The following is a 72,089-nucleotide window of genomic DNA, read 5'->3' as shown; positions in this document are numbered from 1 at the left end:
GCCCCTATGCAGGAGACAAAGAATTATGCCTAAGGGAATTCGCCAAATCCTTAGTGGATAGGGCATACACTTGGTACACCACACTGAGACCCGGGTCCATCAAGACCTGGGATGAGATGATGGAAAAATTCTGCGCCAAATATTACCCAGGTGAAGACAAAATCACTTTCCAGAACCTGCAAATGGTGAGGCAGAGACCCGGAGAAGACCCTGTTCAGTTCATTAAAAGATTCGAAGACGTGTCCCTAGACTGCTATGGAGACCATGAAGAAAAGGAGCTCGTGGAGACCTGTATAGCCAACATGCTTTTTGATTACAGACTCAACCTTGAAAATTTATGTATCACACAATTTGCTGACCTGCTACAGAGAACTAGAAGGACGGCGCAGACCATGAGAACAAAAAGGCTGCCCGCATCCCAAGCTATGACAGCATCAGCAGGAGAGAAAAGGAAGAGACCAGATGGGAAGGTGTTTGAGGAACCACCAGTGATCCCATGTACGGCTGAGGAGTTAAGCCATGTCCTAGACAAGTGGATTGGAGACGGAGTGGTCAGGCCATTCACTGTGTCCAGGCCACCAACAGAAGAAGAAAGGAAGAACCCTTTATTTTGCAGAATCCATAATTATGTCAAGCACTCCACCAAGGATTGCTGGACCCTTCGCAGACTCTTCCACAAAAAGTTGAGAGAAGGAACCCTGGAGCTCACCCAGAAGGAGCCGGAAGTGCAGAGAAACCCCTTGCCTAACCACAAAGGAAAAGGGGTGGTAGCAGTAGTAATACACGGGAACCCGGCAGAAGCAGGAGAATCTGAAGGATCCTTCCACCCGAGCACAGTCAGGACCCTCCAGAAGAATCCCAAGTTCAGGTCATTGTTCAATCAATTAGGATTCGGACCAGAAGCAAGGAGGGTGGCCACAGAGTCTCTCATGAGCATAGCAGCAGATTCAGGGATGGAATGCTTTACAGCTGAGTCACATGCTAGTCGAGCTTTCCTGGAAACGACCAATGCAATAACCTTCACTGATGAAGATATGGAGATTGAGCACCCAGACCACCGTAGACCCCTTTATCTAATGGCCACCATAAACGGCGTTCAAGTCAGGAGAGCACTGGTGGATACAGGGGCATCACTCAACCTCATAGCCTTAAGTACCCTGGAAGCTGTTGGGTTAGTTGACAGAAGGATCCTGGGGACTCCCATGGAGATAACAGGATTTGGAGGATCAGTAGAGTCAACAGAAGGATACGTGCAGCTAGCCTTAAGGGTGGGGCCGATAGTAGCTCTGACAAGGTTTCATGTAATTAATGCAGAAGTTTCTTATCACGTGTTGTTGGGACGCCCGTGGCTTCATAAACATCGCCTTATTCCATCCACGTTCCATCAATGCATTAAAGGGAGACTGAATGGGAGGCCCATAAGGATCCCTGCCAATCGTAATCCTTTCAGCCAGGGAGAAGTGAACTTCGCAGAAACAATGTTTTATGATGAATTGGAGCCAGATGATGAGAACCCCGCCCCAGGGACCCCGGGGGCACCAGTCCTAGAAGAAGAAGAAGGAGGAAGGGGCACCCGTGACCTGAGAAACCTTCTAGAAAGAAAGAGACAGAAGAGGGAGCCCAGCTCTTCAGGATCCCGAGAATGTGTGGTGGTTCGGGAACCTGGGGGAAGGCTGATTTATCGTTTGTGAAGGTGCGCGGGACCTGAATGCATTGTGCAGGAAGGTCCCGGACCACCAAGCTGCATGATGGCCCAAGAAGAAATCCCAGAAGAACCAGTTAAGGAGGCTCAGATCCAGCCTGAGGAAGAATTAAAGGAAGTAGACTTGGGAACAGAACCAGGATCCCGAAAACCTGTCTTCATTAGCAGTCAACTGGTGGCTCAAGAAAGAGAGCAACTGGTAACCTTACTTCAAAAATACAGAGATGTGTTTGCATGGACCTATGATGAGATGCCTGGTCTAGACCCAGAGTTGGTAGTCCATTCTCTTAATGTGGACCCGGGGATGAGGCCAGTAGTCCAACCAGCTAGGGTCTTCCACACTGAGATAGAAGCTCAAATAGTCCAAGAGGTCAGGAAATTACTAACAGCTGGTTTTATCAAACCCATCCAACATCCAAAATGGCTTTCCAACATTGTACCTGTGAAGAAGAAAAATGGTCAAATCCGTTGCTGTGTAGACTTTCGCAACCTGAACAAGGCATGTCCTAAAGATGAGTTCCCCTTGCCCAATATAGACCTCCTTGTAGATTCAGCCGCTGGAAACTCGATGTTCTCATTTATGGATGGGTACAGTGGATACAACCAGATCCGCATGGCAGCCAAAGATGCAGAGAAGACGGCATTCAGAACTCCGATTGGGAACTTTTACTATACTGTAATGCCCTTTGGCCTAAAAAATGCGGGGGCTACGTATCAACGGACCATGACAGCCATTTTCCATGACATGATGCATGAGGAGATGGAAGATTATGTAGACGATATTGTGGTCAAGTCAAAAACCAGAACAGGACATTTCCAAGTACTTGAGCAAGTCTTTGAAAGATGCAGGAAATACAAGTTACGTATGAACCCCATGAAGTGCGCCTTTGGAGTGTCTGCTGGAAAGTTCCTTGGGTTCCTGGTGCATCACAAAGGCATAAGCGTGGACCCAGCCAAGGCCACAGCCATTGCCACGATGAGAAGACCAACTACTATTAGAGAACTCAAAAGTTTCCTGGGAAGAGTTTCCTATATCAGGAGATTTGTTCCTGGTTTAGCCTCAGCCACAGCAGGCCTATCCAAACTATTGAAAAAGGGAAATGAATTTACCTGGGGAACAGAGCAGCAGGAAGCTTTTCAAAGGATTCAGGGCATTATGAATCATCTGCCCACCCTCCAGGCACCAGTACGTGGGCGACCTCTGTTGTTATACTTAGCATCAAACTCTCAGGCAATAGGAGCTTTGCTGGCACAAGAAGATGACCAAGGAAATGAGCAGCCCATATATTATGTAAGCAGAACACTCAAGGATACCGAGACCAGGTACCCCAGAATAGAGAAAGCCTGCCTAGTGATCATTTATGCATCCCAGAGGTTGAAGAGGTACTTCTCAGCTCACCAAATCCTCCTAGTAACCAAGTCCCACCCCATAAAGGCACTCCTTCACCAGCCCCTTCTCACAGGAAGGATAGCACAATGGCTAGTGTTGCTCTCACAATATGATATAGGTATAAGAACTCCCAAAGCTGTTAAGAGCCAGGCCATAGCAGATTTGCTAGCTCAATTCCCAGGAAAGGAAGAAGGCCCGCTGAGTGAAGAAATCCCTGGTGAGGTAGCAGTAATGGAGATCCCAGGGAAGAAATGGACCATGAGGTTTGACGGATCAGCTACAGCAACTTCAAATGGGGTAGGAATTGTACTAAGCTGCGAAAATGGGGATATCATGCCCCTGTCCTTCAAGCTTGGTTTCTCATGCTCTAATAACGCAGCTGAATATGAGGCATACTTAACTGGGTTAACTGTAGCACTCAGCATAGGAGTGAAACATATGAGGGTGCTGGGAGATTCTAATCTTGTAGTCTCCCAAGTGAAAGGTGACTTTGCACTACGAGAACAAAGCCTAGCAGCCTACAGGACTTGGGCACAAAGGCTGGAGATGGAATTTCAAACCTTCAGCGTAGAATACACTCAAAGAAGTGAGAACAAGTTTGCAGATGCTCTCGCCACCCTGGGATCCCAAATACCATTTAATGGGAGGGATACGCTGATAAAAAATAGGAAGGCAGGAACATTCTATTGTGAGGATCCTTCAAGGGATGTACCCCGGGGAATCCAAACAGTGGGACTGGAGGGACGAAATCAAAGAAAGGATGAAAGAGGCAAGTCCCAGAGGGAACATCAAAGAACTAATGGATTACACTCAAATAGAAGGAGAATTGTATAAGAGACTGCCAGGAGGAATACTGTCCAGATGTATTACCGAGAAGGAAGGAAAAGCGAAACTAGAAGAATTACACGCCCAGGCATGTGGAGTTGCAGAAAAAGTCAGTCTATACAGAAGAATGCAACGCATGGGGTATTACTGGCCGGATATGGACAAGGAAGCAGCAATCATACAGGGGAGATGCCAGGAATGTCGTTTGGCAGTAGACAAAGAAGAAAGCTACGCGGTGTTTATTGCAGAAGACTGGCGGGTTCCTTTCATAGGATACCTGGCCCAGGGGATCCTGCCAACCGACAGGGAACTGGCCCACAAGCTCAAAAAGCTAGCGTGCAGGTACTTCCTACAGAATGACATTTTATTCAAAAGAGGATACCATGGAGACCCCCTCAGGTGCCTGGGACCAAAGGAAGCCAGAGAAGTAGTCAGAGAGGTGCACTCGGGAGATTGTGGGAGTCACCCAGGGAAGAGAAGGCTGTACAAGCAGTTGCTATTGTTGGGATATTACTGGCCAACGATGAAAAGAGACTCTGAGGAGCTGGTCAAAACATGTCATGCCTGCCAAGTCCTGGGAGATGCAATTCACACTCACCCAAATGTCCTACAGGATATGACGACGCCATGGCCTTTTCATACTTGGGGGCTCGATCTCATAGGGCCTATAAACCCTCCATCCAATGGTTATATATGGATCCTGGCAGCCACGGAGTACTTTACAAAATGGGTAGAGGCCATCCCTTTGAAAAAAGCTACTGGAGCAGCTGTGGCAAATTTCATTCGAGACCACATCATTACAAGGTTTGGGATCCCCAGAAGATTGATCAGCGACAATGGAACCCCATTCATAAACAAAGATATGAAAGGATTAACTGAGGCATACCACATCAAGCATGGAAGATCTACCCCCTACTACCCACAAGGAAACGGCCAAGCTGAAGCCACTAATAGGGTAATATTAAAGATCCTTAAGAAAATGAAGCATGAGTATGGGGGAAAATGGAGTGACCATCTGGCAGATGCGCTTTGGGCATGTAGAAGCTCTGTAAAGACAGCCACAGGATTCTCCCCATTCTCCCTGGTTTATGGAACAGAAGCCATCAGCCCTGTGGAGTTAGTCATTCCTACACCAAGGGTAGTTCTGGAGGAAAACCAGGGAGAAAGTGAGGACGCCAGCAATGAAAAGAGGCTAGCAGATCTGGAAGGAGTAGAAGAAGAAAGAGAACTGGCCAAGAAAAGAAGCCAGAGATACCAGCAAAGAATGACCAGAGCATATGCACAAGCAGTACGCCCAAGAGTGTTTAGTAAAGGGCAATTAGTGCTAAGGATGGCGGAGCATGTGAGGAGGAACCTGCCAGGGCCTTCCAAGTTCACCCCGAAATGGGAAGGACCTTACATCATCAATACAGCTCATGAAAGTGGGTATTACTACCTTGCCAAAGAAGATGGAACAGTCCTGACAGAGCCCATAAACGGGAAGTGGCTGAAGCAATATTATGCATAAGGACAAGGGGATCCCGGTACCTCAGGGTCCTTTCACCAGCTTCACTATCTGCTAAGTTCCTTTTATTTTTTGTCTTTTTCAGCTTTTATCATGAATTCTAGTCTAAGATAATTTTGTTCAGGAACATGTGATAGATTGACACTTTGTGGTCAATACTGCACCAAAAGACTTTTCTTTGTTCCTTGAAAATGACTATGTTTTAATGAAATTCCTGTTTCTTCAACATTTAAGTTTTTCATACTACAAAAAAAAAAACAAAGTTTGGATAAATTTAAGGAAGAATACCTGAGTCAAAAAAAGGGGAGAGTGTGTAATACCCTTTTACATATGGCCCAGGATTCACCCCACAAATAATTTCAGATATCCCCCAAACAGTCCCAAGTGCATAGGTCTAGGATCACAGAATAAAAAGCAAAATATCTAGGATACCTAGCCTAGCACTTGGCAAAAGGGGAACCTGTCAAAGTTCATGAACTGGGACCGTATCTCAAAAGAAATATAAGAAGGATACCAGTGTACCCAGTTCAGTGCTTGCACAATAGATTACCGGGTACCTGGACCAGAATTTACAGTAAAACCTGTGAAGACCATGGTCCAGGACTCAGGGAAAAAAAAAGAGCCATAGGAAAGAAAAGGCAGTATAAAAGGCAGATTCACATACTAAAAAAAAAAGCAGTCTTGAAACACAAAAGAGAAAGCAAAGAGCAGAACAATGTTCAAAATAAAGAACTTATACAATCCCAAATTGTTTATGTAAATCTAAAAAAAAAGGGGCTAAGGAATGAGGCCGGCCAACAGGGAGGCATCCGGAGAAATGACAGGCACAGCCAAAGTAGAAAGGATCCTCTGCCGTTTGACCTTCAGGTCTTGTAAAACCTTGTGAGCACGAGCCAAAGCTTCCTCAGCAGCAGCTATCTCAGTGTCTACACTCTTGAAAGATTGCCTCTGAAATAGCATATGAGCCAACAGACGCAAGTGATCCAGCAGAAAAGACAAATTAAACTTGGCCTCTAGAAGGTCTTGCACCACCCCTCTCCACTCCAGAAGCTTTCTTCAGACAAGGAATCTACAGAGGAATTCCTTAGGGAAATCAGCACAGCACACAGCACACAGCAACTCCATTAAAATATTGCCTAGAAAGACGCCTCCCCTGAAGCCGCTGGTGAAATCCCCGTGACTCTTAAGCAGACTCTCTAGCAGCGGCAGGCCTTCCACAGGAACAGAGAAACGCAGGAAGCTGCCATAAGAAGACCCAAAGACATGGAAGTGGCTAGCAGGAAGACTGTTGAATTCCAAGAGATCAAAGCGAGCCAGAAAAGAAGAAAGCTTTGAATCAAGATCTGAGGCAGTCATCTTCGAGGCATCCCCCATCACTGTGTCACCACTTGCAGAAACAGGGGGACTTGCAGCCTTTTGCTCTGGACGAAGGTCAGCAACTTGAACAGGTCTCACAATTCCTTCCGGAATAACAGGCTCAGAACCTGCAAAGCCTGCATCAATATTCAAAAAAGAATAGAAGAAAAGAAAAGAAAAAGAAGAACAGATTTAGTCTTAAAAAAAAAAGGGGGAGAAAAAGAAGAACAAACCGGTTCCAGCTTCTTGGGGCAGAGCCTCTTCTTCCTGATCTCCTGACTTCCCCGAAGATTCTGGGAAGGAACATAAGGCAAGTTGAAGAAAAGGTGAAGGACCAGTGGCAAAGTGGCTAAAAGAAGGGATAGATGCAGGGGGCTTCGCCATAAAAAAAAAAAGAAAGGAAGAAAAGGGAAACACGATGGGAGTAGCTTGCACTCACCTTCTGAGCTTTCTGATTCTAAAGAAGAGGCAACACTGGGACCAGATTTCTCACTGGTTTGACCTAAAAGGAAAAGGAGGAACTCAAGAAAAAAAAATTTGGAAAAGAAAGAAGAATATAACGCCATTCCAAGGAAACAAGGATTACCTGTTTGTTTGGATAAAGGAGTGTCTCCCAAAGCACCTTTATCTGACAAGGACTGAGGAAACACAGTCCTAATAGGACTAGGAGTACGCTCAGGACGGGGACTTTGAGATAACAGAATCCCAGAAGCTTTGGGATCCTGAGAATCCTGGGAACCTTGCACTGGTTGCCCGGTTTCCTCAGCTGGGTCATCAGTAGGGGGCTCCTCCCCCATGACAGGAAAAACAACGGAAAGAGTTGTAATAACTTCCTCCCCCAGAGCCTTGTCAGTCATAGGAGGGGATACCTCCACCTAAAGGAAGAAGAAGAGGAGAAGGCAGTGTCAAAAGAAAGACAGCAGGAAATGCAGACAATACAATGACAGAACAAAAGGGAAAGAACAAAAAAAAGGGAACACATACCACGTCGTCTCCAGAAGATTGGCTCTTACCCGTCTTGGGATCAGACTTGCGCTTGGACTGCAAGGGAAATCACCACTCGTCAGCAAAATAGAAACAAGTGCAACAAAAAAAAAAAGAGAGAAGAAGGAAAGAAGTCTTGCCCTTCTCTCTCTCTCTACAGATTCTCTGGAAGTCTTTTGCTTACTGCGAGTACGCCCAGAGGGTCCTAAAGGAGGCTGGGATACCAAACCAGAGGATCCTAAAGAACCATGGACTGAGGCAGTCACAGGAACCTGGGGAAAAGAAGGCTCTACCTTAGTCTTCTTCCGGGTCCTTGAAACCAAAGGTTCCCTGACATCCTTGCCTTCCTGAGGTGCCAAGTGTGCTTGAGATTTCCCCGATTTCCTTCTTTTCGCCTCAGAGCCTATCTCCACACCTCCTGTACTTTCACCAACATCAGCAGCTTTCATTTTCTTCGACTTGACATCCTTACCTTTACTCGGAGCAGTGGCAGCACTTATTGTCTCTGTTGCACCCCTTTTGATGGGCACCCCAGAGGAAGCACCAATGATGAAGCTATCACCTAGCCAGGTCTCAGGAAAATCCTGTCCATAAACCACCCAACCTCCCCTGGAGGCATGCCACTCTGCAAACCCAGTCTTGCTGCTTGCAGCAGCAGAAACAATCCCAGCAGTAGGAAGGGATAAGCGCCTATTGGATGTCGGAGCAGAAACAATGCTAGGATCCGGGACATCCCGAACTGTGCCAGTGCTAACATAATCAACAAAGGACTTTTGCACTCTCCTCCAATAACTTGTATAGCCACTAGAAGCAAAGACTCCTCTTTGGGAGTTAGGCACTGCAAATTGGGGGCTCCTCCGTGACCAATAAGAAAAGGCCTGCAGCCTCAAGAAAGGATCCAATGAAGGAAGGGATGGCACCACATCCTTAAAAACTGGAGGAATGTCCTGATCAAAACCAAATTGTCGGAGCACCCGGTGTGCTGAATAATGAGTATATTTTGGGCCACTTGAAGAAGGCACAGGAAGCCAGGAAGGGCTAACGCAAGCAAGGTAGGCCAGACTGCCCTCATCACCACGGCGCAAGTCAAAGGTATTACCTGTAGAAGATAAAAAAGAAGACAACACAGAATCACACGCAAAGCCAGAACCAAACTCACGAGGAGATCTCCAACATAAGCTCCCAGCTTGGTCAAACAACTCCACAAGATTGAGACCACCACCCTTTAAGCTGATCCAACGAAAAATAATGGGAAAGGCATCGGTAGAATTGCCACAAAGACCTTTCACTATGTCGGGGGATCCTTGGAACTTGTCTTTCACAAACTTCAAATTCCTGCACTTAGCCAAAGTAGCTGCAGAACGGTCCCACATGAAAATCTGAAGGATAGCACAGTGAAGAGACGAAGTGATCGCATAACAAGAGTCACCCTCAGCCTCATCTCCATGAAGCTGGTCTAATTGAGAATAGACATGACCCAAAAACAGAGGGGCCAAAGGATACTGGGTACCTCGAGCCAACTTGATTGCCAATGGAAAAAACGAAGACTTAACTCCGTACCCAGGGAACTCACTGAACAAAAATTTACTAAGCCAAAAAGCCAGGAAACCGGCCCACCTCACCTCCTTATCTTTTTCACGAGAGAGGGTCATCACCCATCTCCCCATCCTAGCAGGCTTACCACCAGAAGAAGCGGCGCGACCACCAAAATGGCCAAATAATTTCTCTTCTACCATGAGATCCTCACCAGAAAGGTCAATATCAAAGGGATTCTCTTCGCCAAACACCGGGAGGAGGAAGTTATTAACCACATCCTCCAAGGTGACTGTTAATTCACCAGTAGAAAAGAAAAAAGTATGAAGGGAAGGGCACCAACGACGTACCAGATGCCTGAGCCCTTTGGCGTCTCTGAAGCCCTCAAGGTTTCTGGAAATAGCCACTGCCTTTAGGATACCGGCGCGCTCCAAACGACCCACAAACTCAGCATCAGACAGTTCTTTGTCTACCCATATAGGCCAGCCCTGAATCTTTCCTGGAACAAAATCAAAGAAAATAGGAACCGCCTCTCGGATTCCTTGTCTGATCTGGAGATCAAAAATCTCTCTAGGGTCAGGAACTTGGGCGGAACCAGCGAAACCCGCTTGACCAGAAAACATCCAAACGTGAGGGGATGGAGGAGCCTCACCATGAGATATATGAGGAAAAAATGCGCTGAGAGAATACCAAGGATCTCGTAAAGGGAAGGCCGGACGTTCAGTAACCCCGTGAGAATCACTCGGAGCAGAACCAGAAGAACCTTCACCCTCAGAAGGACTGGGAGTACGCTCTCTCCTCTTTCGAGAAGAAGAAGAAGCCATCGAAACAACACGCGCTCTGAGAAGAAAGAAAAAAAAAGATTGAAAGTGCGAAAGGGAGGAAGACCAGAGTAACGGAGAAGAAGAGAAAAAAGAAAGAGAAACACAGAGTGAAAAACTCAGAGAAGCAAAGTGATAAGGTGAAACGGCTACAATAAAGGCGCAAATAGCAGTTGAGGAAAAACAGTTTATGGAAAGACGTGCCAGTTGCCAAGAAATTTAATTTGAAGTGATCGGCAGTTATTAATGAGGAATAACGGGAAACGAGAAAAGTGGGTAGAGGAGTTTTACCTCAAATACCCAACTGCCACGTCCCGTATAAAGAGGAAGCTGCGAGAAGTAATAATGATAAGGGAATGCAACACGCAAAAAGGAGGCAACTAAAAGCAGCAGAAAAGGGCCGGGATCCCAATTAAAAAGAAAGGAAATCCAGTAGAAGTCAAAGGAAAGGGGGATACCATGAGAGTCCTAGGAAACCTAAATCACTCACACGTGGGTTTCAGGCAACCCACGAGCTCGGGGGGCTAAATGTTGAGGTCTAAAATAAGTCATAATAAAATAAGCCCAAAAACAAAAGAACAAGTCAAGCCCAAAAGGAAAATCTCAGGCTAAGCCCAAAAGTAATAGGCACGGATGACACATGGGAGGCAAAAGGAAGGCCCAGAGGATCCTGAAGCCCAGAAAAGGAAGAATCATCCCAAAAAGAGACCACGGCAAAAAAGAAACGAGATCCTCAAATCCCTTCAAGCACAAATAAAAAGAAAAGAAGACTAGGACAGATCGGTAGAAAGAAGACAGGACGAGAAAAAAGAAAAGAAGCACAAAAAAAAAAGAGAAGAAACTCTCTAGGAAGAACCATCAGAAAGATCCATCCAGAAAGAAAAATACTAAGGGAAGAACAAAATACTGTCTCCCGATATCCTGTAAAGGCCACTATTGCACATACTCGGATTCAACGGGAATCAAACTTTGCAAGTTTTGAAGGCTGAAATAGCCATTCAAGACTGCAATTTTTGAGCTTGATTGGACCTTGTATCACGTCTTAGTGAGCTTTCTGTAATCAAACAGACAATTTGTTAATAAAATACTGCTTATTAATTCCCAGGATCCCACTGCACCTTTTTCTTTATCGTTCTTTTTTTTGCTAATCCTGTCTTTCTTCTGAATTTACGTTGTTAATATTTTGGCATTCTACAATATCCTCGTTTGTCATTTTTGTATGATGTCAGGAGTATTCTCTGCACCTACTTGACTCTTAAACAGCTCGTTAGCTGCGGTGAGCCAAGGCCCGGTCCACCAAATCCTCTCTTCCTTTTTTTTCATTTAGGCCCGGGATCCTTGGGCCTGAGTATCTTGAAAGAAAAGCACTCTCACAGTAATCAACTTAAACCCTGGGGCAATAATTTCATTAGAACCTAAAATCTCCAACAGAATTAGATTTTCAAAGATGGTAAGAACTTCTTTATTATTTTAATGAATAACACATTTCTTCCAACTGCAATTCCATTAATGCGATCATGAAGTACCATGATTTCTAAGTACAAACAATTGCTTCCATGAACCATGACCACATGGGAATTAATGTTTTGGGAGTAAGTTTAACATCCATGTGACATGAAATGATAAAGGTTGTAATTATTTTGTTTGACACGAAATCGCCAACTAAATTACTAATAACCCCTTACAGTGAATTGAAACCATAATATATAGTGAACCTAGCTATATATAAGAAAAGCATGCAGGTCTCTAAAATGTGTTTGGGATTAGGTTTTGTTATTAGGAAGTTTATTTGCCGAAAGTTGACAAAAATACTTATAATTGTACCTAAAATGATGAGATTTTAGAAAGTGGTATATAAACGAATAAGTTTATAAAATAAAAAAATAAAAAATAAAAAAAAAACTAATGGAAAAAGTTAATACAGACAAACTCTTTTTTATTTTTATTTTGAAGGGCTGGTTTTCTTTTTTGATAATCTTGAAGGGCGGGAAAATGTTACAATCTAATACCAGAAACACTACTCCTGCACATGCATAATTCCATCACTTTGGAATTTAATATTTGTTTAGAAATGGCATTAGTAGGTGTCATGCTAATGGGCTTTGGAGTTGATATTGTAAAGTTTATTTAGGCTTTGTTGATTCAGCCGAACACGTGGACCATGGTTTATGATTTTGTGAGTCTAGACTTCAGTTACTCCCTATTTTAGTAGCAAGTGTTGTTATCATGGTGAGGCCAAGCCTAATTAATTTCAGGTGCCCAAACATTTCAGCCACATAGGTTGTAGCCATTCTTGGGTTCTTGTGGGCCCAGCTCAAGCCAATTTTAAGCCTTTATTAACATGGGTGATGGACCAATTTGAGTGGGTCATGGGCTGGAAACTTGGTCCCTTTAATTACCACCCTAGGGAGTTTATATAGCGGGCTGCTAGCTTGGGCAATTGTGGGCTTTGTTCCAAGGTTCATAGATTCTTTCAAATGTTCATTCTCATGGGTCATGGGCTGTATTTTCCATGATTCCATTAATTATTTGTAGGCTTTCAAGTCGTAAAATAAGTTTCTCAAAAAGAAAAAAGAAAAAAATTGTAAAATATAATTGTTTGATGTTATTGTTGTGGTTGTCGGTCAAGAATAAATAATATTATTTATATTGTTGTGGTTGTCAGTTAATAATAAATACTCTCTCCGTCCCACTTTGTTTGTCCTGTTTGAAAAGTCAAACTTTTTAAGGGAACATCATTTATTGTTTGGTCTACCTTTTAAAAATGTATAAGTTTCCAAAACTACCCTTAAATAAATTTATCAAAAAATTGAATTAATAAATTAATAGGGGTATAATAGGAACATTAGTAAATTAATAACTTTTATTTTTAGAAATAGGACAATATTTTGGGACATCCCAAAATAGAATAGAGGACAAACAAAGTGGGACAGATGGAGTAATATTATTTGATGTTATTGTTATTGTTGTTATTGTTTGATGTTATTGATTACAGATTTAGGATTTTTGCTTCCCACGTTTTCTCCCGACCCAAACACCAAGCAACAAGCAAAGTAGCAAACACACACACATACACACAAAAGAAAAAAAGAGACCCGACCCAAACACCAAGCAACAAGCAAAGTAGCAAACACACACACACACACACAAAAGAAAAAAAGAGAACGGCCAAGAAGCGTATTGGCGAAGAACACTACTGAAACAGCGTGATAGAGAGAGAGAGAAACGGCAGCGTGATGGAGAGAAAGAAAAACATAGGAATCTCTTTTGCCTGATCGAAGAAAAATGATAACAAAACCATGAATAAAAGCCCAAATAAACAGACATATTTACACAATATTTTTTTAATTTTAGGCATAAATTGCTGTCACACCAATACCTCTAGTCTGTTCTCCCAATCTGCACCGTATATATTACTCAAAGTTGGACCAGCCTTAACAACAAACTGAGGAAGCTTACAAGTGATGTTTTTGTCTTTAAAAAATAAATGATGTTTTTGTTGTCATATTGTGGTCTTATATATGATTCATATGTACCGTTAAAACGAAAGGAGATAAGAGAAACGAATAGAAGGAATGGATAGAAAGAAGCCTAGAGTTCATTGAAAAAAAGTGGACATTGTAATTTGTAAGCTTATACTCTCAAGAAACTAACTAATAAGCTAAGTGATAGGCCAAAAAAATGTATTGACCCTTTATGATTAATTAATTGATCAATTAGCTAAGTTTATTAATTAATCAAATTAACATACAAACGCATAGTAGCACAAACAAATCACCAATAATCTAAGCATGCAGCGGTAAATAAATTTGATACGGTAATTTGTTTACGAATGGGGAAAACCTAACAGCAAAAATCCCACCGGATGATTTTCAGATTACCACTCCCGAAATTTCACTATTATCACAACAAGCAGTTACAAGTAAATTACAAGTAAAGGAATCTCAGTACCTTATACCAACCTACAGTTGAACCTTTACCCCAATACCCAATTAGACTTGTTTTGTAATGAAAATTTCTCATTTTCAATGCACGGTTTCTAATACATGACTAACCAATTTGATGTGCGGATCCCAGTACGCAGCTTACTCCTTTGCACAAATCCAAGTACGTGACTAACTCCACAGCAACCCTTTGATTGTTGTAATTGATTTACAGCAGCTTCACATAGAAACACCAATAACATCTTCAATGTTGGTTCAAGAGACTTTGCTTGGTTACAGAATACAAAGGCATACAAGAAACGCAGTAAGAACTCTTTCTTCTGTAGGAGGAGGTTAGGGTTTCAAAAAGAAAACCTTATGAAGCTCTCTAGGGTTAGGTTTTTCTTTTTCCACCTCCTTTTAAATAGGAGCTTAATGGACTCTCCTATTCTAAATAAGTTTACACAAACTTTGAGCTTTCCTAGTCCAATAAGGATTATACAAACCCATAAACAAATAGCTTTTTAGAGTAAAATCGTTACTGGCTATAATCTGAAAACCCGTAAGCTCAATTGATCGAGACATCTATTGAGCTTTAATGAATCTCAACAGATTGAGCTTCTATCGAGGAGGTATCGAGACCTGCAGATTGCACTTTTCTTAAGAAGTTCTTGAGTAATCTTCATGTCTTTAATTTAACCACTTGTAATGATCATCTTGAACCTATTTAGATTTATCCAAATACAAGTAAAATGCATTTTGTCAAAAGATATGCCAATTACATAAAAATATATCCCTAAGGTATCTTTGGCTAATTCTAATAAATTTGCGCAGGCCTAAATTAAATTCACAAGTCTATATATATGTGGGCCTATATTGCTATACATCTATACTACTTATTACAAGCTAATATGGTTCATATGATGATTCATATGATAAACACATTTACATCATATGCTACATGATAATTCTCTAATATGTTAACAAGATAAATATCTTTTTGCTCCAATTTAATACGTATTGAACCATTATAATTGTAACAGCTAAATCCAAAATGAAAACAAAAAACAAAAAAAGATCAAATTAACGTTTCCCACTGTTTTGAGATAAGTGCTTATATAGCAGAAGAAAAGAAGTTGGGTTCAAAGTTCAAACCACAAACATGATGCATCACAAAATATGTTGATAACCATCACAAACTCAGAGTTATTCAAATAATTATTTTATATTAAAAATTAAGACTCCATGCGAGGCATGTACTTTTATTTTTGAGAAAATGTACTTTTATTAAGTTCTTAGAAGTTAGAAATTAATGATATGATACTTCGTCAAAAAGTTAGAAAACATATATTTTCCTAGTAGTCTTGGTCACTGGACAGTAGTTCGCCATGGTTTTCATAGCAATTTGCAAAAGGGTGAACCTGACGTGACTAACAATACTCTTTTCCGATACGTCCTGAGTAGCTCCGGTCCCTAGACCTCATCCGAGGAGTTTCATGTTCTTATTATTCTCCTTTTTTAGGGCTCCATGGTCTGGGAGACAACTTGTCCCCCCTTTCTGAATTGCTTCTCTTTCCTTTTTATACTAACTTTCTGTAGTTGATACTTGTCCTATCAGCCCATACCTAGAGTAGTTGGGGGTGGTTGTAAAAACTAAAGAGTATGGGAAAGAGTATAGACCTGTCAGGCGTAGAGTTCTTTATTGCAGTTTTGGCAGCTTTTTACTTGGGCCGCTCCTGCACTGTGCTCGCCCTTTCTTTTAGGGCACTATGGGATGCCGAGAACAAGATTATCTTCAGCCATATTCTTAGGCCGTTTTGGACTTTCATTGTGCGTCCTCGGTAATATCTCTCCTCGGCTCGGGCCTTGAGCCTTAATATAAAGTGGGTCGGAGTAAGAAATTCTCTGACCCCATATTTACTATATAAACCTTACAAACTATTGTATCATGAATAAAAAATAAATAAACATTCATTTATTATCTTGTTTAAGTGGTTTCCAAATATATCATTGTCACGTTAATTTGGTTTTTTTTTTTTTTTTTTTTTGAAACATGCATTATATATATCATGTATTGATATATCAATATTCTATAAAATTTATTAAAAATTATAAATATGTATATATAAGGACACGATTCGTAACGACCCGTAACAGTGTTGGGTTCGTACGTAAAAGGCCCAAACAATATCATTTGTAGAGCGTGGGTTTGAAAGGCTAGGCCTTGGTCGCCAAACGGTAAGTTTTTCGTGATATCCATACATGGTTAAGTCGTCTTCGCCCTAGGAGTCTTTCTCCTGGAGGCAGGCTGGGAGGCTCTGGTTTTTGACCATTTTTCCCAGCCTCCTCTCTGGTATGCTTACTTTTCCTTTTATACTAGCCTATGTTCCTTATCCTTCGTCCACGTGTAGGATCGGCATTCCAAGACTGATACTTGTCCTATCAGTCCATACCCAGATTGGTTGGGGGTGGTTGTAAAAGCTGGAAAGTATGGCTCTGTCAGGTGCAGAGTATTGAATGACAGTAAGGGCAGCTTTCTCTGGTCGCTACACTTTCCAGCGTACCCTTTTCTTTTAACATAGATATTTTAGATTTTTTTCCAAGCTGTTTCTATACCATTTTTGCCCCTCCTTCCTATGAGATCTCGGATATGTTGAGGACTGCCTCGTCCTCGGCTGTGTCCCTAGGCTGTTTTGTACTTGTATTACCGATCCTGGGCTATAACTCTTCTCGGCTCGGGCCTTAGACCCCCATGAATAAATGGGCCAGGGCCACCAACCATTGGGCCCCACAATAGCCCCTCAAAATCCTGCTGCCGGACCTCATGGTTGGAGAGGAGGATTTTGGTAATGTCAAGCCTTCATTATGGCTCATTTAACTCTGTCTTTCATTAATGCTGGTGTTTCTTTATCTACCTAGAAAACATTCCGGACTACGAGACATTCCTATGAATTCACTCACAATGCGTCCCCGTCGTTTGATTATCCGAAACGCGCCTTTAATGACTTCTATTTACGAGATTATTTAAATTCAACGGTTTGCTGACGATGTGGGGAAGTGGAACAGGTACATTCTCGTTTACAGATTTGCTTGGAAATCTGGATAGATTAAATACCCTCCGTTTTGCCCTTCATATAAGAAGGAAAGCAGGAGGTTATTTCTCCTATACATAAACCCTTTTAATCCCTCTGAAATCTGAAACCCTTAGACTCCTCCAGAATTTTACTTTACCTGCTAATTATACTTTAATTTGTAATTCGTTCGAAATAGGAGTAAGTAATGAAGGAGCCATACCCTTCTCAGAAATTCCATGTTCTTATGAAGCTAAAAATGGTTCGGTCAGGGTAGGGATGGCGGAGACTCAAGATCCTTCTCCCCTTCCTTTCAGCCAAAATCCGAAACAGGGGCTCGTCACGTCAAACTTTCAGCGTGACTGAGTTGGGGTCACCCATCATTAGTACCAGCCGCTCTCTCATGAGCATAGATAACATGGCACCAGCGTGTTAGGAGTCAGGACTGACGCAAGGACAAAGCATCCCTGCTTCTTCCTCTCTTTCTTCACTGGTGCCTCCTTTTACCTCTCTTTCTTTTTCTTTCCACCGCCAGATCCATCCTGACGCTTTTCCTTCTTCCTCTTCTTCTCCTCCTTCTTTCTCTTCTTCTCCTCCTTCTTCTTCTGAAGAAGGTCCTCCTCTCAATATGGGTACTACTGAGGCAGAGTTTGGAAGGACTTCGGAGACGAATTTAAAAAGACATCTGACTGTTTATTTATTATATTGTTGTTGTTTTCCTTTTGTTATTTTTGTAATCCACCTTCTGTATAGGCTTGTTTAAGCCATTCTTTGTACGTTGTAATACCTCTTTATATTAATAAAAGTCGTTATTACTTTATTTCACACATTCTATCTCTTTATTTCTGAAATGGTTACGCCGTGAATAGATATACTATCTTGTGAATTCTTTTTATTTTTACACTTTGACCGATGTCTAAGACCGAAGTCCTAGTTAATAAAAAGATCTCACTCTGTGCTTACAGACACTATCCGACTTAATACTACTAAATCGAATAAGTGATACTTAGGGTTGAAACCCCTATTAAGAAGAAAAAGAAAGGAACATTATGATGAGCTTATTGAGGCGGCCTGACACAATACCGCTGACCTTAGAGAACAATACTTAGGGCCGAAATCCCTTATCAAAGATCAAGGTGCTATTATGAACTTACGAGTGCTGTTTTGACACAATAATACAGACTTGAACTAATGACACTTAGGGTCAAAATTCTTGCTAAGGAAAAGATATTATCACAACTTTAATAGAGTTGTTTGGCACAACAATGCCAACTTGCGAAAACAATACTTACTCCAAAATAGCCAAGATGACAACTGAATGCTCGGTACGGTGCAGGAAGTAATCATCCGAAGACATATAACCCAAAAAATGAACAACCCCTCCAGGTTGCTGAATGATAGGACGTTTCACCATCTTCTGAACAACTTTAATAGCTTTAACCTTTTATGGTATTTGAGCCGAGGATTGAGTAACTTAGAATTTTTATTAAGTAGCCGACCTTACGAAACTCAGTTTTCTCATCTAAGTAGTTGGTTTCCCTATAGGTTTGAGTCCGAGGACCACACAATACCTTGGTTCTGTCCAAAATTCAGTTTTCTCATCTAAGTAGTTGGTTTCCCCATAGGTTTGAGTCTGAGGACCATACAATACCTTGGTTCTGTCCAAAACTCAGTTTTGGCATGGGAAATAACCCCTCTGCTATGGCATGGGACCTTGGTTTTAGGGGGATTGGCTCCTTGGCCGAGCCCCTAGAACCATCCATGCGATTGACGCTATAAAGCGCAGCCCCTAGTCAAGAATCATAGCCCCTAATGGAATCCTACGCTAAAACACTATAACCGGCTGTTAGAAATGACAAGGGAACTGTCTCGACCTACCGTCTATGCCAACACACAAGCCTTCCCACAGACGGCGCCAATTGTAAGGACACAATTTGTAACGACCCGTAACAGTGTTGGGTTAGTACGTAAAAGGCCCAAACAATATCATTTGTAGAGCGTGGGTTTGAAAGGCTAGGCCTTGGTCGCCAAACGGTGGGTTTTTCGTGATATCCATACATGGTTAAGTCGTCTTCGCCCTAGGAGTCTTTCTCCTGGAGGCGGGCTGGGAGGCTCTAGTTTTTGGCTATTTTTTCCAGCCTCCTCTCTGGTATGCTTACTTTTCCTTTTATACTAGCCTATGTTCCTTATCCTTCGTCCACGTATAGGATTGGCATTCCAAGACTGATACTTGTCCCATCAGCCCATACCCAGAGTGGTTGGGGGTGGTTATAAAAGCTGGAAAGTATGGCTCTGTCAGGTGCAGAGTATTGAATGACAATAAGGGCAGCTTTCTCTAGTCGTTACTCTTTCCAGCGTACCTTTTTCTTTTGACATAGATATTTTAGATTTTTTTTCCAAGCTGTTTCTATACCATTTTTGCCCCTCCTTCCTGTGAGATCTCGGATATGCCAAGGACTGCCTCGTCCTCGGCTGTGTCCCTAGGCTGTTTTGTACTTGTATTACCAATCCTGGGCTATAACTCTTCTCGGCTCGGGCCTTAGGCCCCCATGAATAAATGGGCCAGGGCCACCAACCATTGGGCCCCACAGTATATATTAAAAAATATTTGTTACAAATTTAAAATATATTCAATTAATATTTTTTTTTATCATCAGTTATATAATAATATTTAACAAATATAATTAAGTAATTCTAAATAATTGTTCAGTTAAGACTTAAGAATATAATTATAACGTTTTCATTCAAATTAATTACCTTAAAAGTGATGTTTCTGTCTATATATAAAAAATAAATGATTTAAAAGTGATGTTTCTGTCTATTATAAAAAATAAATGATTTAAAAGTGATGTTTCTGTCTATATATAAAAAATAAATGATGTTTTTGTTGTCATATTGTGGCCTTATGATTCATGTGGATAGAAACAAGATAAAGAGTTCTTTTTTCTTTTTTTTTTTTTTTTTTTTTTTTTTTTTTTTTTTTTTTTTTTTTTTAAGTGGACATTGTAAGCCTATCCTCTCATGAAAAAAACTAATAAGGTATATATTTTTAGGGGTTGTTAAGCTCTCTTTGAGTAAATCTAATAAATTTTCGCAGGCCTAAAATAAATTCCCTCGTATATGTATGGGCCTATACATTATACCAATTTGATATAATTCATATCATATACCCATGTATATTGTATGCTGCATGTTAATTCTCTAATACGTTGATAAGATAATTTTTTTTTTTTTTTTTGTTCCAATTTAATACATACTAAACCATTAAAAATTGTGACAGCTAAATCCAAAATGCGTGAAAAAAAAAATTAAAAATGATCAAATTAACTTTGTCCCCTCTTTTGAGATAAGTAGATAGTGAAAGAGGGAATGTTGGATATATATATATATATATATATATATTCAAACTACAAATATGAAGCATCACAAAATATGTAATTACTATTGGTTTCATCAAATCAGGGTTAGCCACGCCTTTTGAGAGGCCAATCATTGTGCGGACATACTTGCTAAAGGAGGATGTTCCCTGTTAGAGAATTTTGTTGTTTTAGATTCCCCTCATGAAAGTTTATATGTAAATTTAAATTTGGATACTTCTAGTTTGTACTCCCTAAGGCTTTTAGCCACTACTTCGCCGTTTTTGGCTAGTTAATATTATTTCTTTCCCCTTTTAACCTAAAAAAAAAAAAAAAAACTATTGGGTTATTATTTGAATCTCACTTTGTCTAATCTTAAAGCTTAAAAGGATGATAAAGTGTATTGGAAAATTATCTAATTCATCATAAAAAAAAAAAATTTAATTGCAATAAATGAATTCAGAGTTAATCAAATCATTGATTTATATTTAAAATTAAGACTCCATGAAAGCATGTACTTTTTTTTTTTTTTTAATTTACAAAATGTACTAATAAGTTCTTAGAAATTATCTTCTTAAAAAAAAAAAAAAATCTTATAACACTTGGTCAATAAGTTTGAAAAAATATATTTCCTAGCAATCCTATAGATTATATTTCTTTTTTGATTGGCTTTCACAAATAAATATTTGTTGGGTCATGTTAATAGTTGCTCTTAAGACATTTGTTAATGGATTATTCTCTTAGAAGAAGAAAAAAAACTGTCAATATTTTTTTTTTTTCATTTTCTATAAAATCTTTCTTAAAATGGTTTACTTACAAATGTACTTAGGACATTAGCTAAATTTTCCTATATTTGTTATCATTAAAAGAGAAAAAGTATTCATCAAAAAAAAAAAAAAAGAGAGAGAGAAAGTAAACGTCTCAACCCAATGATCGTGAAAGAACTGAATTTCAAAAAAATAGAAAGACTATTTAGTTGTGAGAACTGAGAAGGTTATTGGTAAGGCCTAAGGAGACTAGGAGAGTCGTCCTGACTCCTGATTAAAGAGAAGCTTACGGCAAAACTGATGAAAGGGTCGAAGTTGTCCTCTCTTTTCCTTATCAACTACTCTCCAATGCAAACTCAATTACCAGTAAGTTTCATCTTTCATATTCGAAGAAGGTATTTTAGAACTTTGAACATTGACCATGTTTATATGATCGTTCCCTATCAAACTATTTGACGGAAAAATCCCCTAAAAAATGTTAGCAACTTCATTGTATTGTATGAGTAATTTCATTGTGTTATTCCATGAAGATACAGAGAAAGAGCCTCAGCTTAATTTTGGCCTATAAGTATGAGAGGCAAGGAAAAGAGAAAGCTGTAAGGAAGAAAGTGAAAGGATTGAGAGATTCCGGTCATAGGAGAGATGACAGTGGCTGGGTTACATTATGTATGCATAGTCTCAGCTAGAGCCATCCTTCTGTGACATGAAACCCTTCAATTGCTTCTAAGTGTGACACAAAGAATGATAGATGATGATTCAATTGAGATGGGAAAGAGAAATGAGGTTTCAATGGAGCTTCCTGTTTCAAGAGAGGTGGTACCTAGTGCTCGAAATACAGCAACAGGCACCACCTCCTTGGACGGGATCTCCACTCCAACCTCAACTGTGCATTGCTTCCTATGGACATTTCGCATGTACGTCTTTCTTCTTATATCGATTAGTATTTTAATCTATAATGTCCACTTTATGATAATTAGTTTTTTATCATTAGATTGAAACTCTAATTGGTTGTTTGTATTGGTGGGGTTTGAACCGTAACATGTCTATTGTGAACAAGAAAAAGATGCTTTTTTTTTTTTAAATAATTTTTGAGAAGAAGAAAGAAAGGCTTAAATATTTTTTTTTGAGATAGTTTCAATCTATGGCGTCTGCTCCCAATGATAACTTTTTATCATCAGACCGAGACACCAATCGGTTTTTGGTGTAAACAGGGATTAAACTCTAGATCTCTTATTCAACCATCCGAAATATTATTAATAGAGCTAACTGGAACCCACTAACACAATATTACTTGTTGTTCAACCATCATAGACATTCCTATGAACCTCAAATTGCTTAAATAGAATGTATAAGTGACTGTCAGAATTTCAATTTAGGGGAAAAATTTATGAATGACACACTATTAACACACATGCATGTTAACAATTGCATCCGAATGTATGTGACAGATTTCAAAAGTAAAAAGCTATTCATTTGAAAACTATGTCAAATTATAATGCATGAAAACCCATAAAGGTATAAAGGTATTATATTCATCATATAAACCCTATTTTTCTCAAATTCAAAATTCTACTTACCAAATATCAATGGAATGATTTTTTAGTAGTTAATTAAATAAGTACGCACAAAGTATTAACTATTTAATTATGTAAATTTTTGTTATTTTGGTTACTATACAATCTAAAATGTTCAAATTGTTATAATTTAAAACTATACTATGAAAACTTAGATGAAACTTCCTAGTTTAACTTGAAAATGATATCATACTCCACAACTTATATAATTACTCTACAGTTAATATGTAATTATCTCCATAATTTATTATATATGCACCAATTTTTTTATCAAAGAGAATAAATTATTAAAAGATGAATGAGATCTTATTATCTTTCCTGCTAGCTAATATTATTTTTCTTTTAATTATAGGTTTTGAATTGTAATATATATTGAAATATGTATATATATGTATATATTAGATTGTTGATGTGATCACAAACGGCCAAAAAAAAAAAAAAAAAACGTTTATTGTCATATTAACAAAAACTTTTTTTTTTTGTCATTTGTCACATTAACAATTTTCATTCAAAAGATAATGACAGTGAGTCAATGATTAAATTGACATGGCAGTGAAAAACTATAGACAAAATTGACAAAATTGAAAGACTATGGACTAAATTAAAATATGGTGTAAATGATAGAGACCAAATGTGTAGTTTACCCAATTTTATAATTATTAACAAAATTTAAAAAAAATAATAATAATATCTTGTTAAAAGTTATCAATTAGTAGCATGAATTAAAATTACGATTTTTCATCCGATCCAATTTATGAAATACACTCCCAATTATTTCCCTTTTTTCTTTTTTTCTTTTGCAAAAGTGTACGTACTATGTGTGTAAGTGTGTTAATAGACACTTAAATCTTAGAGTGGCAATTCATGTTCGCGTGTCAGGTTTGTATTGTGTCAACTCATGATTATCCGATTATATGAGTCAACACTAATCTGACATATTTATTAAACGGGTCATGATTCATCAACCTATACGACCCATTTATTAAACAGGTCAGTCGTGTCGACTTATTTATCAGATGTTATCAAAATGATAAAAAAATTATGAAAAAACAAACAAATAAATATTTTTAATGTAAAATTCAAAACTAATGAGTAACTATATCACAAATAATCATTCAAAACTAAAGCATGTCTCAATATCATAAATAATCAATTACAATATGTCAAAAAAATATATCACAATAATAATAAGTTTATATATCTAGGGTTTGAAGTGTATATTGATAAAATTTTATTTAATTAAACGAGTCAAACGAGTTTTATGAGTTGAATACTAACTCAACCTATTTATTAAATGAGAAGTGATATGTCTATAATATTTTTACAACAAATTCTAAGTGTCAGGTTGTTACTGGTTGTTATTATTAGGGCAAAAATGTAATCTTAGTGGTAGTTTCAAATTTGAACCAATAACAACTAACTACCTGTGATTTGTTGTAAAAATGTCGTAGACGTAGCATCTCTCTTTATTAAATAGGTCAATTGTGCCAATTCAAATATGATTTGAATCTATTGAATTTCAACTCATAACCTACTAATTTCATGTCGTGGGTTCAAAATTGGTTGCCACCCCTACTTAAATCTATAACCCACCAGCTTGGGCTCTTGGCTTTGAACCTACATTTTTGGCGCGGACATTAACTAGTAAACAGCGCATGAACATCACTGCCCTGGTCTCTAGTCCTAAACTCTTCTTAACTCAAATCTCTTAACTCTAGTATTTGTCTTAACAAAACAAATGAGTACAGTCTCGTTCTCTCCTGCTACTTCCATGCAATTATTAGATTCATTTCCATCTTCTTCTTCTTCGTCTTTCTCCGTCCCATCATTGCCCCTCATCAGAACCAATAATTACTCCACCATACCCTTCAAGAAGAAATCTAAAAGAAAACCCAGAACCCGATTGCTGTTACTCAAAGTTACAGCTTCTTCAACAGCCAAAGATGTGTGGCGTAGAACTCCACTTCACGAAACGGTGTCGTCCTCGCCTTCTCATCAGCACCAACGATACTCTAGAAAGAAACAAGAGCAAGTGCACTTGGATCACAGTGTGGACATGGACGAGCTCTTGGCCTCAATGGGTCAAACCCAGAACGAGCATGAACTGTATGCGCTAATGTCACCTTACAAAGGTAGACAGCTCTCGATTCGTTTCATGGTCTCGTTGCTCTCGCGCGAGCCCGACTGGCAAAGGTCGCTCGCGCTTCTTGATTGGATCAACGAGGAGGCTTCGTATTCGCCTTCGGTGTTCGCGTACAACGTGGTGATGAGAAATGTGCTTCGCGCGAAGCAGTGGGAGATTGCGCGTGGACTGTTTGATGAAATGCGCCAAAGAGCGCTAGCGCCGGATAGGTATACTTATTCGACGCTTATTACTTATTTTGGGAAGGAGGGTATGTTTGATTCTGCATTGGGGTGGCTGCAGCAAATGGAGCAAGACCGTGTGTCTGGGGACCTTGTGTTGTATAGTAATTTGATTGAGCTTTCACGGAAGTTATGTGATTATTCCAAGGCTATTTCGATCTTTTCGAGATTGAAAGGGTCGGGCATTGTGCCTGACCTGGTGGCTTATAACTCAATGATTAATGTTTTTGGCAAAGCTAGGCTATTTCGAGAGGCGCGTATTCTTATAAAAGAGATGAGGGAGGTGAGTGTTTTGCCAGATACAGTGAGCTATTCGACACTTTTGACAATGTATGTTGAGAACCAGAAGTTTGTTGAGGCATTATCTGTGTACTCTGAGATGACTGAGGTGAAGTGCCCACTTGACCTTACTACGTGCAATATAATGATTGATGTTTATGGGCAGCTAGATATGGCAAAGGAGGCTGACCGGCTGTTTTGGAGCATGAGGAAGATGGGAATTGAACCCAATGTCGTTAGTTACAATACCCTTTTGAGGGTTTATGGTGTGGCTGAGCTTTTTGGGGAAGCCATCCATCTTTTCCGGTTGATGCAGAGGAAGGATATTGAGCAGAATGTTGTAACCTACAACACCATGATCAAGATTTATGGGATGACTCTTGAGCATGAAAAAGCTACAAATCTTGTGCAAGAGATGCAGAATAGAGGGATTGAACCAAATGCCATTACGTACTCAACAATAATATCGATATGGGATAAGGCAGGGAAATTGGATCGAGCGGCAATGTTGTTTCAGAAGCTAAGGAGTTCGGGGGTTGAGATTGATCAGATTCTTTATCAGACGATGATTGTGGCTTATGAAAGGGCAGGATTGGTTGCCCATGCTAAGCGTTTGCTTCATGAACTCAAGCGCCCAGACAATATCCCTAGGGAGACTGCAATTACAATTCTTGCTAGAGCAGGTCGGATTGAAGAGGCTATGTGGGTTTTTCGCCAAGCTTTTGATGCTGGGGAGGTGAAGGATATATCTGTGTTTGGGTGCATGATTGAACTTTTCTCAAGGAACAGGAAGCATACAAATGTCATTGAGGTGTTTGAGAAGATGAGAATGGCAGGATATTTTCCTGATTCAAATGTCATTGCTCTGGTTCTGAATGCTTATGGGAAGTTGCGGGAATTTGAGAAGGCAGATGCTATATATATGGAAATGCAGGAAGAGGGGTGTGTTTTCCCAGATGAAGTTCACTTCCAGATGCTCAGTCTCTATGGTGCTAGGAAGGATTTTAAGATGGTAGAGTCACTGTTTGAGAAGCTGGACTCTGATCCCAATATCAACAAGAAGGAGTTGCATCTTGTGGTTGCGAGCATCTATGAAAGGGCAAATAGGCTTAATGATGCATCCAGAATTATGAACAGAATAAATGAAAGAAGAACTTGGACATGACCATTTTTAGAAGTCCACATCTGTCTTTGTGTCTTGTAAATTTTGCAAAACCATTGTAAAATGTATTCTTTTCTGCTGATAATTTTGTAAATCTTGTATTTGAACCTCTCATATCTCCAACACGTCCATCACATTGAGTTGTTCAGCTCACTAATGATCATTGTAGCACAAGGCAGGGAAGATGACATATAGTTGAATAGACAAGAACACTTTAAGCATCATACTTCTTCCAATCTTTATTTCAGGCCTATTTTGATATTTGCTGCCATATTTTAATGTGCATAAGAACTGACCTTACTTTGGCTTTTCCAAATCATCCTAAAATGGTGTATGAAGCACCTAATTAGTAATTACTAACAAAGTAAGAATGACTTTGGCTTTTCTAAATGATCCTATCATTGAAATTGAGTCTTGCTATATTGTCTGATCTACAATTCTATTTTTCAAAGATATTACCTGGAGGCTTGAGTAACCCATTAGTAGAACCTCAATTATTTTGCATATTATCCCTTTGATAGAAGCATCATGATATTTGTAAGAGAAATGCTCAGTGCCGGTCTTAAAATGGTGGGTTTCAGTTTGATAACTTCTCCTGCAGAAACAGAGCTTGAAATAAATGTCCTGGATTGGCTTGCTAAATTGCTTCAACTGCCTGATGATTTCCTTTCAGCAGGTAATGTGAAGGTGTAGTTCTTCTTCGTCTTTATTTCTCAAATCAAAGTTGTGTGTCTATTCTACTTGATAATTTGATATAGACAAGTAAGAAACAGTGAGGTCTCCCGTCTCCCATCTCCCTATGCTGAACTTACAGTTTTTCCTGGAAATAAAATATGCATTATACATTGAATATTTGGAAGTATTGGAATGGAAAGAAGTAGTATATAGTTTATTAAATCTAGGGTTACGGAGATTGCTGAAATGGTATGATATCTGTCATATGAGCAACTGTTATGGCAATTTTATATTTGCAGAGATGAACAAATATAGAATTAGGAATATACACCTACCTCAAGTGAACGAACTAAACTAAAGGAAAGGATCTTTGAATTTGCAGGATATATGCCCTATTTTTTTCGGGATTGGTAAGCAGTCAAAATATTTTTTTTACATACTGATGATGCGTTGTACTGGTATTGTAACGAATTTGGACTACTTTTGGAAGTTAAATTTAAACCTCAAACTTTTATGCATGTGTGTAATTGGACTAAATCTGCGTTTCCTGCACTTTTTCTGTTTGTTTTTTGAGAAAATTCTGACACAAACACAAAACTTAGTCAATGCTTTGAACACGATTTAAAAAATAAAAAATAAAATCACTTTTCCTTCTTATCTTTGAAATTATTCTCAATATTATTAACTTTCTCTATTACATGCATTCATCATCTTATCCTACATATTATTTGTCTGTATAAATTTTAGCACATTTCTTGTAATTTGAAAGACATCTCCGGTCAGGCAGTCACCTATCAGGTGCTTGGACATCTGAAGACTTGCTTTGTATTGCCATTTGTTTATGTCTTACTTCATGACCCATTTAGCTGGAGGAATATTTTTAGGGATTTTAATTGCACTAATTGGGAGGGTTCCACATTTTTACTTTTGCACTCATGCGTGTCAGCAAAAGGCTCATGAAGCAGCAGCACAATCATTTCAGGTTTTGGCCACTTTTATTGATTCTTTTTTTTTTTTTTCCTATTAATATTGCATGCTTTTACATCCTAGAATTTAATCCACTGTATTTTAATTTTTAGGCCACTGTACTTCAAACTATGCCACTTTATACTTTCTCTTGTTTCAGAGTTCCTGAAGCCATTTGTAAGAAATTAGACTCTATTGTCAGAGACTTTTGGTGGGGTCATGACCAAGGGGTTAGAAAGATGCATATGCTTCATTGGGATAAAATCTGCCTGAATAGAAGGGAAGGAGGTATTGGTCTTAAAAAATTCAGCATTATAAACCAATCTATGCTTGCAAAGCAATTTTGGAGGATAAGCTAGAACCCTGAGTCTCTTTTAGCAAAGACCTTCAAAGCCAAATATTTTCCTAGATGCTCCATACATGACTCTTCACCTAAACCCCATCACTCTTGGTTTTGGAGAAATATCATCAAACAGGGTAACCCAAAACTAAGGGAAGGCAGATGGTGGGTTGGAAAAGGTTTGGACATTCCTCTCAACCACCCTGATTGGTTCCAGTGTCCTACTCAAAACCTGCAGAACCCAAACCTACTCACTGGCACTGTTGCTGACCTTATAGACCATAATACTGGTGTTTGGAAAGCTGACCTAGTTAGAGCTGTTTATCCGTTCGTCCAATGTTCTGAAATTTTGAGCATTCCCATATCTAAGACAGGTGGTGTCTCGGATAAACTCTTATGGAAACACTCAAGCTCAGGGGAGTATAAAAAAATAAAAAAAGCCAACATGCTTTAGGAGCTCTCTCTCTCTCTCTCTCTGTATTTTTAAAAATTCTCTGAATCATGCCAGGGAGTGGAATATGAATCTGATCCTCTTGCTGAATGCGGAAAAAGGAAAATGGGAAAGGAGGACTAACTGGTGTTGTTGTCCCAAAAGCTCCTGTGTGGAATTCAAACAAAAGTTTGCATGCATGAAGGATTGTTCATACATCGGTGAGAAGCAGATTGAGATCATAGAAAGGATCTCCATGGATATATATATATATATATATATATATGGCTCTCGCAGTGGTGGCAGAATCTTCCGATTCAATTAAGCTTAGAGGTCTTGTGTTTGCTCTCTATTATATGTTGTAGGAACTATAGATTTCTGCTCATGTTTGTAACATTAATCATTGATGACCACCAACATCATAAAGCTATTGCAATCATGCTAAACAGTCAGTGTTTTTTGTGCTTTATGTCTTTGTGATTAGTTACTTTTTTCTTTTCTTTTCTTTTCTATGTAATATAAACTTCTTTTTGAGTTGAGGTTGACATGGAAGAATTAAGACATGATATGGATATTAAACTTTTGGACTTAATAGGCTTGTAGCTCAATCGCATAATCTGCTTTTTTTTTTTTTTTTTTAATTAGGAAAGCTAGGGTTTGAATCCCCCTTCTCCCATTTTTGTAACTATTGGGGTAAAAATAAATAAATAAAAATAAAAATAAAAAACCTTGAAAAGCAGATGCTTGTTGGTTTATTTTGTGCAGGACGATTGCATTGTTGGTATTGCATGCTCACCAATGGGGTGGGTTTTTAGGTTCTCTTTCATCTCTATATCCTACCAAGTTTGGATCTATAGCTATTAGAGGTCATCGCAAAACCTTTATTTCTGCTTCATGAATGGGTAACCTCTATTATTGGAAAGGTTTCTTTTGACCTTTTCTTGAACTATTTTTTTGTGTCCCTTTTAGTTGCTCTTAAGAGCAATATTGATCCATCACTTGTACAAGAAGCATTCTTTGGCAATGTTCTCAGTGAAAAGTTGCATTAATTGCAGGATGACCTGATTTAGTGGTCTCTACTCTCTACCACTATTCACAAATTTAATTTTGCGCATCGGGGATGAGAGGTGGACACCCTATCATTTTTAATGAAATCTAGAGTATGCATTGAAAGCAAAAAAATGTGTTTATTTTCTTATTCATCTAAATCTTCTTTGTCTACCTGTATGTAAAGATTTTGAATCTTTTTTTGGTAACATGATTTTGAATCTTAATGGTTTGATCATGTAGTGTTACATGTGCTAAAACTATAGGATTAAAAAAAATGCGCTAAAATCATATGAATGTTTTGCATTTTGGTTGGGAAAATGTGATTGATTGTAGTGTTACTTGCTTGTATACTTAGTGCTGAGTGATGGTAGAATAAAATTCTCAAATAAAGCAAGCAATTGCCACCAATACTAGCATATATAAATTCATGTAACTTCGTAAGTTAATGGTTTGTTTGAGTCCAGCTTTTAGTTTTTATCTTTTATCTTTTATGTACAGTTTTTTAAAATCACATTTCTTTTCTTATTGTTTTAAAGTACAAGCATACTTTAACACACTTTCAATAAAATAAAACAATTAGCAAAAAACTAAATAAATTGATGCTAAACGTATACTGTGTTGAAAACAAAACATACTAGCAGAGGTTTGCAAGGTCTTAATATCATTTTGACTTCCCGGAGTCCATGTTCAAACATGAACCTCAATTCAATGCTAGGCTTAGAGAGTACTTATGAGTCCATATCTTCATTTTTGCTGCCTAACATTTAAATGATGCCTCTTAGACTAGAGTAGTAGAGTGTGAAGTCTGAACCTGGATTGCTAATTATTCACGTCATTTTGAATCCCCACTATTCATGGTCAAATATGCACCTTAATTCTTCATTAGGCCCAGTGAGTTGAAAAGTCCATATCTATCCCCTTGGTTTGTATCATTTTGGTGCCTAACATCTTAAATGATGCTTTTATCCTAGAGTTTGAGCCTTCAAGATCACACTAATGCCGTCACGTTACCCATCTACCCCTTTTGTGGTTACTGCCATTCCCATAACCTACCTTATCCCTTTGCATCTAATCCTACTTTGCAGCTCTAGATGAAGTACTTTGTCAATCACCAAATTAACGAATAGCTTGTGTCCATTCTACCACTGTTTCCCATACAGGTTGCTTGCTCTTATAGATTGTTTTACATGTTTAGTCTCAAATAAATAATAGGAATGGCAACGGGTCGGGTTCGGGCTGGGTTTTTCCATAACCGACCCGACCCGCGGGCCAAGACCCACGGCCCGACCCGACCCGTTTACTAAACGGATTTTTTCCCGGGGCCCGGACCCCCCCTGTCAGGCCCCACGGGCTCCACGGGCCCCGTTGGGCCGTGGTACTTCAGGGCCCATTCTGTGGCCCAATCAAAAAAAAATGTTTGCCTAATATTGATTTTCTCAGCAACCAAATAGGAGGGGAAAAAGAATACTCAAGAAAACCCATTATTTTCTCAGCAACCAACAGATCGGAAATCCTTTTTTTTTTCATTACAATATTTTCCCATATCAAAAGCAAAAACAAGAATTAACATACAAACCCTAGGTCTGAACAATAAGACCCCACAAAATCAAATCAAACAAGCCGATCTATTAAACCAAAATAGCACTAAAACTAGAAATTACAAATTTGATTCTTTGAACAAAAAGAACGATTTTCACTAAAAGAACAAAAAGAACAAAAGCTTGAGTTCACGAGGCGAGGGAGATGAGAGAGTTGCGGCCTTGTGAGGTGGAGGAGGGCCTAGCGAGGTGAGGGAGAAGCAGCGACGTCTGCAGGCTACGACAAGGTGAAGGAGGCAGGGAGGAAAGACCAACGAGGTGGAGAACGGAACGGCGCCGGCGAGGTGAGGTATGCAAGGAGCAGCGATGCCAATGATGTGAGCATGGGAGGCGAAGCAGCGGCGCTAGCGGTCTTGCTCAAGTAAGAGTGAGGGTGAGAGTGAGGGTGAGGGAGAGAATGGGAGGCGGCTTGGGAGAGAATGAGAGGGTGAGAGAATGGGTCTGAGGGATTTAGGGGAAAAGTGAGCATTTATAGTTAGGGTTTTATTTTTTATTTTTTAATATTATATATACGGGTCAGGTTTGGGTCGGGTATGCCTAATACCCGGACCCAACCAGAACCTGCTTCGGGTTTTTTAATGAAAACCCAGACCCGATCCATTAGGGTCGGGCTGGGTACCCACGGGTCGGGTTTAGTTTACCATCCCTAATAAATAATTTTATGCTCTGTTTGGATGTTTAAAAAAGGAGGGGAGTAGAGTAAAGGGAGGTAAAGTAATTTAATTATCTTATTTGAGAGTTTTGTAAAGGAGGGGGAGGGATTTGGAGGGGTTTGGAAGGATTTCAACTATCTCTAATTCCTCATTTTTAATTCCTTAAAATTGGAGAGATTTGGAGGGAGAGTAGAGTAGATAAATTATTGACCAAATGAATTCCCCAATTTACCATTTCTAAATTAACAAAATTACAAACCGATTATATAAATATTCTTTGTTTGTTTCCTGAGAAAATTTAAGGTGAATGAAAAAAAAAATTTTGAATCCCACTATTTCACTGACATTGAAGCTAAACAACCCCTTTTTTTACATACTTAACCATGTCATTTTCGCTAAAAACCATTGAAAGACCACGAAAATGAAAAAATAAATAATAAAAAATCAACTAATAACTTGAAATTTTGGACTTTTATTGCTCCAACGTTCTGGGCAACCAAACGGAGTAATATGTAGCCATGCAATTTACCTTTGTTACTGACGTTTTCAACTTGAAGAAAAGAGAGAAGAGTAAGCGATTTGGGTTTTCAGTGATGGAAGAAAGCATGGGTGGCGCATCGTTCCCATCGGGACCCGACACGAAGAAGCGGTGCGTGACCTACTTCTACGAGCCGAGCATCGCCGATTACTACTACGGCCAAGGTCACCCAATGAAACCCCATCGAATCCGTATGGCCCACAACTTGATGGTTCACTACTCCCTCCACCGCTGCATAAAGATCAATCGCCTCTTCCCGGCCAACCCCTTTGACATTCGCCGCTTCCACTTTGAAGACTACGTCGAATTCCTCGCCTTCATCACCCCTGAGACACTCTTCAACCACTCCTTCTCTCACCATCTCAAGAGATTTAACATCGGCAAGGACTGACCCTTGTTCGGATTTTATTAGTCCTTCGCTGGCAAGTCCATCAACGCCACCATCAAGCTCAACCGTGGCGACGCCGATATCGCTCTCAACTAGGCCGGTGGGCTCCACCATGCGAAGAAGTCTGAGGCTTCTGGTTTTGCTACGTCAATGATATCGTGCTTGGCATTTTTGACCAAACAGAGCAATAAGATTCAATTTCAACATTTACACAGATTAATCATAGACCAATATTGCAAGTTCATTTTCAAATAGGGGTAAATTTGTCTATTTAAATCATTTTTTCTTGTTTTCATCCTAATTTTTAAAACATCCAAATAAGAGGAAAGACTAATTACTCCCTTTCCCATTACTAATTTTAAATACATCAAAATAAGGTGGAAGATAACTATTTCTCTCTACTTTCGTCCCTAATACTCTCCTCCATCTCTAAACTTCCAAACAGGCCATTAAAGAAATGTTAACGGATGCTTTAAAGATATTGGTATAGGATAATTTTTTTTTAAAAAAAATTATGAAAAAAAAAAAAAATTTTGACAGCTTTTTATATTTTTGATGAAAGTTATGTCAAAACTTTTTAAAAATAGTTTATTAACAATTTTTCTAAAGACATCTATTAACGTGATCCATAAGTTTATTCCTATATCAATTTTATATATCAGTTGGTGCCTTATTGGACTGAAACGCTCTAATTGGGTGACCACCTTGGAATGCTTTAGGCCATTAAAGAAATGTTAACGGATGCTTTAAAGATATTGGTATAGGATAATTTTTTTTTAAAAAAAAATTATGAAAAAAATAATAATTTTTTGACAACTTTTTATATTTTTGATGAAAGTTATGTCAAAACTTTTTAAAAATAGTTTATTAACAATTTTTCTAAAGACATCTATTAACGTGATCCATAAGTTTATTCCTATATCAATTTATATATCAGTTGGTGCCTTATTGGACTGAAACCGCTTTAATTGGGTGACCACCTCGGAATGCTTCATTGACATCCAGTAACTCATATATTGGCTTTTGGCAACCCCCAATGTAACGTAATTGTTGAACTAGGCCAGTTAACCTTAGGGTGATAAAAATAATAGAATATATGAGTAAATGACACTGAATCAGTCTCCAAAAGAAAAAGGAACCTATATGAATTAGGCGAGCAGCTAAGCTATTTCAAACTGTTGGTTGATTTTTATGGGGATTACATAATCAAATTCTAGTCATCAAATAAGAACTCGACGACTTTACTTTATATAATTTTTGTTCTCTTTTGTAGATAAGAATTTAAAACTATAAAACTGAGTTAGGCCACCAGGTTACAGCATCCCTCTAGAAAACATGGAACTCAAAAAAAAAAAAAAAAAAAAAAAAATTCCTCTTTTCACTAGGATCAGCATAGTGTGAAAGCTCTTCTCCATGGTTAGTGACATAAAATTTTTATTTTTATTTTTTCAATGTACTGATTTGTTGTAATTGATACGTAATAGTGTAATACAAGTGGTTACTTCATTTTTACTTATTAAGAATAATTTTGTATTTCATCAAAAGTCTTCTAGCTCAATTAATTGACATTTTTTAATATTTTTAATGAAAATATTCACAATTAAAATATTCCAATTCACATGATTGATCTATAAAAAAAAAATACTTCTGACTTTGATCTTTCCATAGGGAAATAGAAAATATATATAAATAAAAAAAAAAAAAAAAAATTGAAGGAACAATTCCCCTAACACTAACAGGTAGGCAAGGACGGTGAAGAGTTATAAATTTGGGGTCCACAGTTGGCGCTGCTGATTTAAGAAAGTCTATTTTTAAATTTATTATATCACAATCAGCATTTTAAAGGCTTCTAACTTCAATAATTGTTAATTACTAGTTGAAAGGGCCATCTGCTTCTGTATTTGGTTAGTGAGTCACATTAATTCATGAATAAGAAATAAAAAATTTGTTCCCATAAAAAAAAATAAAAATAAAAAATAAAAAATTTGTTTCTTATGCTGTGTTTGTTTCATGTAAAATATTTTCCAGAAAATACTTATTTTCCGGAAATGCTATTTTAAGGAAAGAAAAATATTTTTAAGTGTTTGGTTGTATTTCAGAAAATGTTGTGAAAAATATTTTTTGGTGTTTGGTTGTGTTCTTGAAAATACCATAGAAAACACATTTTCTACTTGTTGCTCACATTTTCTCAGCTGCCAAACAAATATATAATTTCATTCCTCAATCCAGAAAACACAAATAAAACCCAGAAAAAAAAAATTCATAATCCGATCAAATTGAGAGAAGAAGGAAGAGAGAGAGCGACTGGGTTCGACGAGAGGCGAGATCGCGCGGTGGAGGCGAAGGCGAGATCGCGTGGCGCAGTGCTACGATCGCGATTGGTACGAAGGTGATATCGCGATCGGGGACGATGAATCTAGGTCGAGGACGATCGGTTTTGGGTGGATCGGTGTTGGGGTGTGACGATCTCGCCGGTGGTGCGATCGGCGCGATGAGGGTCTGAGATGGTGCGATCGATCTCACCGGTGGTGCAATCAGCGCAATGAGGGTCTGAGATAGTGCGATTGAATGAGTTTTCTAGGTTTGACAAATGGGTTTTCTGGGTTTGACGAATGGGTTTGGGCATTGCTTGATGAATGAGCTCGGTCTTGGGTTTTCTGGGTTCGTCGGAGTCGGTTTCTGGGTTCGGTCTCTTCTTCCTCTCTCTCTCTCTCTCTCTCTCTCTCTCTCTATTTTCTGGAAAATGGTATTTGAAGGTAAAATAAAAACGGAAATCATTTTACACCCCAACACACGGTTAACTGAAAAGCATTTCCGGAAAATTTATTTTCCATGCGCAACCAAATACCCGCATTTACGGAAAAACATTTCCAAAAGTGATTTTCACCCAAAACAAACACAGCCTTAATGAAGTAGGTTTTAACACGGGTCACTAATCTATTCATGCATAAAAGAATTACAGGTCGCTATGATTCTCAAAGATAATAATAATAATATCATTATTACAGGTTGCTATTTTTGAGAAGATTTCATGTTGTATATAATATGAAGGTCTTTTTGTATTACATTATGCTTTTATAATAAAATAACATAGTTTTTCATACCTTTTTTGTTTTGTTCTTCTTTTCCTTTCATTTCCTTTGGATAGGGTCACGGAGATCCTTAATCACGGCAACTTATTAGCCCAAAAAAAGAAAAAATAAAAAGTTATCCATGATATCCTTTGAATTAATTTCTGTCCAGTCCTACTCTGCTTGTGGTCATTTATAATTTTTTTTTCTTGTCAAAGTTGCCTTGTGAGTTATGTATAATTTTTTTCTCAAAAAAAAAAAAGAAAAAAAAAGGAGTTATGTATAATTTTAATTTTAATTTTTTTTTCCCCAATAAATCTCATATCATTGGGTAAGTATTTTTTAGGTACCCATGGAGCACAGAGAATAATGCTTCTTTCTCTCATAGTCATAGTAGAGTCCACTCATTAAATAAATGGTGAGGTCCACCGTGAATGTGAGAGAAATGTCATCATTTTTCTATTCTTTGAGAGTATATAAGAATTTTTCTCAGTCTCAACTCTCAAGCAAATCACCAATAGTTCCTCAAAAAAAAAAAATCACCAATAAATGATGGATAAACTAAATATTAAATAAAAAATAATGTTACAGACACAAATTATTTTACAATATTTTTACAAACTGCTAATGTGGTTTTAGCATTTTCCAAATGGACTCATATTAGAACTAGTAAGAATTTACCACATTAGGAGTCTGTAAAATTTTTGTAAAATAGTTTGTGACTATAGCATTACTCTTAAATAAATAACATATCAAAGTGATTCATCAAAATTCTTCTCAAAAAAAGAAAAAAAAAAAAAAAAAGAGAAAGAAAAAGTGATTCATCAAATTTTTTTCTGATTTCAATTTTGATAGCTCTAGATGCCTAAAACTTAAATTTCATATCTTCTTCTTGACCCTTATCTAGGCAACAACCTAACTTCAGGAATTTTTATCTAATCTCATGACTTTGACCATTATCTTAAAAAGAAGAAAAAGGAAGTTAGGATGGATTCATATCATTTGCAGTAATTAAAAAAAGAAGGAAATTACTACTTCTTTGTTGGTTACAGTTTCTTTATTCAGCTTTATAAAATTAATTGATTAAAAATTTAAAATTCTATACCTAAAAAGGCAATGAGATTTAAAAAAAAAAATAGTAAGTTAAAAAATATGGTTTTAAAATAGGATGCCAACAAAAACATAGATTTCATTCTTTTTTTTTTTCATAATAAATGGATCATTCTCCTTACTAAAACTCCTTTAATATTTTCTTGTTTCACATACTTCTGTTGTAAAAGCCTATTCAAGGCTAATAGGAGTTTTTTTTTTTTTTTTTTTTTGTTGTTGTTAAAACAAAACAAGGCAAAGACCACAAAACAAGTTCTATTCTAACATTAGCTTTAAATCTTTGCGGTTTTTCTACTTTGTCAGGCAAAAAACTTCAAAAAAAAAAAAAAAAAAAAAAAGAAGTCACCTCAAACTCAAACTCAAACTCAAACTCAAACTAATCTAATCTTACTTTTAGTTTAACACCAACGCAAAAGTCTTAACATAAATTGTTAAATCCAGAACTAGAGTCAACAGATACGGCAAAATCATGGTCAAGAAAACATTCGAAAATTTTCCAATAATCATAATCATGGCCCCCACCAAACTCTGAAAACACCCATTCTCTCATCCTCAGCCGTTTGATCCCAAACTCAGACTTTTGCCCAAAATCCACAACCTATTTACCCCTTCAGTCACGGCGAGACTAACATACTAGACTATGGTATACCCTCCAAATTTTCAAGCTCTCCTCCTCTTTTCTCTTCAAATTCACACAACTACAAAAAGGCCCTAATTCCTATTCTATTTTCATTTCCATAACAAATTCTTCATCATCATCAGCAGCAGCTCAAAACGAAAGAAAAGAATACTCTCCCTCACATCACTTACTATACAAGTATTGTTTCTTAAACAAAAAAATGAAGAGGCTGAAGAGCTATTACATCAATTTGAGACACTCACAACCGCACACGATGGAAAGGAAATGGATCTTCCCTTTGGCAATAGGCTCAATAGTTTCGCTTTTCCTTCTCTTCCTCTCCACGCTAACCTCACCCGACGGTTCACCGTTCCTCCCGTTCTACCGCTCGATCACGGCGTCCAGCTCCGTCTTCGTCGAGTCCAAGCTCCACGTCATCCCTACCCCTGCAATCTCTCTGCCTCCGCCGCCGGAGCCGCCTCGGCTCGCTTACCTGATCTCCGGCTCCAACGGCGACGGCGACATGCTGAAGCGGACCCTGCTAGCTCTCTACCACCCTCGGAATCGCTACGTGGTCCACCTCGACCTCGAGGCCTCGGTCCAAGAGCGATCCGATCTGAACCGGTTCGTTTCGGAGCACCCGGTTTTCTCTCGGTTCGGGAATGTGAAGATGATCGCTAAGGCCAACCTCGTTACCTATAGGGGTCCCACCATGGTCGCGAACACGCTCCACGCCGCCGCGATTTTGCTGCGAGAAGGTCCGGACTGGGACTGGTTCATCAATCTCAGCGCCTCTGATTATCCACTGGTCTCTCAAGACGGTATGCAATTCGTCGTTGTTTTAATTTATTTGATATTTTTGGAATGATATTCGAATTGGTGTACTTATTGATTGATTGGATTGATTAGATCTGCTGCACACATTTTCGTACTTGCCAAGGGATCTCAATTTCATTGATCATACAAGTAACATTGGGTGGAAAGAGTATGTTGCTTTGACTCTAACTAATCTGTTGAGGATTCATAGCCTGACGACGCTCAAATGAGCGGAATGTAATTAATGCTTTTATTATGTGTTATGATTAGGTATCAGAGGGCGAAGCCGATAATAGTAGACCCGGGGTTGTATATGACGAAGAAAGCAGATGTTTTTTGGGTTACACAACGTAGAAGTGTGCCAACTGCATTCAAGCTATTTACAGGTACAAATTTTGTGTCTTTTACCTATTTTTGGTTTTATTAGTTTTAGGTTCGTGAAATTCTGATTGCGCAGTTTGTTAGTGTGAGAGAGAGAATTATGACATTAGAAACGAGTGAATGGTTAGAAATCAAATTATGGATTTCGAATGGAATGAGCTTGGGTGAGAGAATCATATAATATCGATCTCACTAAATAGATCAACGCACAATCTTTTACCATTTAGTTGCTGCTGGGAGATCATAGGCATAAACATGATATGCATCTTTGTGGCAAACTGAATCCAATCATTTTTTCGGTTGTTGAATTGCATTCAATCTCAGCACAAATTTGTAGCAAAACTTGTAGTGTGGAAACTGAACCCAGCCTAATTCTGCAGTCAAAATTGAATTTTTTTTAGTAGGATGACTTTCAAAGAATCTATGATCTATTAGTGAAATGTTTTGATTTGGGAAAATTGGGCCTGGACATTTTCTATACTTCCCCACCTATAAGAGCATGACTGACTTTGGTAACTATACCAGGACTAAGAACTCTTATGATATATACAAGAAGTACTTACTTTCCATATCTGACCTTGACTGGGATATATAGTGTATTTGGTCCCAATAATGCTATGAATAACTAACTTACGGTCACGTTAAAATAAGTTGACATGGGAGTTATTTATTTTTTAAATTTTCATGTGAGAACCATTTTTGTCAAGGTTTAAAAGTACATAGTACATAAAGTTTGCACACACTCATTGAAGAACCATGTGCTTCTTCTTGAACGCATATTCTTCTGGATTTAATATACATTATTTGATGATAGAGCTCTTGTGTGGGTTTATTAAATGGTAATTGTTGTAATTATGTGGTTGTTCTTATCTCTTATTCACTTTTCTTTTATCTTGTATGTGTTAAGTATGATAATGATTTTTGTTTTACTTGATTAGTTTTATGCAATATTTTCTGTTTTGATTCTTATTCTTATGCCTTTGACCCGGTTTTTGTTTTATTATCTATATTTATTGTTTCCCCTGGTGGCCTGAGAATTTTCTGTTGAATTTTTTTTTTTCTTTTCTCATCTGCAGCTCATTTCATTTAGTAACGGTTTTCTCGAGATTTTTTTCACTTCCTATTGAATTAAGTATGGTAAAATATCTAGATGTCTATCTGTCTGCTTTGAATAAGATGGTTTTACATGTTAAGAGGTGTACAGTAATGGAAAACAAAGAAGCACGTTTCTTCTTTGGTTTTACATCTGACATTTGTCTGGATAAGACAAAATCTTATATGAACGACTAGTCAAAATTCAAAATGCTCCCCATATCCTGAGGGACTGTGTCGTGCATAATTTTATCATTTGCAATTGTATTAGGTTACCATTTGCTTACTTATAAAAAAAAAATTACAAAAAAATAAAAATATATTTTTACTATTTTCTGGCGCTCATCTTTTTATGTGAGCATGTTGTGTGTGAGAGAGAGTAGGCATGACTAAATATGCATAAGGATTTTGAGGCTGATTTGGCTAAAAGGTGCACAAAGGCTAATGATCAATAGTGTAACAATAACCCTCGAAACCAAGTTAGTTTCTCTTGTTCAAAGCTGCCTTGTCACCTAGATAGTGATATTGCATAGGTTGATCTTGTTTCCCTTTCATTGCCCCATTTTATGATTCAACCCTTTTCCCTGTTTAAATGAACCCACTTTTGAAGATGCCTTTACAAAGTACACAACCAAAATGACAGTTATATATTCAGACTTCCATCATTGCTAGTTTCCTTGGTTGGCTGTCACTGCATCTTTTGCCAATTTGCTAGGTGCTAGCAGGCTTCATGCTTACCTGCACTTAGAAACCTCTGAAGGTATTCAATTATCAAATTATCAAAGTGAATCACTAGTATCACCTGCAAAAGAGATGGGAAGTAATAAGGGAGTTTGGCTTAATAATGTTTGCTTACAGCTAAACTGTGTACTTTGCACTGCACCATGGGCACCTAACCCAAGCTGGACTTATTCCAAGCTTGTGGGTAAGTGTTCAGTTCCAGCAGAGGGTGGATGATGTAGGGAAGGAAATTGGTGTGCTCTTTGAGGAGAAGCAGGCTACCTCCTATCTTCAAGCAGTAAGTTCTATGTTCTTTCCAGGACTCCGGATGTAAAGGAGCACCAACCATGTGTCAGGTCAAAAATATGGAAGATTGCTCACTATACATGTTATTCCAAACGCTCTATATTTTAAAAATGGTTCTGAAACTGTTCAATTCTGAGCAGCTCATACTTTTGTTCTTAATATGCAATGGGAGTCTTAGTTTCAAAGAACATGGAAGATATTCACCATACATGTATCATAACTCTGCATATAAACTAGGTTTGTGATTCTATATAAATCTGAGCAGCTCAGATTTTGAAAATCCATCCCCTGGCCTGATACAGCTTAATTCATAGTCTTGCTTTCCCTATTTAGTTCATAGTTCATGCTATGACATAATAGTTTCTTTAGGTTTGTATGAGGGGCATCAGGAGCATGGTGGTATCTGATACTGCATGTACTGCTTTAAATCAACAAGAAGGTTTAGTTGAAGCTCTGAAAGTTTTTGGTTCTCTCTCTGGTTCCTCATACCTGATTTATTGTGGAAATTTAAATAAAATTCCCGTGGATAGAATGAATTGTGCTAAAGCCATGCTGTTAATAAATTCAAGGGGTAGCACAATTGGTTGGGGGCCACAACTCATGAAGTAGAGGTGAATTGATGATTTGTATCAAGTGATTTTTGACCATTGAGTTTTGTAGTGAACTCATTTAGTGTTAATTGTTTGAAATTTGTTTCAATTCTCATAAGGTGTTGGAGTACTCTTCATTTTTTTTTTCTTTTGTTCTTTCTTTTTTTTTTAATGGATTGAAATAATTGATAAATATCAATTAGAAGTCTTGTTCTGAGCAACTATTTAATTGGTTATGAAAATACATGAGTCTTATAGTATTGGAATCAGAAAATTTGCAAATTATTATTGTGAAAGTAAAGTAGGTTTAACCAAATATTTGATTTTTGTGATAGGTTCTGCTTGGATGGTACTTTCTAGGCAATTCATTGATTACTGCATATGGGGATGGGACAACCTACCTCGAGTTGTCCTCATGTACTATGCAAACTTTATATCTTCCCCAGAAGGATACTTCCACACTGTAATCTGTAATGCCCAAGAATTCAGGAACACAACCGTGAACAGTGACCTCCACTTCATATCATGGGATAACCCTCCCAAGCAACATCCCCACCACCTCAACATTGATGACATGCAAAGGATGATTAACAGTAATGCTCCATTTGCACGGAAATTTCGCCAAGATGATCCAGTGCTTGACAAAGTTGATTCGGAACTCTTGTCTCGGGGTCCAGGCATGATTGTTCCAGGCGGTTGGTGCATAGGAAGTAGGGAAAATGGGACTGATCCATGCTCTGTTATCGGCAATACCACAGTCCTCAGGCCCAGTTCTGGAGCCAAAAGGTTGGAAAGTTTGGTCGGCTCTCTATTATCGAGTGAGAATTTCCGGCCAAGGCAGTGCAAATAAAGCATCCAAAACTATATTAGTAAGCACCTCTTGCGCCAAATGAGGTGGTCTATATTTGACATGGAAGACAGTATAGTCAGGGACTTAGCATGTGTTATTAGAAAAAGAAAATGGCTGAAGTATACACAACTCTGGATTATAGAGTAGCATGAAGGAGATGGATTTAGTGAAGTGATGTGAATTACATGGATTTGGTGAAACGATATGAATTACAGAGCTGGGATTACTACCTACTGTAATGACACAGTTTACACGGCTGAACTGGTTGTGTAGCATTCCCTTTTCTATTCTTCTTTCTTTTCCTTCCTTTTTTTTTTTTTTTTTCCCTCTAATTTCAATTTTAAAAATCCAGCCATTTCATATCAAACACTGATGCATGTTTTGAGTTGAGCATGGGGTTGGAGAACGGTATATCTTACTGCTTTTATTGGAAAATCTTTCATGAAGATGATACAAAAATATGATTGTCATTTACGTAAAGAGTGCAACGTTAATAGACATGGTTTTTCAAATGTTGGTATGACATTTTAATTGGGTTATAATGAAGTGACGTTAGTAATAAACCTAAATTAAAATAATGTCATCCTATTTAATATAACGGGTAATGTAAGATGTTATGAAAAAAGGATTAAAAATTTTATGTTCATAGCATTATTTGACTTCGAAACAAATGAAGAAGCATATGAGGTGTTTAATTTAAAATCTAAAATTTTGAAATTAAGACTGATGAATTTTAGAGAGAGAGAGAGAGAGAGAGAGAAAGAGAGTGTGCCAGTACAGCTAGAATGTAAGGAATGAACTGGTATATTTTTGGATAGAAGCTTAAGGATTTTAGGGTTTGTCAAATTTTCAATAATAACACCAAAATTTTTTTGAATTACTAATTAAAAAAAGAAAAAGAAAAAAGTTCAAATGCAAGTAGGATGAAAAAGGTATTTGACTAAGGGATAAATTTTTATTTTTTATTATATATATATATTATACTATATTTTATTATATTGTGATAAATATGATAGAATTTGAATCTATTTAGTTTGCTCTATTATGATTGTTTTTTAACATCAAATTAATATACTAATTAATTTTTGGTGTAGGCAAGGTTTAAATCACAAATATTTTATTTAACTATAAAAGATTTTACTAATTGAGCTAATTAAAACACATATGTATTTAATTGTATGAGTTAAATGGTTTGTCAAAAAGAGGTTGACTCCTTTGCACACAAATAATTAACTGTGTCAATTCAAGTTGATAGCAAATTTATGTACAGAATATTGTGTATATAGAGTACGAAACATAACTGAAATTGTGTTTTGATTTGAGCTCACATATTCTTTAGAATATAATATTTTCATGTGACGAAACTGATGACAATTTTTATCTTAAAATTTTTAGTAAACACCTGCATATTACTTTTCTGTTGGTGATGGTCCAGCCAGTGTCTGGAATTTCATTCCCTTTTGCTTAATGTGGACAATTTGGAGAGAGAGAGAGAGAGAGAGGAACCGACAAACCTTTCCAGATGTGGGGCTTTCAGTTGTTCACTTCATATGGTAATATAACATTGTCTTTTGTAGGAACTTCGTTTGAATGGGCTCATATGATCCATTCTATTATTTGATTTTATTGACTCTCTTTTGTTTCGATTGGAAGGACTATCCCCTTGAGAGGCGCTAGTTCTTCTCAATAAGAAAAGTTACTACTTATCACTTATCAGGGAAAAAATTTGCCAAGCACCCCCCACCTGCAACGAGCTGAACCAGATCGCAAGGCCACACCTTGAGCTGGGATTGAATGTGTAGATCAATTTAAACTATTATTTGTTGTGTAAGTCTGCAATGTCGAGCTGATCTTTCCCTACCCAAACAAATGGATCTCTCCATGCAACATGGCTAAAAAATTTAAACACTAATTGAAAAAAATCTAACGCATATGATTGTGAAAGCATAAAGTAAAGCCTTATTACCAGGGATGTTTCATTGGATGGAAACGAGTCTGTGAACATGACATTTCGTATTACTTTCTGGATTGATTAAAAGTTTCAATACAGAAGCATTATAGTTGGTTGCCCATTTGAGCTTAAACGTGCTTGTAATTGGATTTCAAGAAGGAAGAATGAGAGGTCAAGCTTTTGTGACATTTCCATCAGCTAAACTTGCCCCTCAAGCATTGGTATGTATTTTACGTAATGCAATCTGATGTGCCTCTGTTTTCTGGAGCATGTTAGCTTGTGCATATAGCACAGTTCGTTACTGGGTTCCTTGCTTATTTTTAGTTTGCTATATCCTATGATTTTTTTTTTTTTTTTTTTTTTTTTTTTGAGGGTGAAATATGCCATGATCTCATTAAATAATGAGGAAATCGAATTACAACAGAGAAAGGAAATGCAGATTACAAAGTTCCCCCTAACACTTTGACCTATCAACTAGTAAGAGGTGTTGCAGCATTGGGGGCTCTATCCTATTCCAGAACTGAGTTATCCCAGAATCTCTAGCCAGTTTGGCTAACTCATGTGCCACTCTGTTATAATCCCTTTCACGTGCTTAACCTTCCGGTTATCAACAGAACTGAGCAAATCAAGGATCCCTTGGATAATAGGCCTTAGATCTCCATGGAGGGAGTTAGATGAAATGGCTTGAACAACCAAGAGAGAGTCAGATTCTAGTATAACCTATGTGAGCATCATTTGGCGGGCTAAGAGCATTCCTTCTTCAGCAACCAAAGCTTCTGTGACCTCCACTCCATACGTAGCAGACAGCAACTTGGCACTTGCTGCCACCACCATACCTCTACAGTCTCTGATCACCACCCCCACACCCGAGGGTCTACCATCTTCAAAAGTGGCCCCACCAACATTTATTTTATATACCCCAGGAGGTGGCGCAGCCCAACCAACCTCAGGAGGATGCTGCCTAAGGAGATTAATAGTTACCGCCTCTTTATAGTCACTTTGGATCTGTTGTGCAAAATTCCGGATTTGAGTTGATGGAAGGCCTTGAGACTCATGAACCACTTGGTTTCGGTTGTACCAGATCTAAGTCATGGCTAGTACCAGATTCCAGAATTTTCAATGCAACATCCACTATGTCATATGTTTCAGCCAACAGGTTTGTTGGGCAAGACTGCCAATTCCATCATACAACAAAGATTTTTCCACAATAGAGCAGTGCATACTGCATGCTTTGTACTTTCTACAGCTTTCTCACAGAGAGGGCATTTGGCATCAACCTCAATTCCCCTTTTTTCCATGTTTAGGCATGTTGGCAGCCCATTCACCCAGGCTCTCCAGGCAAGAAGAAGTCATTATAAACATATAATGCAGTATCATGTTGATTTAGTAATCTGAATGATTCATCATAAATTCTATTTGGGTTCCTTACGTACTTACTGATGCGTCCCAATTTCAAGCTGCTATACTTCAGTTGTGAAATGAATGCTGCTATGGAACTGGCTTCAAAATCCATTCTAGCCATTACAATGGATATAATCGTCTGCCTAGGATCCTATCTTGAGTGATTAAATGCTAAACAAATGCAAATGCGATAATACCATAAGCAAGCACATGATTGATAGGAGGAATCACTCAACTTCAACACAAAAATAATTTATGAGAGTCAATACTACGCATAACTAGGCTATACATTTACCATCAATACCTTGTAAATAACTTTAACCAGATTAATATGACAATAATGACCATCAAAAGAAACTTGGACACAAACTAAATGATACGTGGCTGCTTTATAAATTGACATTTTGTTCCTGCTTCATTCATCCCTTATTGAAAAGAACTTGACTTCAAGTTTGAAGTCAAATCCTTTTAAAACATAGTGCACCAAATGTTAAGTATTTGTGCTACGGCTAGTAGTGATTACGTTTACAAGTGATAGATTGTACATCAATTGACTCTTGTGGTGAACTAGAAAGATGGCATTGAATGTTTACTGGCTTTGATGTTATTTTCTCTTCATCTCCACAATATAAGGAAAGAGATTCCTCACATTAAAGTTTGGACTATTGAGAATCTTTTGGTAGCTCTGTGCGAAATGTAGTTGGTCTCAACTTATTCAATACTCGGCAAAGACCAAACTTTCTTTGCTTGAACACGTTATAAGTACTTTTTATACAAATAAACCATAATCAAACCACCTTCTTTGAACCCCAAGTTTCTTCTATGAGCATCAACTTTCAACTTTGGACTGGTAAATTTTAAATGGCTTCAATTGTTATTGAACTTGTTCATATACTGCCTCTATTTTTATATTCCAAACTCTTCAACTTCCATACTCACTCTTACTTGAATTGACAAAGATAAGATATCCAAGAATTATGTGGATTTCTGCCAGACACCTTCAAATGGAGGTTTTATTCCATTGATCGATTGATTGAGCTATTATAAGCAGACTCAACTCGATAAATGACAAATCTCATTTCCTTAAATGCTCTTTTACTAAACTTCTCAACAAGTTTCCAAGAGATTTATTCAAAAAATTTGTTTGACCATCAATTTGGGATGGAGGCAAGAGCGTCCAAATTGTACTTACAAAATGATTAATAAATTTCATATCACAATCTAAAGTAATGTATCTAGGAACACCAAGATGAAATTTTTTTTTATACAATTTATTTTACCATGAGGGTCGTTGATACTGATGCACTAGGCTTCTAAAAATGGCTTAGTTTTGAAGCATTCACTAGTTGAGAGTAGTATGTACAGTTAAACTTACAACTAAAGGAAATCTCTCTTTTTCTTGTAATAATCTCGCCTTTGTGCTTAAGTTGTAATGATCATGCCATTCAAACCTTTGGTTACAAAATATAGTCAATGGATTTGTCTTCAAAGGCAAGCCAATGATAATCCAGTTAATTTGGTCAGAATCCAGCTGCTACGAAAGCAAACTAAATAGATGTACTGCACCTAGAAGAAGCTCCATGGTTTGTTCTATGTGAATTGTTAAGGTAGCTGGAAGAAAATCCACCTACCACCTGGTATCAATAATGTTGGGGGGTTGAGCATGGGCTTAAATTTTTATAATATCATCATTTGCTCCTCACCCCAAGAAATAGAGCTTTGGAAAATGAATTGAATTATCAAAAATTGTTTGGAGTAGTTGCATCCTGTGGCCGTAGAAGGGAAAAATATCAAAAAAAATTCTGCAATAGCGTAATCCGAGTCTTACTTGTAGTCAAGCAAAGCAATCCTAGTCTTACTTATGGTTCAAGTATTGTTAGTCTAGGATTTAGCCTAATATAAATACACTTTAATGGGTTGATTGTAATACACAACACCTCATTGTTATCATCAAAGGCTTTCCAACATGGATGTTGGCCTCTAAGGCTGGAGCCTGGACCACATTAATTCCATACATTTTCTTTTTATCTTTGTTAATTTATATCAACATAATATCTAAAAGCAGCATTACGGACCATTTTGGTCTAATTTGGTTAGTTTGGTCTAATTTGGTCTATTTTGGTCCCTTCGGTCTATTCAGTCCACTTTAATGCAATTCGGCCCACTTTGGTCAAGTTTGATCTATTCAGTTCACTTTGGTCTAATTTGGTCCATTTCGGTTCACTTTGGTCAAATTGAAAATTACATATTTATTTGTAACTTATATATTCAAATGAGAAATGACATGTTTACAACATTTTTACAACAAATCCCAATTGGCAAGTTGTTACTAGTTATTATTGTTAGGGTAAAAAAGTAATCTTAGTGTTAGTTCCAAATTTGAACAATAACAACTAACCACCTGTGATTTGTTGTAAAAATATTGTAGACGTAGCATCTCTAACACAAAAGAATCCAGATCCCCTCCATTTCATTACAAAGTCAAAGTAATGGATTCCCTACAAAGTGAGGGTTGACAAAACTTATTTTCTTTGTAATAATGGTAGGATCAACCTAGTAGGTCAATATATAAAATGACCAAACTGATTCTCTTTGAACTATTGGTAGGATCAACCTAGTAGGTCAATATATAAAACACATTCATCTAAAATTCATCTAAAAGCATTCCTTTTTGTTCATGTTTTTTCTTTTACTTTTTAGTCACAACACAAACCAAAAATAAAATAAAATAAAACTTTTTATAGAGCCAAAAAATACTTCAATTTCAGATCTCGGCGTTTAGCATGAATCACACACCATGACACGCTCTATTAAGATCAAGGGCCCTATGAAGAAGAGGCATTCCTTACATGACCAAGGTGGTTGCAGATGACTTGGTAAAATAAAAGAGTTTGGGATTAAATCCTTATTACTCATTCTCATAAACCTCAAGAACTTGCTACATAATATAAGGACCTTGATCTTTATAATGAGCCTTAAAAGTTGCGAAGAAATGAAATCTACAAAAAATTGACTTTGCACTTAGGTCAGCAAATGAACAAAGCTAATTCATCTTCATGACTCATGAGAAGCATAAATATAAGAAATTGCATAACTAAAGCAGCATAAATATATAATCAAAATCCAGATATAAATGGTTTACTACAGCAAAAATCAAAACATGCTTGTTTAAACTTTAAACCAACTACATAGCATTTATTCTAAAATAAAATCTGCCATAGCATCCCAAACAAAGTATCCATTCTCACAAAATGTTCATAGATACTAAAACTCGGTCATATATCTGAATTTGAACCATAGGAGAAAAAAAAAAAAAAAAAAAAAACCATCAACGCAACCTTCTTGCTTCCCTTTCTGACTCAAGAAGAGTAAGGATATCACCTTCTCTAACAGGTCCCTTGACATTCCTCATAATTTGACGGTTTGCATCGTCCGTAAACCTCACTCTCACCTGAGTAACTTGCCCTCTTGATCCTGTCCTACCAACAACTTTCGTCACAATCGCATGCTTCACGTCAGTGTTCATTTTGCACAGCTGTTGATCAAAGAAATAACACAAAGATGATTGTTACAAAAGAATTATTATTAGTCAACCATCATGGTAACATTCATTTTTATTTAATATAATTGGTAAAGTATTTTATCCTCCAATAAAATATTTGAAATAAAATCCAAATAACACAAAAGAGAAATCAATTAATATCTTAATCAGATAATAAAGTGCAATCATTATACTACTACACTCATCAAAGGTTCAAGTGCTATTGTATTTAAAAAAAGGAAAAAAGAAAAACACAAACAAAAACTTATACAGCCATTTGAAATTGATACAAAAACTAATTTCATTATTCTATTGTTTTTTGGTTACTAAAACATGTACACCTTAAAACTCTTACTGGGTTTTCAAAATCCGAGAATTACTCGGTTGGGATTCACTGAATTAATTAGCTCTTATGTCGGTCTGATTCTTTCCCCAAATTCAAAAAACCAACTTGTTTTTTTATTTAATAGAGTAATTTTGGCGAGTTGAGGCCTGAGGGGGAAAATTTCAATCAAATAAAGTTGGAATTCACAAAACGTGGCAAAGAGTTGGCAGGAAGTAATTGCCATTTTCAGAAAAATCAAAGGCTAAATCTGTCTTAATGAAAAAGAAGAGGAGGAGGTGTGCGGGATAGCAGTTGAGCTACATAACAAAAAAAATAAAATAAAAAAAGATTGAGAAAATAATTAAATACATTTAAAAATTACAATTACAAAACGAAAAATTAAATAAATAATAAATAATTTAATTTCTAAGTTGATGCAAAATTGGGTTGAAATAAAATTCAACAGCACGGTTGAGATGCTGGTACCAATTTCTAGGGGAAAAAATGAGAGGAAAATATTCATTTAAAAATTTTATATTGTGTTTGGATTTGAATTTTTTTTTAAATCAATAATCTAAAATTGTTGGTGTAAATTTAACAGCATATATGATTTGAATTTAAAAGATTTTGCTTTTAAAAAAAAAATTATAAAAAAAAAACCTCGAGATCCTAATCCAAACAACCTATGTTCTAATATTTCAATTTGTTATTTGCTTAACAATCAATTAAAAGCAATCATAAAAGTTCAATAACAATTAATGTTCAGCAACATAAAACAAAGAAGATTAGAGAGAAAAAAAAGTACCTGATTACCAAGAAATCACTCACGCTGGTTAAAAAAAAATGCTCCTTGTTTAAGAGAAATTAAAAGCAAATAATCAAAAAGTAGAGGAGGAACCTAACATGGTATTTATACGTATAGACAGGTTAGGGTTAGGTCAAATTTTTAATGGGAACAGAATGACTAAATTAGCCTTAGATAGGCCAATCAGACTGGGATTTAATGTATAATATTTGGGCCAAGGAAAACCAGGCCTAGGAGCCCAAAACCTCATCCCAAGTCCATAATAATAGATCAGGCATTTTATCAAACACCCAATTGACTAATGATTACACCATCACTCTTGGGCCTTGGCCCTTGGCTTTAAAGGGACTAGGAGTCCGACAGTAGCATGGCACGCTTGGGAAAATAAATTAAAATAGCACATTGTTAAGAGCCTTGTAAACTTAACTCAACTTGCATGTCTTATGTTTTTAATAAAAATATCCAGATTCAAATTTACTTTTCTCTAATTATTGAATTAAGAAAAAAAAAAGAAAGAAAAAAGAAAGCAATGCAGCATGTTGACACATTCCAATCCAAAGAACTAATAGGAGAAACTGTTGGGCGTGCTTAAATGGTTGAGAGGATTTTTGTAAGGAGACCTACTAATTCTTATTATGATGTCTAACTTATTTAGGTAAGACTTTTGGCACATTTTTGATGTGATAGAATGTGACTTGTGAGTAACTATTTATTATTTTCTCTTCACCGTTCACAATCTGCAATATCATGGTGGTAACAAAGTTACTGTACAAAAATTGTAGGACTAGATTTTTTTGGTCATTGTCCCCAAATTGGCTTTTACTACTCTTCAATCTCGAGGATAGTGAACAGCTGTTCCATGCTTGTGTTTGTAAATGGTAGTAAAAAGGTTGTCGAGAATATTGTTGGCAAGTGGCAACACAAGGTAAAGCATATTTTATATATATATATATATATATATATACTTTACTATTTCATGATCAAAAGTACTTTACTATTTTTTTCCAACCCTAGGATATATATATATATATATATACTTTACTATTTCATGATCAAAAGTACTTTACTATTTTTTTCCAACCCTAGGAATCACGTGTATCGTTGGACCGTGTGAACACTTTGCTATGTTCTCGGGCCCCCTTTTATGTTACAAACTTACAACGTCCTTGCGCTTTGGATATTTAATTATTTGGACTTGAGCTTTCGAGGTGTAATTGTTCGTACTTTTCTTTTGTCGTTATTGACCAAAAATAACACAAATTGATTTTTTTTTTTTTTTTTTATCTTTATTTTTTAAAAAAGTTTTAACAAGAGAAGACAGAATTTGCATCCTAAAAATTACCTTAAAAGTTTAAAATATCTAGAGATGTTAATTAAACTACAAGATTCTTAATTAGGAATTAAGCATTCAATAATACATAATTTCTTCAAGTTTATAAAAAAAAATGACATCAATATCGTCGGGTTTAATTTTAGTTTTTTTTTTCCCACCTTTCTCCACATTAGGCATTTAATGTGTCACTAATAATTTAGGAAAGGTTAAAATTTCATATTAGGATATTTTTTATTTCAAATTAAACTAAATAATTTAAATCAAATATTATAAATTTAAAACTATATTCAGTATCACATTATTTAAAATTTTCAATTAAGATTGTTAATGGGTTGGTTTTGGGCTCATTTCAAACTTGTTCCGTTAAGGTTGGGTGAAAGAAGACGAGACCCATTGCCGACCACCAATCACCACGAGTCGAGTCAGATTAAGCTTAAAAGGTTCATTGGTTGGTTCGATCAAAACCGATGGAGTAACAGTAGGCATTAGAGAGTAGATCTTTGCCAATCTAAGCGAAGAAAAGTAGACTTTTGGATTTGAGAGTAGATCTTTTGAATTTGAGTGGAGATCTAAGCAAACATGATCGAATCTAAGAGAAGGGGGGCTTGAATGTTGTCGAATCTAAGTATATTTGGCCTTATTTTAAGTGCTTATCGATCAGGTTGGATGGCTCAAGTTTTAGATGAGGAAAACTATCATTTGACCCACTAAATGTGGTTTCTGAGGATTGAGACCTGTGGCCAACCACCTGGGGTGTTAGATTGGGTTGCAACAAATTGGTTGGGTCGGCTGGCCAAGGAGCTTGAAGAGCCATATTTTCTATGATGAGATAGTATGAATAACTTATAGGTACTAAAGAAAAAAAAAAAAAAAAAGTCTAAACTGTGCTCCATTTCTTTTTTTTTTTTTCTTTTTTTTTCATTTTTTTAAAGAGAGGAATATTATATTTCATGATCCTTATTATACAATTGCACACAACTTGCGTAGACTTGCGCAACTTGGTTCAACATAACAATTGCCTTCAATAGTGGCACTTGTCAAGAGGAGACTGCACCTACGACCAACTTCAAAAATGCAATGTGTATGTAATGGTTTGTTTGGATAGAATTTATTTTGCTGAAACTGAAAACTGAAAATATTTTAATAAAATAATTTTTAAATGTGTAAATAGTATTATAAAACTCATTTTTAATGAAAAAATTACTAAAAAGTGAAATTTGTAAGTCTCATATATTATTCATAAGACTCATAGAACTAATAAAAGGGATTGGAAAGTCAACAATATATGGCTACCGTTCATAAACAATAGCAATTTATCCCCCTAAATAAACACGTGTGCAGCAGCAAAAAAAAAAAAAAAAAAAAAAAACAACAACAACATAAACAACATAAACGCAAACACATACAATGTGAATGTCATCTCGGACGGTACATTAACCCACCGTTGACGCTTTGTTTCTTCCTCCCATAATTTTGGTCATCCTGCTCCCATTGAGAATTTGATAGAGAACATCACCTTTACCAAACTTTATTGCAAACATTCTGACAAACCTATTTAGATGTGCCTGCGCCTACATGTGGCTGTAGGGAGAGGCAGAGAGAGAGAAACATTCTTCGTGATTAAGTCATAGGACATAATCACTGTGCATCCATGTGACCATGATATCCATTTGAATGGGTCAAAGACGTGTTAATTGATAGTCATATTTGTCAAGCTCCTTTCAAGCTCATGTTTTCAAGGGAAAAAATATGGCTTTAGTACACTATACTGTGAAAATCCATTCTAAAAGATTTATCCCTGGCGGCATTTAGAGTCTTGGAAAAAATATATAATATAATATAATTCTTGTTTGACTGGGAAAAAAAAAAATTATTGTTAAATATATCAACGTAAATTCATGATTTTTTGAAGTAGCTTTTTTTGTAACAGAGGTACGATCCAAATCAAGTAAAGGGTGTGTTTAGATATCGCTTATTTTGTTGAAAATTAAAAATATTATAGTAAAATAATTTTTAAATGTGTAAATAGTACCATGAGATCTATTTTTAATGTTTTTTTTTTCTGAATAAAGTGATTGTTGGTCTCGTGAACAGTGTACGGGATTCATTGATTAGTGCATAGTATCTCCTGAACAGTGCTAAACAGGACCTCGTGTAATTTGCATGCATAATAATAAAAAAAAAAAAAAAAAAAGAGAGAGGGAAGACGTAGACTCACAGACGCCCCTCACAAAACGCAATCCAAACATTCATTAATTCTCTTATTTTTTCTTAATTTTCTCTTCCCTCTTTTTACATCACTTTAATTTTTTTGGACTAATTACTATTTTGGTTTTCAATCTTTATCCCATGTTTCAAAATAGTTCATAGTAACCTTTCAAATGTGCCATTTTAATTAAATTTATAGAAAAAAAGAGGTGGCAAATGAGAAGATTAAAATAATCTGTTTATGCTGATTGGATGCTAAAGTGAATGCCACGTAGCTTATGAGATTTGTTCAATAACAAAAGCATTGAAAGACGATTTCTTGGAGCTAGGGATTGGGACCTCCGTCGGTTCCTTCAAGAGGTTCGTGGACTCATAGAGGGAGCTTTTAATCAAATCACTGAGTTCTAAAGAATTGTTATCATGTAGTGCAAAATGCAAACTTACGAGCGTCACTAGCTATTCTCTCTCAAGAGATGTTGCATGTGTGCCATGCCTCTTTCAAAAATTTCATTTCTTTTTTTGTTTAGTTCTCGAGGAAATAAAATAAAACTTAAAATGGAATCACAATTTCTTAGCAACCAAACAGCATTCCTTAGCACATACTTAAATGGTTTCCTGAGCAAGTTAATTTAAGCAAGCATGTCATATTTCAATTTATTTTTTTCTTATATAAATCTTAGAAAAATATCACCAAGAGCATTATAACTCAACTTGTTAACACTTTCAGGTATTTCCAACGAAAATATCCAAATCTTAAGTTAAAATCACCCCACCCAAAATATTGATGTATAAAAAAAAACGTTAGAAATATATCATGAAAATTAACTTCATAAATAAATAGTGCATCACTTATAATAATCAAATACAAAATATATATGCACGAAAATAAATGCATTCATCCTATTAGTACTTTTTTTTTTTTTTGAGAAAGATCCTATTAGTACTTTGTTTGATTACATTGCACAAATTACATTACTTTGGTATTGGTTCATAACTTCAGATACATATATAAATATATATATATATATATATATATATTAGTGTCACTAATAGTAGTTATGAAATATATATTTATTAAATTAATATAATTAGAAATATATGAACATATTACGTTATTGTAGTCACAAATATTTAATTATATCTAATAATTTAAGCACATAATTATTTTTGATATCTTCATTGCATATAAAATTAAATTTGATTTTACTTTTTAAAGGTTTTTATTTTAATTTTTGTCAAAACAACTAAACATGAAGAATAATGTCATATTCCAATTCTTTTGTTTTTCATAATAAGTATTCCAAATAAATTTTTTATTACATATAATTTTATAAAATAACCATGTAATTTATATAAATAAATAATAAGTAGTGTGCCATCGGGGTGTGTGTGTAATTAATACTTAGAAACAAATAAATTCATTTACCACATTAACATCTGGCAAGTAATTAATATATTGATATAAATGCAAAGTTTTAATGAGGTGTAAAGCTAAATGAAGATCTCTCTCTCTCAAAGGAGAAAGAAAAGGAATGCACTAATTGACACAACCTATAGAAGCACTACCAAAATTGTAGAGTTGCCACAAAACTATCCTAAGAGGATTTTATTTTATTTTATTTTATTTTTTTAAGTTATACTAATTTGATTAAAATTTTTTAATACATCAATAATTGGGGTGAAGAAATTTGAATTCTAAAGATCTCAATTAGAAATACCAAAAAATACCAATTGAGCCACAAAACTCTCACCATTATATTTTACTTTGTTAGTGAGAAGCAATTTCATTATTAGCCATCAATTACTAATGGGTGGGTAAAGGCATTATAAAATTGCTAAAACTGGTAACGTTCATATAATATCATGGGAGCTTTCCTAAGCTCATAACTTGCAAGTAATATAAATGAAGAGAATTTTCTTTTATTTTTTATTGTTTGAAAAGAAGAATTCTCTTTAATCTTATGGAATCGCTAATTGGCATAACCTAAATTAGATCACTATGGTTGAAGTTCCTACTTTTATATATAAACATATTATATATATATATATATATTTATTTATTTATATGTTTTTTTCCCCTTTTGCTATGCCATAGTATTTGTACTTCATATAAGCTATATTTTTTAATTACACTTTGCTTCTTTTTTTTTTTTTTTTTTTTTTTTTTTTTTTTTTTTTAATACATTGATAGTTGAGGGTAGAAAGAATTAAACTTTTAATGTTTCTGTTGGAGACACCAGAATGTACCGGTTAAACTATAAAACTCGTGCCATTATACTTTGCTTAGTCAATGACAGACAATTGTGTTATAAGCCATCAAGTAGTAATGGGTGGGTAATGTCAGTATACAATTTCTAAAACTATTAACATTCGTATCGTGGGATTTCTGAGTCTCTGACCTCACAACTTGTAATATAAGTAGATCAAAAGCTTGTTGATTGTGAAATTATTAAAATTAACGAATATTACAATAAGATTCCCTTTAAAATCTAAAATTGCTTTTCTAATTTTTATCATTCCAAAGTAGTGGGCCTGAACAGAATCATTAAAGTGTATTAATGTTAGTTAATATAAGGTATCGTACAAGGTTAGTTGCCTTGGTTATAAAAAAAAAAAAAAAAACTAGTTTTTTCATCTAATAAAAAAGTATTGGTCATATTATAAAAGATTGTAAGTCGTTAAGGGGTTTGTTCCAAACTTGTTCTTTCTCTCATGTTAGGCGACAGGGCAACGGTGTTGCACATGCTCTAGCTAGGAGAGCTAGAATGTTGTTTTTTTTATCTGTTTGGATGGAATCTGTTCCAGCCGACATTACCTATCTAGTCTATATTGATTAAACTTTATAATTTTTCCATACATTAATAAAGTGGTTCCTTTTCTTCTCTAAAAAAAAAAAAAAAAAAAAGTACTTTAGTGTTTTAATAAAAGTTACAAGTTTCTTATAACAAAAACAAAGTAGTACTACTACTTTAGTGTTTTTAATTTTTTTTGTTAAATTCCTTCTACGAGTACTTTCAAAGTCATTGATCCCTTTTGAAAACCATATTATTTTCTACATATGGTTCCAAAAAAATTTCTATTAAAATTTTAGTAGGTCAGAGTAATTAATAATTCAAGGGTGGGGGAGATATATATATATATATATATATATATATATATATATATATATATATTTATTTATATATCTATCATAGTGACTAATTCAAGTGAATACAGTTTATCATGTCCCCTTACTAATTAATTTCTTACCTTCTGATAGGTCAAGAATGTATTGACCCCTTATGATAAATTAACAAATTAATTAGCCAAGTTAATTAATTAATTAAATTAGCATTCAATACACGTGATAGCACAAACAAATCACCAATTAACTAAATGCAGCGAAAATTAAATTGACATGGTGATTTGTTTAAAAATGGGGAAAACTTACGCGGCAAAAACCCCACCGGGTGATTTTAAGGTCATCACTCCCAAGAATTTACTATTATCACAAAAAGTGGTTACAAGTAAAGGAATCCCAGTACCTTATACCAACTTACACTTGAACCCTTACTCCAATACCCAATTGGACTTGTTCTGTATTGACAATCTCTCCTTTTATTATATGGTTCCCAGTACGTGATTAATCAATTCGATGCGTGGATCCTAGTACACAGTTTACTCACCAACTTAAAAAAGATGTTGGCTGCAAAGTTCTTCAGTTCATCAATACGATGAAGATCACGAAACTCCTTGGTTACAAAACCCTACGATGTACAAACACAGCAACTTCTTCAAGAGAAAGATAAACTAGGGCAAATTCTGTCTCCGGTCACAATTTGCATGAACACAACTTTGCTTCACACTTGTGCCACCTTTGATGGCCCTTAAAAAAATCCTTATATATGTTTAGGGTTGTGAGAAAAGAAAGCCCAAGCATATATTCACAAATTGGATTGAAATCAGTTCTGAAAAACTAAATCTTATAAACCTTGATAAATAGTTTATCTATCGAGATAGCTGTCGAGTATCAGGATTTAGCAGTTTTTTAAACCTCGATAGATATTATCTGTCGAGTTATTTGTCGAGTTTTAAAATTCAGCACTTCTTTACTTGTTTTTTGGATAGACTTGCATGAATTTAATACTTAATCTTGAAACCTTGTTCCTTAAAGCATTAACCACATCCTAGATCTACCCAATTACAAGTAAAGTGCATTTTGTAAAAGGATTAGCCAATTCTAATTTGACATATGTTCCTAACATTAAATCATATATGTCTTAACAATCTCCTCCTTTGGCAATTTGTGACAAAACTACAACAAACAAATGAATATATGAGAGAATTCATAAATCACTCAACTCATACTCACTTGTTGAATACAATAAAATTTATCCTAACACAAACTCTTAAAAAAATTTGCAAGAAGAGAGTTTATGGCAAGAAGACTTTGACAACCTATATTTTTGAAATACTTTAAACAAAACTTATTATAACATCCTTAATGTGAAACAGAAATAATAGATTGCATACACTATATAAGAAACATGTGCATAAAGAGAGAAAAGAAACAACACATGAAAAGATAGGTGAATAACATACATCAGTAGATATAAACCAAATATAAGTACAATGTATATCAAATGGTCAAAGACCAATATACATGAGGTAATGTAAAAGAAAGAAAAGAAGATACATAAAAACCTCACTATATCCCTTATAGACACTCCCCCTATTACAAAAAATCTCCTATGCTAACTCTCCTCCTATGTATATGACTACTCTCATATCAAAACTACTTTCCCATTTTGTCACGAGTGACAAAAGGTAAGTACATCAAGTAGACATCTTATCATTAGTGGGTGAGCTAGCATCCTCTTCCTCATCATTGCCACAGCCATCATCACTGCTAGAGCCATCATCACTCTCATCCTCTGAAGTCAGTGGAGATGGAGAGGTATAAGCTGTGAAACGACCCATGACAGTCTGTTGTCGTGCGATATGACCAACACGGGTGTTCACTTGACACAACTCATCACTGAGTGTGTCAAGGCAAGCATCCATGTGCACAAGTTGTGCCATGATGGCCTCAAGAGTCACTTCACCTGTAGAAGATGAAGGAGCAGAGGTGGATGGAGTGGTAGAAGCTGGAGGAGTTGTCGTCTCTGTCCTGGGCCTCATCGATCTAAGCTGTGCCTTGCTTCGTCGAATGGTAACAGCGTCTATGGCACTCATAATTGTGAAATAAAGAGACTCTAGAAAGGAGACAGAAAAATGGCGAAGAAGCCTCGTGATAGCGGAAGGAAAAATGAGTTTATCACGAGTTGTCATATCCCTATAGACATCCACAAGGGATAAAATAAAATGAGAAGGGAAGTCAATAGAAATACCCTCTAAGAGGGATAACAAAAATTGAGTACGAGGCTTTGTAATAGAGTTATAGTGAGACAAAGGGTGGAGAATGAATGTCATCACCATGTTAAGGAATCTCGAACCTTTTGCAAAGCCCGAGTAAGGGGTGTTTTGACGATCAACCCAAAATGAGGGTGTCTCACAAAATAGAGACTAGAGTTCATCTTTGGACATAGTCCTCAAACGATCGCAGTAAGGGTAGTCAGGATGCACTACCTTAGGAACGTGTAGTGCCTGGGATATAATACGGAGTAACTACAATGTGCGTACCTCGAATGCAAGAGAAAAAAATGAGGTACAGAAGTATCAAATTCGTGCATATTGGAGTAAAACTCTTGTATGATTATGGAGGGACAAGTGATCAGGATGTCACACAGTGACCCCCAACCTCGACTGCAAATGACAGTGGGAAGGCCAGTATCGGAAAAATCTGATAGAATGACTTGGCATTCCAAATGAATACCTCGTCGAGAAAAGTTCTCCAAAAAGTCCTTTCAGGCTTTATCATCACAGAATCATACATGAGAAGGAGTAGGGTTAGAAGAAGTAGATGCCCCAGAACGAAGAGGGTTCGGGGATGGAGTGGATTTGCGTTTGGGTGCCATAAAGCAAACTAACGCAAGAAAGAGAGAGAGGGAGAGAAAGAGACAAGCAGAAAAACACCAACAAAACAATATAAAAGAATATAAAGAATTGAAGGTGCGTATGCATGAAAATGCATGAACATATGACATGCAACATAAAATCATCATGAGCTCAGCCCAATATAAACCTACCAGTACACAACAGTTTAACATAATAATCACACATCTAAAATGCATGAACATATTGTTAAAATGCAAATGTGATGCAATACATGAACATTTAGGATCATTTACACAAAACCCATCCAAAAAATTTCACAAAAACTTCATCAATTTTGAAAAACCTCAAAAAAATTTCAAAAACCCAAAAATCTAAGTCTAATGCGTGAAATGCATGAAGAATGAAGGATTAAGGACCCTTACCAAAGAAGAAGAACAAGATCTAGGCCGAAGAACACTTAGGGAATAAAGCTTAGAGTAAGAGAGAGAGAGGTTTTGGGAGGTGAAGAGACAAGATCTGTTGAGAGAGATTGGGGAAAATGAGAGAAAAGATCCTGCTGACTGTATATATAGAAAGTCATAGAGTTCTATAAATCGAGAGGTGTCGAGAGGTGTTGAGGTTTAAAATGCATGAATCAATTGTCAAAGATTTGTCTAGGATCAGTCGAGAGGTGTCCATAGCAAAATGATCTCGATGGATTGATAAGATATTGAGAATCTATTGAGCATCCAAAAAGTTTCTCGATGGATCAAGCAGCTATCGAGATTGCTCAAAAACAGTTTTTCAAATAAGAGAAAAACACAAACATGAATGCAATCAAGCATGCTATATAACTAAAGATCAAAACAACATTTTAAGCTCTCAAAATCATCTCTCAACAAGAAAAATTTCACGCACATAGATCCAAAACACACACACACAGAGTAAACCAGTCTAACTAATTTTATATTTCAAAAACAAGTTAAGATAGTTTAGTGAGCATACATTAACACATGTATTCCTTGTGATGGCTAAATCACATTGTACCAACACATATATCAAAAGTAGTAAAGAATATTGCGTGTTGTATGTGAAAAATATCGCGAGATTGTATAAGTGTCTACATGTTATGACGATTTGAGATATGAGAAGATCATTTTAACTCACATATAATCATAACTATCTGATGGGAACTATCACCTCGAGATACATCCTATAACTCTCACATCTCCTAGAATACACACTTGTAATTATATATAAAGCATTTTGGTTCTTTTTGCTTTTTATTTTTCTTTTAAGCAAACCATACATGAGCATATAAGAGAGAGAAAAGAAACATCCAATGATGTTAAGCATTTGACATTCCACTTTTACTATGCTGAAGCATACAAATATCATTTCATGATTGGTGGACAACAATGGTGAGATGGTTATTTATGCCTTTCTCTTAGAATTTTCTAGTCTTTCCCGTTAAAAAGAGTGATACGAAAGTTAAGTACAAGAGATTACTTAATCTTACTCATCACAAATACGAGCCACAAAACTCACTTGCTTAGTTGTGCATAAAGATGCTCATCTAAGCTATAAAAGACACAAAGTTTAGATAATTTTGTTTCAATGGCCATCTAAGGTACACAAGTACCAATGTACACATACACACATTGTTTTTGTATTTTTTTTTTCAATTTTTGATTTTTATTCTTATGAAAAGCAAGATAAAACAAAATTGAAACATAAAACAAGTTAAGTAAAGCAATGCATAAAACTAGACTAACTCAAAACACGAAAACAAAACACACATGTAATGCAAAAACAAAAATAAGAAGGGGAGAGAGAAAAAAAGTGACTAAATCACTTGGAGCATTTTTCCTTCCACACCTTGGAAGAACTTTTCCGTTTTAAAAACCCTTGATCCGGCGATGAGGGGGAAGAATTAAAACTGTTCAAGTTCAAAAGGAATATGAAGGCTTTGAGAAGATCTCCAAGAGGAGCAAAAGATGATGGAAATTGATTCTGGTTTTCCAATGAGATCATACTGTTACTCTGTTGAATGGCTAACCACTTATAGCAATTAGGTCGAGTATGTTCAACTGCTTCATAGTGATGACATAGATGCTGCTTCTTCTGTTTAGGCTTTTGAGTATTTCCCTTCTTAGCCCTAGGGTTTTTGATATCTTTCTTATCCTACTTAAGGGGTGCTTCTAAGATAGATTTATCCTTATCTATGTTCTCACTAGTTAACACATTTTGCACATTATTGTTTTCAGATTCAACATTATTACTAGGAGGAACAAAAATAGTAGTACTAGCAAAAGCAATACTAGGTGAAGAGAAATCATACCCTAAACCAATTCGATCGGAAGCAATTTTTGAAAACTGAGCATCTCATTAAGCTTCGTACTTGAAATCCTTTCCAATTGAGCTCTAACTTGAAACAGTTCTACCTCAAGCTTCTTAGTCTTCTTAGTCAAGAAATTATTCTTAAATCTCAGTGTTCCAATAGTTTGATTGGCTTCATCAAATTTCGTGGAGATTTCTTCCCATTCAAGCTCCACATTACTGAGCTTCTTGGTGGCCAACCTATACAATTTCTCATACTTTTCTGAGACCTTGTTTAACTTTGCATAGGCTGTGTAGATGTCATCTTGCTCATACATTTTTTTAAACTTAGACTCCACTATTTCCTTTTTTTTCATCCACATCTTCAACAATCCTTTCAATAGGATTTATAGTGGCAGTGAAGGCATTTAGGATTCCATCATCCTCATTTTCAGAATCATCTTCAGGTTCGGTGTCGCTCAAGGTAGCAGCAAGTGCCTTACTTTTTCCAATGGTCTTGAGATATGTAGGACACTCTTGTTTCATGTGTTCGAAACCTTGACATCTAAAGCATTTTGGTCCTGAGGGAACAGTGTATTGATTGCAATCCCTAGCATCCTTCTTTCATTTGTCCTGGTTCTTGAACTGAGATGAGTTAGATTGCTTACGGTTTTTGTCAAATCTTTTAGCATTGACATTTTTCATAAACTTTTTGAATTGCTGAGTGATATAGGATTTCATCTTAGAATCTTCATCGTCTAAAGACTCATCAGTGTTACTGTTCTTAGCCTTCAATACCATGCTTTTGCTTTTGCTCGATTTCCTGATCCTAGACAAACCAAACTCATAGGTCTGCAGATTACTAACCAGCTCTGTCAAAGGAGTTTTGTCAATATCCTTTGATTCATCAATTGCGGTGATCTTGGCATGAAATCTCTTGGGTAGAGATCTAAGCATCTTTCTAACAATCTTGGGTTCGGGAATGGTTTTCCCAAGATTGAAGTCTGAGTTCACTATGTCCTTGAGCTTGGCATAGAACTCATCAAATGACTTATCCTCCTCTATCTTAATTTCTTCAAAGTTCATGGTAAGCCTCTGAAATTTTGAATCCTTAACAGCCTTGGTTCCTTCATAGGTTGTTTGGAAGATAGTCTATACTTCCTTTGTAGTTTGAGTAGAGGATGTCTTCTTGAACTCCTCATTCGTGACTGCACTGAATAAAGCATTCAATGCCCTGCTATTGAAGTTAGCCGCCTTGATCCTAGCATCATCCCAATCAGTCAGTGCTTCCTTAGGCTTGGTCTAGTCTATCTCTATAACTTGTCACACTTTCTCATCTAAAGATTGTAAGAAAGTTCTCATGCGAACTTTCTAGTAAGCATAGTTAGTACCATCAAATAAAGGAGGTATAATAAGAGACTGTCCTCTATCCATGACAAACAGGGGTGAATGGATCACACAGCAAAGATTAACCCTAATCAAAGTGTGCCTGTTTTGATACCACTTGATAGGCCAAAAATGTATTGACCCCTTGTGATGAATTAACAAATTAATTATCAAGTTAATTAATCAATTCAATTAGCATGCAATACGCATGGTAGCACAATCAAATCATTAATTGACTAAATGCAGTGGAAATTAAATTGATATGGTGATTTGTTTACGAATGGGGAAAACCTACGCGGCAAAAATCTCATCGGGTGATTTTAAGGCCACCATTCTCAAGAATTCACTATTATCACAATAAGCGGTTACAAATAAAGGAATTCCAGTACCATATACCAACCTATAGTTGAATCCTTACCTCAATATCCAATCGGACTTGTTTTGTATTGATAATTTCTCCTTTTATTGCACGGCTCCTAGTATGTGACTAATCAATTTGATGCGCGGATCCTAGTACGCGGCTTACTCACCAATTTAAGAAAAATGTTGGCTTAAAGTTCTTCAGTTCATCAACATGATGAAGATCACGAAACTCGTTGGTTACAAAATCCTACGGTGTACAAACACAGCAGCTTTTTCAAGAGAAAGATGAATTAGGGCAAATTCTGTCTCTTGTCACAATTTGCATGAACACAACTTTGCTTTACATTTGTGCCACCTTTGACGGTTCTTAAAAAAATTCTTATATATGTTTAGGATTATGAGAAAAGAAAACCCAAACACATATTCACAGATTGGATTAAAATCAGCTCTGAAAAACTGAATTTCATAAGCATCAATAGAAGCTTATCTGTTAAGATAGTTGTCGAGCATCGGGCTTCAATAGTTTTTTAAACCTCGATAGATACTATTTGTCGAGTTAGCTGTCGAGTTTTAAAATCCAGTACTTCTTCACTTGTTTCTTGAACAGACTTGCATGACTTTAACACTTAAATCTTGAAACCTTGTTCCTTGAAGCATTAACCACATCTTAGATTTACCCAATTACAAGTAAAGTGTGTTTTGTCAAAGGATTAGCCAATTCTAATTTGACATATGTTCCTAACATTAAATCACATATGTCCTAAAACATTTTGCTAAAAATGTTCTACTACAAGAAGCCTTATATATATATATATATATATATATATATAAATTCCATTCAAAGCAAAATTCAGTATGAAATTTGTTGCCCTTTAGTCACGAAAGGCGTCTGCAAATTCAAAGAGAATTAGATTAATGAGTTCCCCCTAGCAAGATAGGGTCATTTTGTTCATAGATATATAATTTTCTTTTTCCTAGAGAAAACTAGGGTTTTCTGTGTAAGATGGTCTATGATTATACATAACCAGCAGTAATGAAAGAGAAAATTTTAGAGATTTGACACACCTTACTCCTTGGGGCTTGGGCAATATTTTGTTAAAAAACCGTATAATCTTGAGTTGGGTGGGTCTACGTACGTAGATTAATTAGTATGTAAATTGGCCTCGTGATTCATTAACTTCATATGAACGAATTGATTAATCGTCATCATGAGTAAGTAAATTAATGGGACTAAAGCTTAATGCTTTTCATATTTCCGCATAAAAGCTGTGTGCCTTACAGCTCATTGTTCATGTGTTTTTTAATCCTCAAAACCCATCACATGAGAGCTCAACAACAAAGACAAAAGTTAAAGGGGTCCAAACTCCTGCGAACCCAACAAATTTGTTAGCCCTCTTTCAATCATTCACTTCCAACAGAATTGTCAATTATTGAGTATAGCAAGGACAACTTTTGAAGATTATTTAATGAATTCAAAAAAGGAAAACAAAACAAAAGAAGAAAAAGAACAAATAATAATTCAACACTTAGATTAAAGAAGAGAAGTGACACTGCAAGCACAAGTTTATATATAATTTCTCCCCACTGAGGGGGTAATAATAAAGTACCTGGCTTCGGGTCTCATTTGTCCTTAATTATTGATGGTATATATTATAAATTCCAATGTGCTGAATGATTTTGAATAAAAGATATTCGTCTTATCCTTTCGTATGGATAAGTAATAATTTCTCCTAGGGAATCATGTTTTGCTTCCATTAGTTTAAAGAAATTAAAAAAAAGGGTCTCCCATACTTTGGTGATTTGCCAACAATTAGTATGGCCTCAATGCTTAAAAGAATGACCCTATTAATGTAGTGCTCCATTATATATGTTATTATTTTGTGTACGGACACACGTGGCATGGTCTACATAAAGAAAAAGGACATATCAACTAGTGAGTTCTCAATATTTCATTAGGTTTCGTCTCTATTTCAGGTGTTCTTTACATTTCCTTTCCTAAAGAACCATGTTAACAAAGTGAATCTTAATATGTCTCCTGACAAGTACAATGGAACAAGAGAAAAAAAAAATTGCTTCTTTATTTGTCTAGGGGAGATGAATTGCTTTAGAAATGAAAGGCTTTCCTCTTAATATATCCTCTTACATATATTAAGTTGATTTAATAGACACGTTAGGGAAATAAAAAATAGTGTGAAAACAAGGAAACACATCATTTTCTATATATAAAAGTAGATATATACATCATAAATGAATTTCCCATCATTATAAATTTGCATCAAGAATCAATATTAAATCTCTATTCTTTTGCATTAGTGATGGATGCTTTTTGTAGATTTTAAGTGCATGAAACTATACCGATGGTTAATGTCAAGTTAGATCTTCAAGGCAAGATTGTAATTTGGTTGTTTGATCTCCAAATACTTTTTATAAAATAAATATTGAGGTCAAAATGATCAAAATGATAGTTCATGAGTATTAATTAGATCATCAAATTGAAAGATATCAAAGAAACATATTTTAACGATAAGATAGATGCACTTGCATGCAGCAGATTCTGACAATAGGTGATTATGATCTCTTAATTTTAATTAGTCTATTTTTAGTCCAATTTAGATTAGATAATGTGTCATAATCATATTGGCTTATGGTAGGATTTATGGTAAGATTGCATACACCAAATTTTATCCAGGTTAAAGCATTTATTAATTTTTGATTTAATAGGTATTAATTAATTAATTAAAATTAATTAGATATATTTGAAATCAATTTGCTAACCTTGAGGACCAAAAAAAAAAATCAAAAAATGAAATCAAAATTTGGAAGAAATTAGGTACATATCGAAAGTGGAAATTAATAAAACAAAAAAGTATGGATCTGAAGGATTTAGAGCTAAGTGTCAATCAACACTTAGGTCAGAGCCTCTAGATTCTCTTCCCTTTTGGTTTGACTTGCTCTCCCGATAAGTTGACCTAGATTCTTACAATTTTTACTCAGAAAACCTAATTTTTTGAGTCCTACATTGCCTAGAGACATAGCCCTAGCTCCCCCACTTTAAGTACAAATACCCCCATTCACTTTCAGTTGAAAAAAAGGCACCAAATCCTTTTGAAACTTCAAAAAAATTCAAAATTCCTCTCTCTCTCTCTCTCTCTCTTGAAGTGTTTTGGAGTGCTGTGCATGCAAGTTAGGTTTCTTAATTAACCTCCTTTTTATTTTATGCTTTTAAATTCAAGGATGTCTAGTTTCTTGGTTTTTCATATGTTCTTGTTTGATTAGCATGATAGATCTAGGTTGTTCTTAGTCTTTGCATGATTAGAGTTTTCAATCTAATAACATGCTCACATGCTCTTAGAATTAAGGGTTTTCAATTCAATAACATATTCATATGCTCTTAGAACTAGGGTTTGTCACACATCACACATATTTACCATCTCTTTCAATTTCTGATATGCATGCCTAGAATAGAGTTTCATCATGTTCTTAAATGTTTTATCTCTGCAATTTATATGTTTTGGATGACATAAACTCTTGAATGATGTGAAATGATCATTGGCCATCACAATCTAAAAAATTGGTTTTATTGAGCAGGTTGGGTGCCTAATACCTTCCTAATCTTTTAACTGAGCATCTGAATTTAGATCAAGGGTGATTTATATGTTTTGGATGACATAAACTCTTGAATAATGTGAAATGATCATTGGCCATCACAGTCTAAAAAACGGTTTTATTAAGCAAGTTAGGTGCCTAATACCTTCCTAATCTTTTAACTGAGCATCCGAACTTAGATCAAGGGTTAGTAGATTAAGTTTTTCCCTTATTTTTTTTATATTTTTTTTAAAGATTATAACTAGGAATCAAAGTTATATTTTTATTTTAGATTGTATTTAGGACCAAAACGATAAATTTTTTGGTTATTATCAAAGAGATGTACAATTTTCAATTCATTAATGAGTACTGTGTATTTTTCAATTTAATTTCTTATTTTTTTATTAAAATAAGTGACTACTTCATTGTACAACCCTTAATCCGAGAGAGAGAATAATAACAATAGGATTCTTTCCACCATCTCTTGAGAGGCACAGTGTCTCACACATAAAATAATGTAAAGTTAGAATTTTGGTGAGATGTTTTTGAATATAAAAGTTTTCAACAAGGTAGGACTAAAACATAGTATATAGAATGTCGGTTTAGTATAAGTTGAAACAAAAATGAAGGGCTGTATGACTTAATTAATGGTCAAGAAATATGAAAGAGTGATAGTTTTCAATATCTTAAATCAATGAGAAATGATCCATTCTTATTTAAATCCTCCAATTTCCCCCTAATTTTAATCTAGAGGTAAGACACATGACATATGACAAATCCAACTTTTATTATTTAAAATCCCATGTACAGCACACAAAATCAAATAAATTCCATGTGTCTCACATCTAGTTAAAGTTGGAGGATTTAAATTGTATGAGATTTGATGTAGAAAAGGCAGTGGATTTAAATGGGATTGAGAGATTGAAGAAGAACTGAATTATATGATAATAGTAGGGAGGATACTATTTATATGATTGTAGAATACCTATTAAGCTGAAGGAAATTTTTTATAAGATTGCAATAAAAGTTGTTATGTTCTAAGGTGTTGAATGTTGCATTGTTAAAAAAATAACATATTCATAAAATGAGTGTAACTAAAGTAAGAGTATTAAAATGAATTTATGAAAATACAAGAAGATAAGATTCGAAATGAGAAAATTCACTTAAACATAAGGGTAACTCTTGTTGTTGAAAAGATTAAAAAAAAAAAAAAAGGTAAATGAAGATTTAAAATAATATTAGTAGAAATAGTTTAAAAAGTTATGTCAATTAAGATATAATAACAAACAATATAATTTCAGATGAAATATAATGGCATGAAAAAAAATGCATATAACTCATTGTGACTAGTTTGTTGAATATGCATAACTGACCCCAAATGTTTGGGATTAAGATTATATTTGAGAATAAGATTTGTTTGATATAGTTAGAGATGAATTTCCTACATTGGAATGTTAAAGTCAGCAAAATGATTTGCTCAAAAAAAAAAAAAAATATTCAGCAAAATGATATGATTCAATGAAGAGAATTGAGTGGCATGACAAATTGCTTCTGCCATCACACACGCGCACGCACACAGGAAGAAAATAAAAACGAAGAAGAGTATTATAGCTAATTTGTGGAATTTAATAACCATGAAATGTGATTCCAGTTAAAATTAGTTGTTACTTTGAATTATTTATAGTTGCCTTTGGATTTAAGAATTTAACATAAAGGGCTTTGAAGAATTAATATTATTATGAATCACTTGATATAAACTTAGCAACACATTATGACTTGGATTTTGATATATAGAATCAAACAAAAAAATCATGATGTTATGGATCTGAAAGAACAATCTTATACCTAATCACTTCAAATTCACATATGAATAAGCTCAAATCTATTCATAAATTTGATCAATACAAACAAAAATTATAAAATTTTATTTTATTCAAGTCATTTAAACTAAAAACTAAAATCCAAATCCCCTCATTGAATACCTCCCACCCAAACCACCATACAGATTCAATTCCCCACCACTGAATGGAAAATGAAAAACCAAACCCGAAAAAAGAAAAAAGAAAAAGCTCACTTCAATAAAGGAAAATCATGATTTGACTATTCTTTTTGGTGAGACAAGAAAATTCCAAGAATTGGCTGTTAGCCGAATAATTACTCGCCCAAGTGTTGAGAACTGAGATGGAGTCTGGTGGGGGCATGGTTTACAAGAAAGCAAACCAAGGTGCAGTTCATGTGATCAGCTCATCGAGTTCTTACCATTTTGCTGAGTGCCCCCCTCTTCTGGAACTCCAAGACCTCCACATGATCTCCTTTTAATGCATCTTTTGATATTAGCATCAGCCATCAATAAGCATATTAAACTCCACAACTAGAGCAATAAAATAAGTGCTTACCTTTCCTTGAGCTTGATGTAAGAGGGGTTTGAATCAAGAGTATGCTTCTAACAAGGAGAGATGATGCTTTATATTTTGATTAAAAAAAAAGAGGTATATTTGAGCATGACACACAAATAAGGCCAAAACCTACAGTAATGGTTGTACGAAAGGAGGACATTCTTCAATGCAAATGGCATGGACTCCTCCAGCTGAGTGTGATACAAGAAGACAAGGCCTTGGCAGCCTCATTAGTCATTGAAAAGCAAGCAGCAATCAGTTTCCCAAGTACCAGCTACTTTTTCAGCATAAGTTTAATGTCATCAAAGATGTGGCCCCAAGCTGATAGAGTATCACTCTTGATGCAACTCTGCTACTGCGTATATTGATCCACTACTCAGCATAAAAAGCACATCTTCATCAAATAATTGGACCACTTGATCATTTCATAGCTAGCTTGTTCCCTATATGTATAAGGATTTGTACATAGTCCTAGTTTTTAATTAAAAAGTTGAAACAGCCAAGCCTATACTTTTAAAATTCTCTTTTAGAAAATCATTACAGGTAGGTAGTATCAGGGGAAGAGGGAACTAGGTAAAATGGAATGCTCATTAGGGACAAGCTACACAAATAGACTCTTACAAGTTCATAATAAATTATACAAATATAGAAGCCCACTCTATTTCTTCCCTACCATGACAAATAAATAAAAAACTATATTTTCTCAGAATTAAGAAAACTATATATATTCCTACCCTACATGCCTTGTACGAATTTATGACTTGTTTATGCATGTTTTCAGAATAACTTAGTTGGAGATGATCTAAAAACGTCTTAATATATGTATTATTTCGTTTTTCATATCCTCTGGTCCATACCTGGCTGAGATTAAATCCAAGTGGACGAATAACCATAAACCTTATTATCACTACCACATTCACACACACACACACATATATATATATCTTCAACTAGAAAATTAAATTCCCTTTTAAGCAGTTATATGATTGGATTATTTAAGCATTTTTTACTTGTAAGTGATTGATTAGATAATTAAATGGATTGTACCTTTTCATTTAATAAGCTACATTTCCTGTGCTTGAAATCAACATGTCTTAGAGAAGCTCGGAACATAAAATAATCTCAAGGAAATAGTTAAAAAAAAATAATAAGAAACAAACAAACGTTGTAAAGGAACAGCTAAGAAGTGCTATTTGCCAATAACAGCATCAACAACAGCAACAAGACTATCATCAACAACACCAATAACAACAACAAAGGCAGTAGCAGTAGCTGCAACAACAACAACAATAGTAAAGGAATAAAATATGCTGCAGTAAAAAGAATCATATCACCATGGATGGCCTCAAAGCTGCTTGTATGTGATAAAAATGGTGTGGCTCGGCTGGAGAAGAAGAGGAAGAGTAACAAGAAACAAAGAAGAGAGACATTTAAGGGTGAAGAAGTAAAGGAGATTCGTACCTTGTGTTAATGAAATCAAGAAAAATGAAGAACGGAGGAAGAAGAAATTGAAGGGTATCTTGTCTCAGAATGATGGCACTTGCTGCATGTGGCTTGCCATAATAAAGCCAGTGCCATCCCTCCTGCGACAAGAGTCCCCCAACTTCAATAACTTTGTTTCTTTTAGCCCCATGATCTTCTTGGCTTTTATGCCTCGTACCATTCCTTTATACTTATAGACACAAAAAGGTGTGTGTCCCTCTCTCTCTTTACACAA

General features: G+C 36.1%; 3 protein-coding genes and 2 long non-coding RNA genes across 5 annotated transcripts; 3 read left to right on the top strand and 2 right to left on the bottom strand.

Annotated features, from left to right (window-relative positions):
• The first annotated feature begins 21,485 nt into the window (after positions 1–21,485).
• LOC115976792 lies at positions 21,486–22,205 on the top strand. The gene is made up of 2 exons (XR_004088387.1): positions 21,486–21,598; positions 21,763–22,205. It is a non-coding gene; the product is annotated as an uncharacterized LOC115976792 (long non-coding RNA).
• Positions 22,206–24,319: 2,114 nt separating this feature from the next.
• LOC115976791 (pentatricopeptide repeat-containing protein At5g39980, chloroplastic) lies at positions 24,320–26,835 on the top strand. Its single transcript, XM_031098280.1, has one exon. It carries the CDS (start codon positions 24,545–24,547, stop codon positions 26,612–26,614), a length of 2,070 nt encoding a protein of 689 aa, XP_030954140.1. The 5' UTR covers positions 24,320–24,544; the 3' UTR covers positions 26,615–26,835.
• Positions 26,836–37,957: 11,122 nt separating this feature from the next.
• LOC115976789 (beta-glucuronosyltransferase GlcAT14B-like) lies at positions 37,958–43,243 on the top strand. Its single transcript, XM_031098279.1, has 4 exons — positions 37,958–38,870; positions 38,959–39,034; positions 39,136–39,251; positions 42,290–43,243. The coding sequence occupies exons 1-4, from the start codon at positions 38,270–38,272 to the stop codon at positions 42,802–42,804; spliced, it is 1,308 nt and encodes a 435-aa protein (XP_030954139.1). The 5' UTR covers positions 37,958–38,269; the 3' UTR covers positions 42,805–43,243.
• A 6,022-nt stretch (positions 43,244–49,265) lies between these two features.
• Positions 49,266–50,908, bottom strand: LOC115978328 (40S ribosomal protein S28-1-like). Its single transcript, XM_031100349.1, has 2 exons — positions 50,828–50,908; positions 49,266–49,691 (listed from the first exon to the last, which is right to left on the bottom strand). Exon 2 carries the CDS (start codon positions 49,680–49,682, stop codon positions 49,485–49,487), a length of 198 nt encoding a protein of 65 aa, XP_030956209.1. The 5' UTR covers positions 49,683–49,691; positions 50,828–50,908; the 3' UTR covers positions 49,266–49,484.
• Positions 50,909–69,890: 18,982 nt separating this feature from the next.
• Positions 69,891–70,708, bottom strand: LOC115974130. The gene is made up of 2 exons (XR_004087838.1): positions 70,373–70,708; positions 69,891–70,288 (listed from the first exon to the last, which is right to left on the bottom strand). It is a non-coding gene; the product is annotated as an uncharacterized LOC115974130 (long non-coding RNA).
• Positions 70,709–72,089: the final 1,381 nt, after the last annotated feature.

Source organism: Quercus lobata, chromosome 2 (assembly GCF_001633185.2).
Source record: "Quercus lobata isolate SW786 chromosome 2, ValleyOak3.0 Primary Assembly, whole genome shotgun sequence".
NCBI lineage: Eukaryota > Viridiplantae > Streptophyta > Magnoliopsida > Fagales > Fagaceae > Quercus > Quercus lobata.
The sequence above is the reverse complement of the archived record's forward strand: the minus strand, read 5'-3'. Positions and strand labels throughout refer to the sequence as shown.

What these genes read in the sequence shown, in the direction of transcription:
- LOC115976791 (XM_031098280.1), top strand. Translation starts at nt 24,545, where the DNA reads ATGAGTACAGTCTCGTTCTCTCCTGCTACTTCCATGCAATTATTAGAT.
- LOC115976789 (XM_031098279.1), top strand. Translation starts at nt 38,270, where the DNA reads ATGAAGAGGCTGAAGAGCTATTACATCAATTTGAGACACTCACAACCG. An exon ending in AGTAACATTGGGTGGAAAGA is followed by an intron (nt 39,035 to 39,135) that starts GTATGTTGCTTT and finishes TGTTATGATTAG; the next exon opens with GTATCAGAGGGCGAAGCCGA. An exon ending in TGCATTCAAGCTATTTACAG is followed by an intron (nt 39,252 to 42,289) that starts GTACAAATTTTG and finishes TTTTTGTGATAG; the next exon opens with GTTCTGCTTGGATGGTACTT.
- LOC115978328 (XM_031100349.1), bottom strand. Translation starts at nt 49,682, where the DNA reads ATGAACACTGACGTGAAGCATGCGATTGTGACGAAAGTTGTTGGTAGG.